General features: G+C 50.8%; 3 protein-coding genes across 3 annotated transcripts; 1 reads left to right on the top strand and 2 right to left on the bottom strand.

Annotated features, from left to right (window-relative positions):
- The first annotated feature begins 4614 nt into the window (after positions 1–4614).
- NID2 (nidogen 2) lies at positions 4615–24832 on the top strand. Its single transcript, XM_033063155.1, has 22 exons — positions 4615–4803; positions 5423–5731; positions 9663–9895; positions 10100–10473; positions 11070–11219; positions 11300–11545; positions 11697–11897; positions 11980–12198; positions 13000–13143; positions 13884–14012; positions 14095–14238; positions 14328–14447; positions 14527–14760; positions 15340–15576; positions 15654–15875; positions 15968–16137; positions 17094–17223; positions 19678–19849; positions 22393–22550; positions 23142–23265; positions 23891–24003; positions 24090–24832. Exons 1-22 carry the CDS (start codon positions 4615–4617, stop codon positions 24098–24100), a joined length of 4029 nt encoding a protein of 1342 aa, XP_032919046.1. The 3' UTR covers positions 24101–24832.
- A 180-nt stretch (positions 24833–25012) lies between these two features.
- On the bottom strand, positions 25013–38523 carry RTRAF (RNA transcription, translation and transport factor). Its single transcript, XM_033063151.1, has 8 exons — positions 38385–38523; positions 37587–37711; positions 36251–36350; positions 33764–33850; positions 32862–32950; positions 29911–29979; positions 26146–26194; positions 25013–25387 (listed from the first exon to the last, which is right to left on the bottom strand). The coding sequence occupies exons 1-8, from the start codon at positions 38443–38445 to the stop codon at positions 25233–25235; spliced, it is 735 nt and encodes a 244-aa protein (XP_032919042.1). The 5' UTR covers positions 38446–38523; the 3' UTR covers positions 25013–25232.
- A 7345-nt stretch (positions 38524–45868) lies between these two features.
- On the bottom strand, positions 45869–69475 carry GNG2 (G protein subunit gamma 2). The gene is made up of 4 exons (XM_033062710.2): positions 69382–69475; positions 51042–51108; positions 48830–48943; positions 45869–46309 (listed from the first exon to the last, which is right to left on the bottom strand). Exons 3-4 carry the CDS (start codon positions 48914–48916, stop codon positions 46181–46183), a joined length of 216 nt encoding a protein of 71 aa, XP_032918601.1. The 5' UTR covers positions 48917–48943; positions 51042–51108; positions 69382–69475; the 3' UTR covers positions 45869–46180.
- Positions 69476–69770: the final 295 nt, after the last annotated feature.

Below are 69770 nucleotides of genomic sequence, written 5' to 3'. Positions count from 1 at the left end.
CTGGAATCCCAGAATGGTTTGGATTGGAAGGGACCTTAAATCTCATCCCATTCCAATTCCCTGCCAGGGGCAGGGACACCTTCCACTATCCCAGGCTGCTCATCCCACTTGGTTTTCCTCCTCTCCATGCACTGAAACCTTTTCCCACATTTCTGCTCCAGCCAGGTAGCCCAGGACCAAGAAACCCTCTTTCTATGAAAATCTTGTTTTTCCATGCTGTTCTGGACCCCATAATTCCTACTCTCCATAAGGAAAACTTCTCTCCCACAATATTTATGATGCCTTGAGCAGAAAGGGTCACAGCTGGAGGGTGGGAAATCACAGGGTGGCTGTCCTGGAGGATGCACCTCAGCAAATCCTGGATCCCTGGGGAAGTAAATCCATCCTTGGGGAAGTGTGTCCCTGCAGTGGGCCAGGGTGAGGAGATGCTGAGTCACGAGGCAAAGCTGAGTCAAGGAATTGAGAGCAAAATTAATGAGAAGTGTTCCCAAAAATGGAGATGTGGAGAGCTGGGTGCTGTGCTGGGGGGGACCTGCCCAGCTGTCAGCTCCCTGGGGATGCTCCCAGGAAAGGAAACAGCCCCAGGGAGGGCAGGGAGATGGAGCCAGCAGGAAAAATCCCTCAGGGTGGCTTGAAGGGATGCAGAGCCACCCCACAGGGGTCACCCAGAGAGTCCCAGAGCTCAGCTCAGAGCTTGTTCCCCAAGCACCCCTTGGGGGTTCTCAGATGGTTCCTGAGGGTTGAGCTAAACCCATGGCTGTGCCCACCTTCCTGGGCAGGGCTCTGGTTTAATTCTGTCTGTTTAATTCTGTCTGGTTTTGTAGAGCCTCAGAAATGCTGCTGTCACATTTGGCTGGTATTATCCAGCAGATTCCAGTTATTAAGGATGGAGGGATTTTCTTTCTATCATTCCATGAAAGGAGCGAGCAACCAGGTGGGAACAAGGGACAGAAAAGAGGAAACAGCTTCAAGTTGTGCCAGGAGAGGTTTGGATTGGATATGGAGAAAAATTATTCACAAAAATGCTTGTCCAGCCCTGGCACTCAGAGCAGTGATGGATTCACCACCCTGGAGGGATTTAAAAGCCACGTGGATGTGGCACTTGGGGACAGTGGTGGCCTGGGCAGTGCTGGGGAATGGTTGGACTCCATGAACTTGGAGGGCTTTTCCAACCTAAACAATTCCATGATTCTATCAGGGGGGTCCCCAGAGACATCTCCTTTTTCTTAGGACATGAGGCCAGAGCAGTTTTTGGTGCTGGTCCAGGGAGCCCCGGGGTGCAGAGCCCTGTCCCTGCCACAGGGATGTTCAAGGCACGGCTCTGTGCCCTTGCTGCCAAATCGCCCGACCCTGAGCAGGGCTGGTTTCCGATATCCAGGGGGAGAAACGCTCCGAGGGCTTTATTGCAGTGACCCACTAACCCAGCTGGCAACGGGACACCGCTGACCGAGCCGTGCCAGCACTGCCTGAATCCCTGCAAACATCCCCGCTCCTATCGCAGCCCTGCAAACATCCCGGAGCATCCTGAGAGCCTTCCCCGTGTGCTGCTCCCCTCCCTGCAGCCTCGCTTCCTCTGCTGCCTGCCCCAGGAGAGGTGCGCGTTTCCTGCTGCTCCCCTTATCTCTGCCGGCAATTCCAGCGCTGCCAGGCTGGGGGAGAGGCTGCCGGCATTTCCTGCCTCTGCAGCCAGGGATTCTCTGCTTTTCCTGCCCAGGGGAAGGTGAGGTTTCAGCAGGACAGAGGTGCCGGCCCCTCCCGGCAGCCACATCAGGCAGGAGTGGGACCAGCGGTTTGTCCTGCTGTTCCCAGTTTAGCACAGGGAGTGTCTGCTGGGTCGGGACAGATCCATCCTCAGCCCCATCCCAGATCTTCCCCCACTCCCATAATGCCAGCACATCTGTTTCTGCCCAAAATGCCTCCCAGGAAACGGCTCTGGATTGTTTTCATGCCCAAGCTAAGAGAAGGGATGAACCCTGCAGCCAGAGGCACATGGAAGTGATTACAGGGATCACCACCACCCTTCCCAGCACAGGGTGTGGGCGAGCACAGCCTGTCCCTGTCCCCATCTTCATTCTCATCCTCATCCCCAGCCCCATCCTCATCCCATTCCATCCCATCCAATCCCATCTGCATCCCAAAACCTATCCCTGTGCCCATCCTCATCCCCATCCTTGCCCCTTTCCTCACCTTCTTCATTCCCTTTCTCATCCTCATCCTTGTCCCCATCCTTGTTTCCACCTTCCTATACCCATCCCCATCCCAATGTCCCTCCTCATTCCCATCTCCCCATCCTCATTTCCAGCCCCATCCACATCATGGTCCCCACCCTTATCATCCCATTTCTTGTCTCCATCCTCCTCCTCATCCCTACCCCAATCCCTGTTCCCATCCCCACTAAGGCTCCCAGCTTCTCCCAAGGGATGCCCATGGCAGCAGGACTCTGCTCCCAAGGCCAGGACAGGACTCCAGCTCTTCCCAGTTTTCATTTTTTTAACTGACTGATGCCAGTTTGGCTCAGAGAGAAAGGAAAATGCGATTTTTAGCACTGCAAGAAACCTGGCAGCTCCTCTTTCCCAGTCCAGGGGATTCTCAGGGCCCATGGTTTGGATTTTCAACAGCCCCCAAAGATCTGATGGAGCAGCAAGGCTTTCCTCCCTTTCCCTCCCCCCTTCCTGCCCCCTCTGCCCACTGCCACCTCCTAGGTGCCACCAAATGCCACCACGGGAGTGACATCCCAGCTGGGATCTCACCAGGCAGAGGAGCTGCTGGCCCCCTGCAGCTCCCAATTTCCCTGGAGAGCCATGGAGGTGCTGGAGCTTCAAAGAAAAGGCACGGGAAGCTCCTCAAAGGCAGCAGATCAGGCCCAGCTGGCCTGGACCCCGCTCAAAGTCCTGATGGTTTTCCATGGCCAGGCAAATGACTCCTTCCAGGGGCTGGAGCCAGCTCCCTGCAGCCAGGGGCCAGTGCCTGCTCCAGATGTGGCCCTGGCAGTGACATTCCCTGGAACAGCCAGACTGCCAAAGCAGCTCAATCCCAGCACAGTGGGAGCTGCTTTCCAGGGTGAGCAGGGTGCAGGGGATACAGGATGGAGAGGACACGACCCACAGTGACAAATCCCTGTCACTGCAATAGATAGTGTAGAGAGTGTCCAGCTGCTTCCCGTGTGAGGATTCCCGTCGGGAATGCCATGAATGTGTCCCTGATTCATTTCTCTCGACAGCCTGCCGTGGTTTGACACTTCCCTCCTGTTATCTGGCATTCCTGGGGCACGGCTGAGCCTCGGGACAGATGCAGTCTCCAGGCCAGGGAAGAGGGAAACGCTCAGGAAGCTGGAGAAGAGTTCTGGCAGCTCCCAGCCCGGATTTCCAGGAGCACTCACAGAGTGCAGCTGCCAGGATTTGAGCTCTTCCTCCCCTCCACCAGTGTGGGTGCTCCCACCCCGACCCCCCTGACCCAAAACCAAACCCTCCTCGGTCCATGGAGCCCAGCAGAGCTGGAGATGATGGATGAGGGGATGGAGAAAGGATAAACAGCGCTGACCCCGCGCCCGGCCGGCCGTGCGTGTGGGGCCGCTCGCTGACCGCCTGCCAGCCGAGCTGCACGACAAATTCTGGCCGGGGGCTGCCCCTGCCCTCCCTCCGCGGGTCCCCTGGGCTGAGCAGTCACGTTTCTTCCCGGCTCGAGGGAGCGGCATCCGAGGGAGCGAGCGGGGAGCGGCCAGAGCCTCCCGCCCACGCCGCGACCCCGGCCCCGACCCCGGCTGGACACGGGCCCGGCCCCGGGGGCGGTGCGGGGAGGCGGGGGGGATCCGGGGGGAGGCGGGGGGGATGCGGGGCTCTGGGGGGGATGTGGGGGCTCTGGGGGGGATGTGGGGGCTCTGGGGGGGATGCGGGGTCCGGGGGGGATGCGGGGTTCCAGGGCTCCGGGGGGAAAGAGGGGTTCCGGGAGGGATGTGGGTTTCCTGGAGGGATGCGGGGCTCCTGGGGGAGGATGCGAGGCTCCAGGGGCTCCGGGAGGGATGCGGGACTCCAGGGGGGAATGTGGGGCTCCGGAGGTGGATGCGGAGCTCCGGGGGGGTGGGATGCGAGGTTCCAGGAGGGTGCGGGGCTCCAGGAGAATGCGGGGCTCCTGGAGGGGATGCGGGACTCTGGGGGGGATGTGGGGCTCCGGAGGGGGATGCGGGGTTCCAGGAGGGTGGGGAACTCCGGAGGGATGCGGGGCTCCAGGGCTCCGGGGGGGATGCAGGGTTCCAGGAGGGTGCGGAGCTCCAGGGGGGGATGTGGGGTTCCGGAGAGATCCCACTCTTTTTCCCACTCTTTTTCCCGGCACCCCTCCGCTGTGGTACCCGCTCCCCCGGGATGCCGATGCCGGTACCGGCCCGGGGGATGCGCGGGGATGCGGAATAGAGGGGAGGCCTCAACCCTGGACGGATTTTGGGTAAAACCTGATTGGCCCAGGACTGGGACGGCCGCTGCATGGCCACGCCTCTCGGGCTACTCCCTGTCCCGCCCCGCGGGCCGGGGTCGCCCCGTCCGGTCCGTGCGGCTCTGCTCGGCTCCGCTGCTCCGCTCGGTTCTCCCGGTACCGCCGGGGCTTCCCGTGGCCGGTGTCGGGATGCGGGCGGTGCTGGCGGTGCTGGCGGCGGTGCTGGCGGTGGGGACAGCCCTGTCCCGCCCGGGGCTGCTCCCGCACGGCCCGGCCCGCGGCGATGCCCGGCTCCGGCCCGGGGATGACGAGAGCTCTCCGGGGCTGCTGCTCCGCCGCGCCCTGCGCCTCTACGGCCGCGCCGGCCGCCGCCTCTACGTGAGTCCCGGCTGGCCCCGGCCCCTCTCCCCGCTGCCCTCTCCTTCCCCGCTCTCACTCCCTGCCCCGCTTCCTCCTCTCCATCATCTCCCTCTCTCCCTCCATCTTCGCTCCGTCCATCTCTCCACCCTCTCTCCCTCCCTCTCTTCCAGCCTTCTCTCCATCTTCCCACTCTGCTTCCCTCCATCCCTCCTTCCTTCTGACTTTTCACCCTCCCGCCTTCCATCCTTCCTCCCCTTCCTTTACACCCCCTCCTCCTCCTCCTGCCCGCCCTGCCCCTCCATGCGCACCTTCGCTGTCCCACCGCACGTGTTTCTGCCCATCCATCCATTCCCCCCTTCCCGCGGTGTCCTGCCCGGTGTCTCCGGCTGCGGAGGAACAAGAGGGCTTTCTCCTCGGCAGCTGTTCCCCCGCCAGCAGCGGCTGCAGCTGGGATGGCCCCTGAGCTGCAGCTCCCTGGGGGATGGAGAAACCCGAGGTCTTTGTTTTCTGCCCGGCCGGATGGGGCCACGCGGCCCCCAGGGCTCTCTCAGCCCCGAGGAGGGGGGGACAGGGCAAGGGGAGCAGCAGTGGTGGCACCCCTGCAGCTCCTGAGCGCCCTGCACCGCTCTCCCTGCAGGTGGGGACCAACGGGGTCATCTCCACCCAGGATTTCCCCAGGGAGACCCAGTACGTGGATGACGATTTCCCCACAGACTTCCCCGTCATCGCCCCCTTCCTGGCCGACCTCGACACGTCCGGGGACAGAGGGAACATCTACTACCGGCAGGATGACTCCAGGGATGTGCTGGAGCAGGCTGTGGGATACATCCAGGCCGGGTTTCCCCGCTCTGCTGGCACCTTCGTGCCCACCAACGCCTTCATTGCCACCTGGGAGGATGTGGGAGCCTACCAGGAGCTCTCCCAGGACACTGAACCCTCCACCAAGGTGAGGCCAAGGGGTTGAGCTTGGATCCCCATCCTGTGTGTCATGGAGGATGAGTTTTTGTGGTGTGGTACCCTAAAAGTGCTGAGTCTTTTCTTCCTGATCCATCCATCCTTGGTGAGCACCAGGAGGGACATGGAGCTGTCCCTGTCTGCTCAGAGCTGGGGTGTTGGCCAGAGGAGTTTTAGAGGTTGCCTTCATGGCTGGAGGTGCTTGAGCAAAGACATGGAGTGTCAGGACAAGGGAGAATGGCTCCACATTGCTTGGGTCAGATGTTAGGAAGAAATTCTTGGCTGTGAGGGTGGCAGGCTCTGGCACAGGGTGCCCAGAGAAGCTGTGGCTGCCCCTGAATTCCTGGAATTGTCCAAGGTTGGAGCAACCTGGGATAGTGGAATGTGTCCCATGGGAGTGGAATGAGATGAGTTTTAAGATTCCCTCAACCCAAACCATCCCACAACTCTGATTCTTTTCAGACAAAGCTTTCCAGTGCTGGGAGCTCTGACTTTGCAGGCAGAGGGTGGCTGGGGGTGGCCCTGGTTTAGGTCACCCATTGTCCTGGTTTAGGTCACCCATTGTCCTGGTTTAGGTCACTCATTGTCCTGGTTTGGGTCACCCATTGTCCTGGTTTAGGTCACCCACTGTCCTGGTTTAGGTCACCCATTGTCCTGGTTTAGGGCACCCATTGTCCTGGTTTAGGTCACTCATTGTCCTGGTTTGGGTCACCCATTGTCCCGGTTTAGGTCACTCATTGTCCTGGTTTGGGTCACCCATTGTCCTGGTTTAGGGCACCCATTGTCCTGGTTTAGGTCACCCACTGCCCTCCTGACCTTTCCTGGTGGCTCAGGGCTGCTCCTTCCTTTCTGCCCCGTGCTGATCGCGCTGGTGAGGAACCAGCTTTGGAATTTGCACCGTGGGCTGATGCTGTGCCTGGAAAACAAGCTCAGAGGTGGTCTGCCAGTCGTGGGGGTGAGCTGTGCTCTCCACCCACGGGGCTGATAAGGCTCCTGTCCCCAAACCGCCGGGCCATGAGCTGTCACATCAGGCTGATGACGTGCTGAGGAGGTGACAGTGACACTCCGCCAGCTGCACTGAATAGGATGAGCTGCACCAGCAAAACTCTGGAAATGGATACCCAGAGCTGGGTGATGGGTGAGGGGCTCTCACCCACAGCCCAGCAGCAGCCACCAGGTCCCCAAGGAGCACCAGGAGCCACCCCCTGCTCCAGGGCCCTTCGGTAGTGCCTTGCTGAGAGGGAAGCCAAGCAAGGCAAGAACTGAGGTTTGGAAGGACACAAGGCACATTTTTTCCTCTCATTTAAAAGTTGGGAAAACAGCTGAAGAGATGCCATCAGGGGCCTCACAGCGACCTCGAAAATGCAGCCTCCTCTTCTTTTCTCTTTCCCTGTTGTGGTTTTTTTTTTTTTCCCTCTGAGAAGTTTGGATCAGGCTTTAAAATGAAACTGGTCTCGTTTGGAAACGAGGAGCTCCAGGAAAAGCTCCTGAAATGCAGCTTGTGCCTGAGCTTTGCTGAGCTCCCCCTTCGCCAAAACTGCTAAAAAAACTCCCCAAACATCACTTTTTTTTTTTCCCTGACCAAATGTGGTGTTTATGGAAACGCTGCCCTCCTGCTGCTCAGAACCAGGATTGACTCCAAAGCCTTTCCCCCTGCCCTGGAAAGTCACAGCTAATCCCTTTTGAGCCCCAAAAGTAGAAAATTGGGTTAAGATGGGGAGCAGAGAATCCCCAGACCCCCTCTTTGGGGTGGGAGCTCTGGCACTGTCCCCTCCAGCTCCTTGGGACATGCTCCTGGTCCCTGCAGTGACATTTTCCCGTGCTGCAGAATGGGACAAGGCTGAGCCTGCTTATGCAGGAGCAAAACTTGCCCTTTTGGGCTGGAATTTGCCCTTTGCAGCTCTTTGCTGGGGGCTTCCCCCCTCCTTCCCTTCACCCCACCGTGCCAGCACAGGGATGTCACCCGGCGTGTCCCCCCTCACCCCGAGGCTGAATGAGTCCTGCAGCTGCTGCTGCGATTTGGCTGCGTGGGGGAGGAATCCAGCCCCGGGGGCAGGGGGTTATTCCACCCCCCTCCAGCTTTTTGGCCGCCTTGTCGGGGTCTCTGAATGCCCGAGTGTGCGGCAGGCACAACAAGGCTCTTTATATCCCGCGGGGCTGCCAGGAAATCCAGTGATGCTCCGGGGGCCCTGCACCCCAAAATCGGGGCTGGGGGTGAAGTGGGGGGAGCCCTCCCACTGCTCTGGGGGTGAAACTGGGAGTTTAATCATTTTTCCTTCGCTCGGTGCTGCTTCCAGCAGCTCGGTGGGAAGGGCTGCTGCTCCCTGCCCCGAAATGTTTCCCGGGGGAGCAGGAGCTGTGTGGGGTTGGTTTCTCCCTGTCCATGGGTTGTGGCCGTGGTGTTGCTGCCTGGCACGGCCCCAAGGCTCTCAGGGCTGGCAGGGCAGGCAGCCAGCCTGCCTATAGTGGGATGTATGGGAAGCTGGGAGCACGGGAATGTTTTTTCCGGAGGAAACGGAGCTAAAATTGTTCTCAGGGACAAGCGGGGGGTGCGGGTTTTCCTCTGGAGCAGGGGGAGGACAGGAGTGAGGGGCTCCCAGTGCAGGGGTTGCATGGCCAGGGATGCTCCTGGGACACCCCTGCACCGAGGGAGTGTCCTGGCTGTGCCCTGGGGCCCCAGGAGGATGCTGAGCGTCCCCCCGGGATGTGGCACTTGGGGATTGACCCCAGCTCCTGCTCTTCCCCAGGCTGGTCATGGGATGGTTTGGGTTGGAAGGGACCCTAAAGAACATCCAGTCCCACCCCCTGCCATGTGCAGGGACACCTTCCACCATCTCAGACTACTCCAAGCCATGTCCAGCCTGGCTTTGAACACTTCCAGGGGTCCAGGGGCAACCACAGCTTCTCTGGGAATTCCACTAATTCCCAATTCCCAATCTCCCACCTATCCCTGCCCTCTGGCAGTGAAGCCATTCCCTGTGTCCTGTCCCTCCATCCCTTGTCCCCAGTCCCTCTCCAGCTCTCCTGGAGCCCCTTCAGGCCCTGCAAGGGGCTCTGAGCTCTCCCTGGAACTTTCTCCTCTCCAGGTGAATATTCCCAGCTCTCCCAACCTGGCTCCATGGAGGAGCTCTCTGTTGCAGGGCCCTTTAGGGGTGTTTGCATGCTGTGTGGTGTGTGTGGGGCTGCCTCTCACATCCCTGCTCCCTTTCCTTCACTCTACTGTGCTCCTGCCCCTCCATACCATCCATCCTTCCATCCATCCATCCATCCATCCATCCATCCATCCATCCATCTATCCATCCATCATCCATCCATCCATCCATCCATCCATCCATCCATCCATCATCCATCCATCCATCCATCATCCATCCATCATCCATCCATCCATCATCCATCCATCCATCCATCATCCATCCATCATCCATCCATCCATCCATCATCCATCCATCCATCCATCATCCATCCATCCATCCATCCATCCATCCATCATCCATCCATCCATCCATCATCCATCCATCCATCCATCCATCCATCCATCATCCATCCATCCATCCATCCATCATCCATCCATCCATCATCCATCCATCCATCCATCATCCATCCATCATCCATCCATCCATCCATCCATCATCCATCCATCCATCCATCCATCCATCATCCATCCATCCATCATCCATCCATCCATCCATCATCCATCCATCCATCCATCCATCCATCCATCATCCATCCATCATCCATCATCCATCCATCATCCATCCATCCATCCATCCATCCATCCATCCATCCATCCATCCATCTATCCATCCATCATCCATCCATCCATCCATCCATCCATCATCCATCCATCCATCATCCATCCATCATCCATCCATCCATCCATCCATCCATCCATCCATCCATCCACGCCTCTCTCCCTTTGGCAGCTCAACACCTTCCAGGCAGTCATAGCCTACAACGATGAGGACACCTACACCATCTTCCTCTACCCCAGTGGTGGCCTCCAGTTCCTGGGGACACGACCCAAGGAGTCCTACAACGTCCAGCTGGAGCTGCCAGCCAGGGTGGGCTTCAGCTGGGGGGATGGCGATGACCCCAAGAGGGACGGGCTGTTCCACAGCCTGGCCAGCAGCGAGCAGGCTCTGAGGGTCCTGGAGAGGTGAGTGGAACCTGCGGGCTGTGGGTGTGGGCAGGGGGAGCAGGGTCAACTTCTCCCAGCCCTGGAGCCTTTTGGAGCGTGGAAAAATTTGGGGAGTGAGCTGGAGGTGCTGGGCTGCACCAGGAGCTGTTTTGGGGTCCTGGAGGGGTGGTGCCACCTTTTCCAGCATGGCTGTGATGATGTTTATGTGTGCTGTGTCCACAGGGAGAGCAACACAGGAATTCCTGGCGTGTGGGTTTTCCACGTGGGCGGCGCCGAGCACGTGGAGCCGGGGGGCGGCGAGGGAGCTGCTCCTGCTGTGCCTCAGAGCCCCCCTGAGCACCCCAACCCCGGCACTGCCAGCTACCCCCACCCACTCTCCAGCCACACATCCATGGCCCAGCGTCCCAGCCACGCATCCCAGAGCCCAGTGCTCCTGGGCTTTGTCCCAGGAGGGAGGAGGGCGGCCCAGGAGCGGAGCTGGCTGCAGCCCAGCGGGGACGGTGGCACCCGGCAGAGCCACTCTGCCAACCCCTCCTCCTACAGCTCCGGCCACCACGGCGTGGGCGTGGAGGAGGACGTGCATTTCAACCCCGATGGTGAGCGGCCACAGCCCCTGTGATGACCCAGAGGGGACAATGACCCCGGTGGGGACAGTGACCGAGTGGGGGTGGCTCACTGAAAAAAGCCCCTGGCTGGAAGTTCAGCCCGTCCCAAGTGGCTCCTGCAAAGCTGCTGCTCTTGCAGCTGCTCCTCTCAGCCCAGCCCTGCTGCCAAGGGACTGCTGAAACCATTCAGCCCTGCCTGCTGGGTCTGCCAAGGGAAAAGGCAGCAGCATGGGATGGGGTGGGATGCTCAGGGGACAGGTCCCAGCACGAGGTCACAATCGGCCTTGTCACCCTCCCCAGCTGTGCAGCCGCCGTGGCACGTGCCCGGGGGAGCAGAGCCTGTCCCCAGCCAACTGCCTCCCAAAAATACCCTCAGGAATTTGATCTCAGTGCCCTCTGTCAGATCTGCTGAAATCAGGCAACAGGTTCCAAACCCTCCGCCACCCCTCTGCATCGCGGGTGACTCTCCTGGGAGCCGCCGCTGCCAGCTGGCTCCTTTCCAGGCGATGTTTTCAGGGCCAAGAAGGCAAAGCACCCACCCCCTGTGATTTGTCACTGTGTCTCCAACCTTTCCCCTTTGTCCCCAGTGTTCACCTACAGCGCAGCCAGCAAGGAGACGTGCGCCCAGCACCACGGGCGCTGCTCCCCTCACGCCTTCTGCACCGACTACGCCACCGGCTTCTGCTGCCACTGCCGGGCCACCTTCTACGGGAACGGGCGGCAGTGCCTGCCCGAAGGTACGGGGGGCGGGCGGCGGGGACGGGCAGCCCCTGTGCCCGGGGTGGCCGCTGCCAGGAGTGCCCATCTCCCCACCCAGGGGCCGTGCATCGCCTCAACGGCAAGGTGAGCGGGAGCCTGAGGGTGGGCCGAGCGTCCGTGCGCTTCCAGGACGTGGATCTGCACGCCTACATCGTGGGCAGCGACGGCAGAGCCTACACGGCCATCAGCGGGGTGCCCCAGCCCGCTGCCCGCGCCCTGCTGCCCCTGCTGCCCGTCGGGGGGCTCTTTGCGTGGCTCTTCGCCTTGGAGGAGCCCGGCTCTGAGAACGGCTTCAGCATCACTGGTGAGAGGGGATTTGGGATGTGGCAGCTCTGGGGTTTTGTCAATCCCTCTCTCACCTCTCTCTGGGACCCCTCGTGGGTGTGCTGGAGTGGTAGGGAAGGATGATTTGGGGCTGTCCCTACAAATGGTGTGCGTTCCCTTTTCCTGCCCAGGCGCTGAATTCACCCAGAGCCTGGAGGTGACGTTTTACCCCGGTGGGGAGACGGTCCAGGTCACTCAGACAGCCGAGGGGCTGGGGCCGGACAATTATTTAAGCCTCAGGACACACATCCAGGGTGAGGTGCCATTCCTGCCAGAGAACGTCACCGTCCACATCACTCCCTACAAGGAACTCTACTCCTACTCCAGCTCAGGTAAGACCCATACTCAGTTCCTCACACACCCCCTGAATCCCCAAAACCACATTTCTAACACCGTTTCCCCCACATCCCACAGCCGTGACATCCTCAGGCCAGCGGGAATACGTGGTGGTGGCGGGCACAGCCAACCAGACCTTGTCCTACCGCCTGCGCCAGAACGTCACCTTCTCGGGGTGCCCGCACGTGCGGCCGCCGGCGCGGCAGCAGCTCTCGGTGGCGCGCGCCTTCGCCCTCTTCGACGGCCACGAGCACGTCCTGCGCTACGCCCTGGCCGCCCGCATCGGCCCCGCACGAGGTGAGCGCCAGCACCCGCCCGCTTCCGTCCTCTTTCTCTTCCACGGTTGGGATTGAATGCGCAAGATGGAATTTGTTGTTCGGGTTTAGGGGTTTGTTCATTCTTGTCTGCGTTGCAGTGGGTTTTACAGCGCTTCTAGCTAAGATAAAAATGGAATGTATCTTTCTCTCTACAAGGCTTAATGGTCCAATTAAGAATGAGCACCTAAATTATTTTTGCTTTTAACCCAATAACTAATCACCGTGAGCCGCAATGCGGGTTTTTCTATCCAATCAAAAAAGTACTGCCTAAAAGAAGAAGGAGAAAAAGAAAGACACCTCTGCCCTAAAACCTCCATCTTGCTTTCCATATATTGCTATATTCTAAAACCTTAAATCCTGAGTTTTCCACCATGGGATATTACACACTTCTATTCAAACTACACCTCTATTACTCAATTTTGGAAGCCTTCTCCATGGCCTCAGGCCAAAAGCTGTGGTTTTTTTGGGATCAGTGCCTGTCAACACAGAAAATTCCCAGTTTCCAGGGTTCCAACAAGCACCCACCCTTGGATGCCAATCCATGTGCCAGTCCAGGATGCCAGCCCCTAATGGGGATGCTGCCATCTCTCAAAGCTGTGGTGTGCTGGTTTTGCCCAAAACCAGCCAAAAATGAGGGGTTTTCCAAGCAACATGAGCCGCTGGCGGGGTGGGGGTGGCACTGGATGGCACGGCCGTGGTTCCCCGTGTGGGTATATGGAAATCATCACTCCCTATGTCTCCCAGATCATTTATTCCCCCCACCATCCCTCTGTGCCCGCAGATGATGCTGAGAACCCCGTGGTGAGCCCGTGCCACGATGGCAGCCACGCGTGCGAGGCGCCGGCGCGCTGCCAGCCCGGCGTGGGCACCGAGTACACGTGCGAGTGCCCAGCTGGCTACCGCCCAGAGGGACGGGGCTGCCGAGGTCAGCGGGGCTGGGGGAGCTGAGGGGGAGCTGGGGGATCTCTGCCCCATCAACCACCACCTTGGTCACTGGTGTTTGGGGTGCTGGGGGGTCACAGAGCTTCACCAAGCATAGGGGTGAATCAAGGGGGGGAAACTGAGGCAGGGTGTTGGAGGTCCCTGGGGGAGAAGAGGTAAAAAAAAGGAGAGGAAGGAAAAAAGCAAAACCAGTAGAAAAATAATCCCTGTGTTTCATAAATCCAGACATCTTCGTTGTTGCTTTCTTATCACACCAAACTTCACATTGCAAATTTATCTTCCAAATTTGGAGTCCCTTTCCACAAGAAGCTGCCCAGTGCCAGTGAGTTGCACTGCACAGTGATGCTGGTGAGGAATTCAAGGATCCTGCCTTTCAATAAGGAGCAGGTTTCCTTCTCCTAAAATCCCAGGTTAAGTGACGAATCTGATCACTCAATTTCAGGAGATGGAAACCAAATTTTAAACCATTAATAGTGAAGAATATTGGTGTGCCTTGAACAAATGCTTCTTTGTCAAAACTGCACACCAAAAGCGATCTTGTTCCCTTTTATCTTCTATTTTGAGCTGATTAGAAAGTTAATTCTTTAGTTGATTAAATTCAGTGACAGACATGGGATGGGCAGGTGGGGCAGGATATTCCCTGTCAGACCACGAGCAGCCAGACCATGAAACAGGGGATGTCCCACCACCATTGGGGTGCCCAGTGTCTCCTCCTTTCCCCAGATGTGGACGAGTGTGCCGAGGGCCTGAGCCAGTGCGGCCCCTTCTCCGTGTGCCTGAACGTGCCGGGCAGTTTCCGCTGCGAGTGCCGCAGCGGGTACCAGCCGGCGGGGGACGGGCAGGCGTGTGTGCGTAAGTGCTGACCCCAGCTGGGGTGTCCTCCCCTCCTGTGCCCCGTGGACAAGTCCTGATCACCCCTCTCCTGTCCCCACAGCGCTGGCACCGCCGAGTGACCCCTGCGAGGCCGGGCGGCACCCCTGCGCTCCGGGGGACCGGGCGCGCTGCCTGTCCCGCGGCGACGGCCGCGCCACCTGCGAGTGCCTCCCCGGCTACACCGGCGATGGCATCCACTGCTCGGGTAAGGTGGGCACGGGAGGGACCCCACAGCACAGCTGATCCCATCAGGGGTGTCCCTGTCCCCGCTGATCCCATCTTCACCCTGCACAGACGTGGATGAGTGTGCAGAAAGCCCGTGTCACCCTGCTGCCATCTGCTACAACACCCCGGGCTCCTTCTCCTGCCGCTGCCGGCCTGGCTACGCGGGCGACGGCTTCCAGTGCACATACGGTGAGGTGCCCGCTCCCCCCCGTGCCCTCCCTGCCTGGCACAGCTTCCCATGGCCTCAATCTCCTGTTTTATTTCCCAGCGGTGGAGGGGAACCCGCAGCGCCTCACGCCCTGCCAGCACGAGCAGATGTACCCGCGGGAGGTGCCACCCCTGGGTGACGGGCACGTGCCCCAGTGTGACGAGCAGGGTCGGTACCGGCCCCTGCAGTGCCACGGCAACTCTGGGCACTGCTGGTGCGTGGATGCTGCGGGGCAGGAGATCGCGGGGACACGGACAGCGCCGGGCACCACCCCCCCGCGCTGCGGGAGCCCAGGTCAGTGACACCCTCCAGGGCTGAGGGCAGCGGGGTTGGCTCCTTGGTGTCCCAATGGCATCCCAGTGTGGCCCAGCTAGCTGCCAGCCCAGCCACAGCGAGTGGAGGAGATACATAAACTAAACAGCCATAAATTAAAACTTGAGGAGTTTCAACTCATGCTGATGAGGGAGGATTTTGTAAATTCTGGAGCCCTGGAGAAGCTGCCCAGGGAGGGTTTGGAGTCTCCCTCTCTGGAGATATTTCCACCTCCTCCAGGTGACTCTGCCTAGGCAGGGAGGTTGGACTGGAGGATCTCCAGAGGTCCCTTCTAACCCTAAAAATTCTGTGACTCTGTGACCCACTGGCCAACCACCCTTCTGGGGCTTCACTGGGGGCTCTCAAGTGGCTGCATCGAGGGGCTCCTGGGTGTTTAGGGTGCTCTGACCCATTGGGTTCCAGTGGCTGTGACCATTGGGCCACCTCCTGTGTCAACTTGGGGTGCTGAGGGGGTTGCCCCAGACCAAGGGGTGCCAAGCAGCTCCAGGTGAGCAGCGTGGCACCCCCTGAGCCCGGGCTGGGGATGTTTGCTGCCAGCAGAGTCCATCCAGCAGCTGACACCCTGCGAGCACGCGCGGATGTACCCGCGGGAGGTGCCACCGGGGCCATCCCCGGTGGGTGACGGGCACGTGCCCCAGTGTGACGAGCAGGGTCGGTACCGGCCCCTGCAGTGCCACAGCAGCTCCGGGCACTGCTGGTGCGTGGACACCGCGGGGCAGGAGATCGCGGGCACACGGACAGCGCCGGGCACCACCCCCCCACGCTGCGGGAGCCCAGGTGAGTGCCCAGGGCAGTGGGAGAGGGGACACATGGCTGTACCAAGCAGGTTGGTGACTGTCACCTTCCCGTGCCAGAGCCCACGGAGCGGCCCCCCAGCATGTGCGAGCGCTGGCGGCAGAGTCTGCTGGAGCACTACGGGGGCAGCCCCCGCGGGGACCAGTACGTGCCACAGTGTGACCCCAGCGGGGACTTCACCCCGCTGCAGTGCCACGGCGACAGCGGCTACTGCTGGTGCGTGGAGCAGAGCGGCAGGGAGATCCCGGGGACGCGCTCCGAACCCGGCACCACGCCGCCCTGTAAGAGCCCCAAGCGACCCTGCCCCAAGTGACCCTGCCACAGCACTGGGGACAACACCCCTGAGCCATCTCTGTCCCCTCCAACATGCCAGGTCTGCCCAGTGTCGCCCCACCCAGCGTCCGGCCCGAGCCCCGACCCGACGTGTCCCCTCCGACCACGGGGACGTTTCTGCTCTACGCCCAGGGCCAGCAGATCGGCTACCTGCCGCTGAACGGCACCCGGCTGCACAAGGAGGGCGCCAGGACCCTGCTGTCCCTGCATGTACGGTGACCCTGGGGTGGGGATGGGGTGCACGGGGAGTTTGGAGTCTCTGAACCTTGTAGCTGAGCTGTCACAGTTTGAGGGAGTCACCTCTTGGGGGTTGATGTTGGTGTTTGGGGATGTTGGCGGTGCTGGTTCCTTTGGTGGCGTTTTGGATAAGGGACAGGACAAGGGGGAATGGATTCCCCATGACAGAGGGCAGGGTTAGAGGGGATGTTTGGGTGAAATTATTGGTTGGGGTGATGAGGTGCCCAGAGAAGCTGTTGCTGCCCCATTCCTGGAAGTGTCCAAGGCCAGGTTGGAGCACTGGGACAGTGGGAGGTGGCCCTGCCCATGGCAGGAACTGAGTGATCTTTAAGGTCCCTTCCAAGCCAACCCATTCTGGGATTCTGTGGATTCTATTTTCACCTCCCTCCAGCCATCCCCAGCAGAGACACAGGTCCCAGGCAGGTCCAGACCTGGGACTGCTCACAAAGGGAAGTTCAGGTGCTCCCAGAGCTCTCCAGGGCTGGTCACAGCCCACACTTCCAGCTGCAGGGCTGGCCTTTTTTCCTTCCTTGGACTCCCTTGGAGCGTGGCCATGTGCCTCTCCAGCCAGGCCAGACCAGGGCAGAGCAACACTGGAATCTGGGCCAGTACCCTCCCTGCACCCTGAGGAAATGAAATATTGCCAAAAATTCCCTCTCCCAGTCCTGAGGGTCGTTCCTGGGGCTGGTTCACTCTTGGAGCACCCTCTCCTTGAGGCTAAGGGTTCAAATCCATCTGGCTGTGGTCTAAAATCCTCTGCTGTGGATTCAGCTGGGAGGGCGCAGTGGGAACCCTTGGAGCAGAGTTTTGTGGGGAAATGGGATCTGGGTGTCATTCCCCATCAGCTCCCAGTGCTGGCTGATGGGCTGAGGTTTGTCCCTGAGCCTCCTGCAGGATGTCACCCCGTGTCCCTGTGCTGACCCTGGCAGGGCTCCATCGTGGTGGGGATTGACTACGACTGCCGGGAGAGGATGATTTACTGGACTGACGTGGCCGGCAGGACCATCAGCCGGGCGGGCCTGGAGCCAGGCTCCGAGCCAGAGACCATCATCAGCTCAGGTGTGCTCCTGTCCCCAGTGTCACCTGCCCACAGCCACAGCTGCTGCCCCCATAGCAGCTCCGGGCTCCTCCCGTTGATGCCTTATCAGGTTACCTAGAAACAGAGGCCAGACTAAATTAAGGGAATAAAAAGCAGCTGTTATATTATAATATATTATAAAATTATAATATATTATTTAGTTATAATATATTATTGTATTATAATATTGTATTATAATATATTATAATATTATAATATTATAATATATTATTGTATAGTATCATGTTATTATATAATATATTATTATATAATATAATATATATTATTTATATGAATATAATATAATATATATTATATATAATATATATTAAGGCTGTGGGAAAACCCTTTCAGTCGGGGTGAGTAAAAAACCACCCCCAGAATCCTCCAGTCCCATTATAATATTATATATATATATAATATATTATAATATATTATTATATTATAATATATATTGTATTATATATTATATTAGAATGTAATTTTATATTAGAATATATTATTTTATTATTACTTGAAGGGCTTTCAGGTACATTTAGGGCAGACAAAACCCCCCAGGGGCTACACCCAAAATAGACCATGGGTTTTCACACTTTTATAAGTTTGGTCCATTTGCATATTGGGGGTTAATCATCCAATTACAGCTTCAGGTAACCCTAAATTTCAACTCAGTTTTGCTAACATTTCTTGGAGTCTGAGGCAGTGAGGTGTCCTTGATTCCCAGGAAAATGTCCTTGATTCTCCTTGATTCCCTGGAGAAGAATTGTTTTGTCTGACCAAAATGGGAAAGCAGCAGCCAACACTCTGTATGGAGTTTGGAGTTATCCACTAACGAATTACACTATTACTGTAATTATATGACAAATATAGGAACATATAAATACATAAAATGTATAAATCTATGAAAAACATTGAAGTTAAAACCTTAAGGCATCACCATCCTTCAGACGAGGCACAAGACCACAACTACAATCCATTGGGCGCAACCATCAAAGCCTCACAGGAGAGCAGGCACACACGCATATATATATTTGTATATATGTGCATATATTTATATATACAGAGATATTGGAGTTAGGTCAAATAAAAGCACAGAGGATAAAGGCTTAAGGCTGTGGGAAAACCCTTTCATTAGGGGTGAGTAAAAAAATACCCCCAGAATCCTACAGTTCCATATGTTGATCATTGCCAGAAAGTTCTCTGCTTCCCTTGTTATCATTGGTTCCTTTTTGCTGCAATAATTTCAATATTCCCAATCTCCCTTCCCTATTGGACCCCCTCCCTAAACTCTGCCCTAATTCCTCCCCTCCTCCAAGTTCATCAATGCCCCTGCCCTGCCCTAACACCTGATTTTGGCCATTTGCCCTCGTGCATGGATCAAACCTCCCTGTACCATCTTCCCTGGTTTGTTCAGTACAAACTGTTCAGGTTTGCTGTTTGTTATTTTCTAGTATTAAAGTTTTTTAGTTCCTGAACCATCGGTTCAGATTTTCTTTCTGCACAAAATCGCAGTAATTTCACAATTATAAACCGCACCCGATTATAAGCTGCATGTCCAGGTGTCAGCAACTGTCTTGGGTTACAATATAGAGTGTGATCAAAGGTATCTGTTCTGTCACCATCTGTTGAGGGTGGGGGCAGTGATCCTGATCTCTGTGGGAGATATTCTGCTAATGGGCATCCATTGAAACCAGCTGGGGCAGTGTTCTTTATCTCATGGGATATCTCCTGTTCATGGCCATGGTTTATAAACCAGCTGGGGCAGTGTTCTTTATCTCCATGGGATATCTCCTGTTCATGGCCATGGTTTATAAACCAGCTGGGGCATTGTTCTTTATCTTTTCACAGCCCATCCTTCCTCCAGCCAGTCATTTTCTGCTCATGGCCATTGAGTCCCACTGTGGCACTGATAAAATTACTGCATCCCATTGGGAGTTGCTCCAGCCAGGGGGAAGAGCCCAACATTTCTTACCAAGATAAAAACAGAGGTTTTGGGACACTAAGGGAGCCCCTTTCTCCACTGGACTCCAGAGGAAAACTGGATTTCTCCACATCACCACTGGAGCTCCGGAGGGAAACTGCACCTTGTACAGGAGCACTGCTCCAACTGAACCTAATTATTCCTCATTCCCATATCTTTGCCTGAGAGTCCCTTGATTTCAAAATTACAATAATTTGGAGGGAGGGGGTTTACATTCTCCATTTCAAAGAGAAGCTCCTGCCTTTCTCAGCAGACACCTGTCCTCCAAACTAAAACAGCAACTTTTCATTCTTTGTCCATATATCAGCCACACCTGATTACAAGCCGCACTCTGGGTTCAGACCAAAATTTAGTCAAAATGGTGCAGCTTATAATCGTGAACTTACTGCACACATATCAATTTTGGGCTGGGGATGCCTGAGGCATTTCCCTGAGCGTGGCCATCCCCCTGCAGGACTGATGAGCCCCGAGGGGCTGGCCGTGGACCACCTGCGCCGGGCGCTGTTCTGGACGGACAGCGGGCTGGACCGCATCGAGCGCGCGCGCCTGGACGGCTCCGAGCGCCGCGTGCTCTTCGACAGCGACCTCGTCAACCCCCGCGCCATCGCCGTGGACCCCGTCAGAGGGTGAGCACAAATCCCACAGGGTTTTGGGGGGCTTTGGAGCCGTGCCGGGAACTCTGGGAAATGAGAGAACCCCGCTGTAAGATGTTGCTTTGTGTGCCGGAGTCCCCCGAGGAGACCACAGGCACACCGTGATTCTTCTGACCAAAAGCCTTTTATTGTTCTCCACAATTCTTTTTATCACCTCCTAAATGATTCTCTCTAAGCTCCTGTGATTGGTCTGAAGTCTGGCTGTCCAGCCTCTTTTTGACCAATTTTGGCCTCTTGCAGCCAGGCAGGGACCATCAGACCAACCCCCTGACTTTTCTAGAATTTTCTCCTGGTGGGTTGTGACCCACCAGTGTGCTTTTCCATATTTGGCCCAGTACAAACCAGCTTGTACTGCCATTGCAAACTCTTATCTTGTCTCTGGTGGGTGTTTTACCAGGACCTGGGAGGGCTGATATCGATCAGCAAACTCTCCGCAGCTCTCATCAGCAGACAAAGATTGGAGGCCCTTTGCCCGACATGTTCCACAAGAATTTTTATTGAAGAAATTCCACATAATTCTTATTCCACAAGAATATTTTATTTTTATTTTTATTTTTATTTTTGTTTTTATTTTTTTTTAATTTTTATTTTTATTTTTTTTTAAATTTTTTTTTAAGGATGATCAAGAAAGGATCCCCAGAGACAAAGGGGAGACTGTCATGTTTATAGGTTCAAGGGAGATTCAAAATACAACCAATAGAAAGTTACACAAAGGACAGCATCCAATCTAAGTCAAATGTTCTAAAGGTGAACTGACCAATTACACAAACTAATTTTAGCCAATTATCTTCCAAAGGGATAGGAGAGTGACCAAATTCTTAAGGAATTCAGCTCAGCCTTGGTATCTAGGAGAGGTTATCTTTTAAACTAAATGCTAATTTGGGGGGAATTGTATCATCCACACCCTGTGCTGTTGGGGAATGAAACTTTAATAGAAGGTTTTAGAGATGTGTATTTATAATAGTGGCCTGGTTTAGGGCAAATTTGGGTGAAAATCTCTGAATGGGGTCCCTCTAGGTGACAGATTCAAGCAGTCCCTCCCCCAAACAGTTCAGGGAAATATTTCCTTGGAGAGAAGTGGGGAAAAAATCTGTTTATTTAACAGGCAAAGCACTCTCCAGCACAAAAATGAACAATACCAAACAGCAAAACCTCACTGCTCTGAAGAGATGACAAATTCAGAAGAGTCCCCTCCATGGGGTGCAGCCCAGCTCACCCAGTCTGTTCTCAGCCCTCCAGAGCTGGGAAATGTCACAGCCCAGAGTGAGCTCCCAGTGCTCCTCTGGGATTTCAGTCCAGAGCAGTTCAAACAATTCCAGGAAAAAGGAAAAAATAAAACAAACCACAGTCCAGGGAGCTTCTGTGCCTCAGCTAGCCAGAAAATCTGAGCAAGAGCAGAGGAGAGCTCTGTGCTGTGCCCAGTGCAGCCAGCCCAGGCTGGGTGAGGGATGGCTCTGATAACAAACCCTGCACCTCTTCTCTCCCCTTCATCCTGGAACTGATCTGAGAGCTGCAGAACTCGATGTTCAACACCAACAGAACTGACCATGGGGGATACAACATCAGAAAGTCACCCCAAGACAAATAGAAAGATTTTTGAATGTAGAATTTGGAGAAAGAATAGAAATGATAGTAAGTTTTGATGCAAAAGAATTGTTGAGCTAGTTTTATTAGATAATTAAGAAGTTAAAATGAGTTGAAAGAGTCAGAGTAAAGGATAAATTCATTTTAAACAAAAGATGTTTTTATTAAGCAAAAAGATTATTACAGATAAACAAGACAACATTGCAAATAGAAAAAAACCCCTCAACACTTTCTACTGCAAGAAAACTGAAAAACAACCTTTAGCTTAAACTGTAACATACTAGCATTGTGTAATTAAAAATTAGTAACATGACTATGGTAATGTTAGTAGTTATAATAAGCTATAGGTAATAGTAAAAGCATTGATTAATTGTTAAGTAATATGATATTTTGTAAAGAAAAGTCTATAATGTATTGTAACTGGAGCTGGCTTTAAACAAGCCTGCAGCTGATGCTGCCTGCTGGGGGCTTAGCTCTTGTTGCCCATGACCCATAAATTACTGTGTTATCTGAATTCAATAAACACACCCCTAAATTTTAGAATTTCCAAGCCCTACATCCCTCATTTCAACTCTTACACTGCACATCCCGTAAGGAGGGATTGGCTCTGCTCCCCAGCCCTTCCTTTTATTTAATAATTCAAGATTTGGCTAGAAGTGCTGTTTTAGTGTGAGGATGTAGGTTATTTTGAAAAGCTGTGCCTCCAGGCTGCTCTTGGGATACCAAATCTGCCTCGCCCTGGTGGAGGAGCAGCAGTTTGGGTCACAAACATGTTTGATATTGTTCTGCTTTGCTTGGAGAGGTTTTTTCTTAATCAAATAAAGATGGTTCAGGCACTGATAAGGGGAAAAGCAGGCCTTGCTGCTGGCAAGGAGCAGGATAATCTCCCACCACTCCTCACTGGGTGTCCTGTTTGTGCTTTATTTCCCAAGCAACCTTTACTGGACGGACTGGAACCGGGAAGCTCCCAAAATCGAAACTTCCACAGTCAATGGAGCCAACAGGAGGGTCCTGGTGCACACAGACATTGGTTTGCCCAATGGCCTGACTTTTGACCCCTTCTCCAAGCTGCTGTGCTGGGCAGATGCAGGTAATGTCCCCAGGGATGGATCAGGGAATGTCCCCAAGGATGGATCAGGGAATGTCCCCAAGGATGGATCAGGGAATGTCACACTGAGCCTCGAGGGAAAATCCTGGATGTCTTCACCCTAATGTTACTGTGGGCTCCAGTGTTGTGCCAGCTGAGGTTCAGGTTGGATTTTAGGAAATATTTCTTCATGGAAAACGTTGTTGCTCAGGGCAGTGAGTCCTTGTCCCTGGAGGGATTTAAAATCCTCGTGGATGTGGCACTTGGGGACATGGAGCAGTGGTGGCCTTGGCAGTGCTGGGAGATGCTTGGACTCGGTTTTAGGGAGTTTTTCCAACCTGAATTTTATGATCCTACATCTTCAGGCTGAAAAGCTGTTTAAAAATGTAATAAATGAGGAAAAGGTTCCTCCCCCAGAGGTGCTGGCACTGCCCAGGCTCCCCAGGGAATGGTGACATTCCCAAGCTCCAGGAGTGTTTGGCCCAGGGTGGGATTGTTGGGGAATCCTGTGATCCTTGTGAGCCTGTGACCTACGAAGACCACATTTGGTGTGGCATTTTCAGTGGGATGGGGAACATTTTGTGTTTTGAACAGGCACCAAGCACCTGGAGTGCACATTCCCGGATGGCAGCGGCCGGCGCCTCGTCCAGAACAACCTCAACTACCCCTTCAGCATCGTCAGCTACGCCAACCACTTCTACCACACCGACTGGAGGAGGTGAGCAGGACAAAACCCAGCCCTGCAGGACAAAATCCAACCCTGCAGGACAAAACCCAACCCTGCACAGCTCCCTGAGAGCAGCTCCCAAACCCTGGAGCCTGCCCAGAGCTCTCCTGAGCAGCACCTGCTTGTAAATCTCAACACGGAGGAGTTGTTTAGACACAAGCTCAGCTCCCTGGGAGGGACAGAAAAAGTGGTTTGGGGTTTTTTTGTTGTTTTTTATAAACTAAAACTTGGCTCAAGTCTGGATCTAGATTAGGTCCAAGGAAAGATCCTGTCCTCAGCTGTTCCCTTTGCCTTCAGGAACTCGCCTCTCTTCCCGCTCCAGCTGGAAGCTCTCACAATTCCCATCCAGTCTTAAATTACAACAAACACTTAAGGGCTTGCCACGCTTGGAGGGGACTCTCAGGGAGATAATCTCTCCTTGGAAGGCTCTTTTCTGTGACTGAATCACCAGACAGAAATGCACTGACTGAGCTGGGGGAGGATTTTGCAGGGCAAATTTCTTTCCACTTGTCCTGCAGGTGTTCAGACCGAGCTTTTCAGCTTAAACACACATAAATAGGTGAAAAACCCCGAGTTTCATAGCTGAATAAAACATCTCTTCTCCTTTTTTCACCAGGGATGGGGTGATAGCTGTAAATAAAGAAACAGGCTCCTTCACTGATGAGTATCTTCCAGAGCAGCGATCCCACCTCTATGGAATCACAGCAGTTTATCCCTACTGCCCTGGAGGTAAAACCCACCCAAACCCCATCCCTTGGGAATTCTGGTGGGTGCTGGGTGTCTGACACACTAAAAATCTCCATTTCTCCTCACAGCCAGGAAATAAAAACTCCATTTTCAAGGAAACAAGGATCTTTGCACCCAGAGGGATTTCAGACCCAGAGAACTGTCGCTGCATACAAGGGGGGAGAAGTCCCAGTGCCCTGCTTTCCTGCAAAAGATTTTCCAAGTATTTTTTATAGTTATACCTCAAGACTTTACTACTGTATTTTTTTACCAAGTGGAAAATGTTATCACCAAAAAAAAAACCAAAAAAATCCTGGGAAGCTCAAGCCATGACTCGAACTTGCTAATGCAAGATTTAAAATGTAGCTTTTCTTTTTTTATTCCAATGTTTTATTTTATTGGAAGAAGAATGGATTCATTTTTCATTTTCATTCTGACCAAGAGGTCCTTTTATCCAAAAATAATAAAATTAAGTGCCTATGGGAAGCTGTGGATGCAGTAAATTGCTGGGTCTAAACAACAAACAGCCCTGAAGACAGAGACTGTGCGTGCTCCAAAATCCTGCAGAACGGGGATGGGATGTGGCAAAGGCATTGAAGATTTTCCAGAGGATGATTCTGTGTTTTCACCACTGCCTCCATGCATGTCTTTTAGTATTTATATTAGAAGAATATGCTAGAATTGATCTGTTCATGCTTGTTGGGTCTCCAAGTGCCTTCCTAGACCTACCCAGTGTGGATCAATACGTGTTCAGAAATACCAGTTACGTTGTAATGCTTCACTTTTTCTAGGTTACTTCAATAATTGAATAAAAAAGGTTGGTTTAAGTTTCCCTTTGGATTCAGTTTTTCACTGTTTCAGTTGTAGGGGAATATTTCAGCACAGGGAAGCAGCAAACAAGCCAGGAGCAAGCTGTTCCTAGGGCAGGACCTCAGGAAAAGAAGATTTTATGTCACATTCCCCTCAACACAAAACCAAACAGTGAAAAAGAGACACACACACACACACAAAGTCCTATTTACCAACTCAGATCTCACCAGAACAATTTGTCTGTTTCCCTCAATGTCATTTATTTAAAGAAAAAACTGGTAATTCATCAGAAGTCAGGATTCAATTCCCTGTTTTCTTTCCAAACAGGCAAATCAATCTCGTTTCGAAGTGCATGCCGGCGTGGGAGCTGTAGGTGGTTCCTAATTGCATTAAGTACACACAGGGCTGAAACTTTCCTGCCTTCATCTCCCCACTTTTCCCAGTCTGTGGTCAGTCTTGGGGTCAGCAATGATGGCCTGGACAGCCACGATGGCCTCGTTGATTTTGGTTTGCAGCTCGCGCAGCTCCTCGATGTGCAGCAGGCGCAGGATTTGGGCGGCTTCGTTGATAACAGCATCTGGGGAGGGGCACAGAGAGGAGCTGCAGTTAGCCAGCATTTTATCCAGAATTTTAGCCATCATTTTCAGCTCACAGGAGGGATTTAAGGGAGTTTCAATGCTCTGTATGTTGTTGCTGCTGGTGGTTTCCAGGGTGGAAACAGAGAACAACTTTCCCTGCTGAATGGGAAATCAAACCTGGTGGAATCCAAACCTTCCCCACCATCCTGCAGCCCTGGGAATGAGACAATCACAGGCTGGTTTGGGCTGGAAGGACCTTAAGGATCCTCTCATTCCAAGCTCCCACTCCAAGGCTGGTGTGAAACATTCCAAGCAGTGATTTAAGTGATTTCAGCCAGACCCGTGGAGCCCCAGGTCTGTTCCTTATCAATAATCCAGCAGGTTTATCAATAATCCAGCAGGTTTATCAATATCAATGCCAACTTGAGCTGCCTCAATGGGATTTTAGGAAAAAAAAAGGGAGCTGAAATCCATGGAAGCAGCACAGCTGTCCTCTGCTGGTAGCAGCAGGATTTACAAACAGCAGGATGCATTCCTCGGGTTGCCATTAAAAGCTGTTATTTAAACAGATTCCAAACAGCTTGGATTGAGGCTTTGCTGTTCCAAACCCAAAATGCTCATAAATAACCAGCTGGGAGGGAGGAATTCTTTCCACTCCAGGGTTTTTTACTGTCCACATCAGCTCTGGATTTGACAGTAATAACTCTGTCAAAGGCAAACATTCCCATTTAAAAGTCACATTAGGAGCAGCGCTCACCTCCCGTGTCAAATCCAAGAATGTGCTTTTCCAGAGCAACAGGCAGACCCTGGAAAAGGGAAAAAAAAAGAGTTAAAAATGTCATTTTAAATGTTTAATAAATAAGATCTGAGGGAGAAAATATGGGTATTGCTTAGACAAAAAAAAAAAGTGTGAAAAGTTTGAAATTCGCTGAGGTTGATTAAACTCCCTTTGTGTCCCGAAACACCAAACCCAGAGTGTAGTAAAGAAAAATCTTCCTGCTCTAGGATCCCTCACTGGATACACAGAGCCTGCATTCAATCCTTAAAAGGGCAACAGCAGCACTGGGAGCCATCACCCCATCCAGCAGCTTCCCAGGAAAACAAAACTGGGCTTTCTTAGAAACTCCTTCCTTTCAACAGCTGCCAGGCTTTGAGCAGGGGCTGACTGCAAAGAGCTGCAGAAATTCTCTATAATCGAGTTTTGCTGAGCTCACAACATGCCCAGAAGCATCTGCTCAAGTGTTAAGCTTGGGAATAAAGGAAAATATTCTATTTTCTAAACATTTTGTCTATTAAAACGCTCCAGGGTAAAATTTATTAGTGGTCATTTGTAAGCATTGCTCTGTTTCCTTTGCTCTGAGCAGCTGCAGAGGAGTGGTCACACTAAATCATTACTCCAAATGGACTTAAAATTAGATTTAAATTCCCAGAATTCGTTTTTATAACCCTCAGTGAGGTTTTTTTCAACATTTGTCAAAAGCCTTGCATTTTGCACAACAAAAACCTGAGTTCAATACATTAATTTCTGCAGGGATGGGGCTGTAAAGCTTTTAGGTAGTGAAAATTTCCTTTAAAGGCTTTTATACAGATGGAAAAAAAAAAGAATCTGAGTTGATCAAAACACACATTGGTGGCTGCAACTCATTTGTAAAAAATGAGGTTTTTCCTAGGCATTTATAGTAAAATCCAAGTTCAACTGCAATCTTAAAAATCCATCTCCAGTTAAAAATTGGTGATAAAAATGCCACTAAAGCCACTTCAGAAAGATTCCAGAAATATCAGACTTCCTACATGGATTTTTTAATAAGAACTGAGGTTTGTACTCAAGGTTTCCTGCCAGCCTGGGGTGCTCCCAAGGAAAAATTGATATTTTTGGCCTTTTTTTCTCCTCACAGTTCTTTGTGGATAAATTCCCTCCAGTGTCACCTGGCAGCAGGAATTCCCTTTCCCTCCCTTCTTCCCACACTCCCTGAGTTTGATCCTTTTTGGGAAGCTGCCTTTGGAATCCCCACAACAAGCCCATGATCCTTCAGACAGGAATAAACTAAAAAAAAAAAGCATTTCTACATCAAGAACTACACAGACAATTTCATTTCCAGCTTCATTCCCTACAAATTTGATTTATGAACACTGCACAATAATTTGGCCTTTTACAAATCAGTAAAAGCATGAAGAATAAATCTATTTTTAAATTTTTTTTTTAAATTCCCAACCCAGCCATCCTCTCTGCTTTGGTGATATTTCCTTTTTTCCCCCCATGAAGATGTTGATGGTCCCTCCTGGCACAGATTTTCCTGCTTCCAACCATCCCCTTTTCTTTTTCCTAAGGAAAATACACACTCAGATTTTATCACAGAGACATCTCAGCCCTGCTGATGCTCTGCACATCTATCAGATATGAACAATTCCCTGGTAGGAAAAAAAAAAAAATCTCTGTTCCCCCTAAAAATTCCCATTTTGATCCCAGCTGTGCAGCTATGAAAACAACAATAAAAAGTTGATTTTTATTAACATTACAGAACCCAAAATGGAGACAACAGGCTCAGCTGCTTTTCTATTTCCCTGCTCTTTGAACAGTTTGATGGATTTGCAAATCCAGAGCTTTGCTTCACCCTTCCAATGCTTCTGGAAATTGCAGCAACTCAGAGCACCTGTGATTCCCACTTGGAAAACACCATCAGCAGAGTGATGATAACAAATAAAAAATGATAAATAAATAAATAATGGATTGTTGTGAGCAGCTGCCAAAAAAAAATGAAGGAATTTGGGTTCTTTGAGCAGATCCAGCTGCTTTAGCAGGGATACTCATACAGGTGAGGCTGCCTTTCCCATCCTTTCCCAGTCTTTTCCAGTCTTTCCCAACTCTGCTAAATGCTGGAGAAATCTGGAATGATGAGGAAATGACAAATTCAAAACCCACAGTCATCCCCTGGAACATCTTCCCAACAGACAGCTCGTGGTTAGCCAAGAATTCTGCAAAAATCTGACTTTAAGGGCAGAGATTTCCTTCCCCACTCCTTTTTTTGGGGGAGGGAGGAGATGGATTTCCAACATCCCATTCCTTGAATATATGAGGTGTCCACATGAAGCAAAAAAAATTCCACACAAAGAATGTTTCAACCCCTTCATGCTAATTCCAGGTTGTGCATTTCTCCTCACACTACAGCTGCACTGAACAGTCAGGACAATCCTCTGGAAAAGAAGTCAGGGAAGAGCTGTTCCATGATTTCTCACCCAGGTATATTTGTATTGAAATGGAATAAAACCAGCTTTGTGTTCTGCTCTCCATAATCCCCCAGATCTGCTGCTACCAGGATGGGTGAGATAAATGAACTTTCCACCATCCTCCTAAATGAACTGGTTTTGACTGAGAGCTTTATCTGCATTAATTAACATGAATACAGTAATTTAAGGATTATAAGCCACATGTTACAATACAGGGTGTGATCAAAGGTTTCTGTTCTGTCACCATCTGTTGAGGGTGGGGCAGTGATCCTGATCTCTGTGGGAGATATTCTGCTAATGGGCATCCATTGAAACCAGCTGGGGCAGTGTTCTTTATCTCATGGGATATCTCCTGTTCATGGCCATGGTTTATAAACCAGCTGGGGCAGTGTTCTTTATCTCATGGGATATCTCCTGTTCAAGGCCATGGTTTATAAACCAGCTGGGGCGGTGTTCTTTATCTCATGGGATATCTCCTGTTCATGGCCATGGTTTATAAACCAGCTGGGGCAGTGTTCTTTATCTCATGGGATATCTCCTGTTCAAGGCCATGGTTTATAAACCAGCTGGGGCAGTGTTCTTTATCTTTTCACAACCCATCCTTCCTCCAGCCAGTCATTTTCTGCTCATGGCCATTGAGTCCCACTGTGGCACTGATAAAATTACTGCATCCCATTGGGAGTTGCTCCAGCCAGGGGGAAGAGCCCAACATTTCTTACCAAGATAAAAACAGAGGTTTTGGGACACTAAGGGAGCCCCTTTCTCCACTGGACTCCAGAGGAAAACCGGATTTCTCCACATCCCCACTGGAGCTCCGGAGGGAAACTGCACCTTGTACAGGAGCACTGCTCCAGCTGAGCCACATCTGTCACTGCAGGAGGATGCAGCCACCATGGAATGGGACTGCTGCCAACACCCTGCCTGACGGGTGTCAGGCTGTACTCTGACTGTGTCAGGGTTTGGGGTTTGTTCTTTGTAGTGCTGTATTTCTATTTTAATTTCCCTAGTACAGAACTGTTATTCCTAATTCCCATATCTTTGCCTGAGAGCCCCTTGATTTCAAAATTATAATAATTTGGAGGGAGGGAGTTTACATTCTCCATTTCAAAGAGAAGCTCCTGCCTTTCTCAGCACACACCTGTCCTCCAAACTAAAACAGCAACTTTTTGTTCTCTGTCCATATATAAGCCACACCTGATTATAAACCGCACTTTGGGTTTGGACCAAAATTTTAGTCAAAATGGTGCAGCTTATAATCATGAAATTACTGTACTTAGGCCTGGCCATGGGTACAAACCTCCTTGGACTGGCTGGCTTTGGCTATGGCATCCTGTGTCAGGCGCTCCTGAACCAGAATCCGAATTGCCTGGGATAAAACATGGAAAGGGGACAGGAATTAATTAATACCTCGAGGAATTTATCAGTAATTCCACAGGAAAAAGAGCCAAAATTATAACCTCAAACCCAGTTTTGTGACAGCTTTTTAAAAATTATTATTTAGAAAATTCTTCCAGCTCTTAAACCTTTTTATTTAGGAAGAATCTTGGCATGTAGGATCTCACCCAGGTGTGCAAGGCTGCTTAACCAGAAGTGACAAGGACATTGATTTCACAACATTAATTCCTGCCACTCCTGGGAAAGAAGCTGCAAAATACAAGGAATAACCAGGAAAGCTTGGGATTTTTATCCTGGAGAAAAAGGAGCCTCAGGAGGGTGACAGGAGGGAGGAGCCACATGGGGGAGGGATCTCCTTGCAGGGAACAAGAGACAGGACAAGAGGAACTGGCCTCAAACTGGATTTTGGGGAAAATTTCTTCCTGGGAAGGGTGGACAGGCATTGGGAAGGGTTTCAGAGTGGTGGAACCCCCATCCTGGAGGGATTTCAAAGCTGTGTGGATGTGGCACTTGGGGACACATGGCAGTGCTGGGCCTGATGATTTCAAGATTTTATTTTCAACCTAAACAAATCCAAATTCCAAAGCAGCAGCAGCAATCTTATTTTCCTGAATTCTCATACCTTTAACTCTGCAGCAATGCAGATCCTTTGGGAAGGAAATCCTGCCTTGGGAAGGAAATGCTGTTCTGGGAAGGAAATGCTGCCCTGGGAAGGAAATGCTGCTCTGGGAAGGAAATGCTGCCATGGGAAGGAAATGCTGTTCTGGGAAGGAAATGCTGCTTTGGGAAGGAAATGCTGCCATGGGAAGGAAATGCTGCTTTAGAAAGGAAATCCTGCTGGCAGCATCCTTTAGGAGGTGCTGAACCACCTCCCAAATGCAGAGAAACCTGGAGCAAGGCTTCCCAGGCAGGCTGGGAAAAGACTGAGAGCAGAAAGGAATTCATTTTAGCCTTGTGGAACAAGAGCAGCCTTGACTTTGACAATCCTGGTGCTCATCTGTTTTCCCTGGCTCCAGCACATGGGGTGAAATCCTATCAGAGCTATCAGTTCCTGATACCTACAGCTCCAAATGCCTCCAAAAATAACTGCAGGGATACCATGCAGGCAGATTTCCACAGCAAAGAAGAACTGGCTCTGTCAAACACATTGCTCAGACTCTCCCTGATGAGCAGCCAAAAGTGACAGAAGCAGCTCTGTGCTCCTCCCCCAGGATTTCTCCCAGTTTTGGTCAGGATTAAAGCTGAGCTGGTACCAGAAAGTTGTCACTTAAATATTTCTAGAAATGTGTCACTGAAGGAAGTGGCCTGGACAAAGGAATGGTTTGATGGGGAGTTTAATTCCAGCAGTGAAACCAGACCTTGTGGAAGAGAATTCCAAGTGCCTTTGGCATTAGGAAATAAATATATAAATATCTAACTGTGTTCCACAGATGCTTTGTGACCAACTTGGCAGGTTTAAATGAAGAAAATGGGATGTAAATCCCCCCCTGAGTGTCCAAGCCTGAAGAGGGACCAGAAATTCCCTGCCAACCTGCTTATTGTGGGGGAGAATTCAAGAGTTTGACACTTTCTGATATCATCATCTCAACCCCCAAACCAGCTTTGCATTGTTCCTGGAATGTGGATTCTCACTGCAGCAATCCACTCTTACTGGAATTAAAAGCAGGAAAATTCAGGCTGGTTTTGCCCAAATCTGACAAAAAGAGATGTGGAAAATGTGACAGAAATGTCAATACATTTATGCAGAATTCTACACCCAGGAAAGTTTGCCAACCCTGGGAGAAGAGCTGAAGGAATTTTGGAAAGACCTGAGCTCATTCATGCTGCAAATCTTCAACATCACCACAGCCAGGGCTCCTCTCCCTACCTGATATCCCTTCTCACTGATTTTTGATAGAGATCTCCACTTTAAAGACTGAAAAAGGATATTTTGGGAAGGATAAATAGGAAACTATACAGGAGAGAAGGAGAAAAAAAATGGATGGAACAACTGCAGGCTGAGAATTCCTTAAGAAACCAATATTCACCCAAGAATTACAGCCTTACACTAAATAAACTTCAATACCCACAGCTTTTGGTTTCTCCAAAATAAATTTAGCAAATATCACAACTAATGTCATGAACAGAACTTTATGTGGTTTCTTTAATCAGTGAAATGCTTTTATTTTAATGTCAAACAAATTGAAGTTTATTCCCATATTATGACATGATCAATAGGAACTTGGGATTTTACACTCTCATCAATAATGTATTTTTAATTTTAAAAAATACAGCATGGTATTGACCCCAAATCTATAGAGTGCCATTAGAAAGTCATAAATTTTCTTAAAGGCATAAAAAAGCTGATTTAGAAAATTAATCAGCCTATTTAAGGCACTTAAAACCCATAATCAGTTGTCAAAATGAAATTAAACTGATTTCAGTAATGACAAAGAGTTAACAGTTTACAGGACAAAATAAAAAATAAACTTTTAACTGTAGTTCCTCCCTTGGATGTTATTTTAAAACATCCTTGGCATCATTAAATTTTATTATTAAACTTTAAAAAATTATTAAGAATTTATTAAATTAATTAAAAATGTAAACTTTTAAATTTTTAAGTTTCTCTTAATTTCTAGCACTGCAACAAAACCTTCTCCTTTGAGGATGTTCCTTAAGGAACTCAGCTAAAATAATTCTCCCTGGATGAATTTCCATGATTTATGTTCTTACCTGCTTGAAAAGACACTGAGATTTAAATTTTTTTTTCCTATCTTTGCTTAAAAATTCATATTTATCAGTAACTGCACCTCAAACACACCAGGCACTGGGGAAAAGAAGGAAAAAAGGAGGTGGGAAAAGCGTGAAACTCACCTTGAGCATCACCAAGTAATCATCATGTCTCTGGATCTGAAGCAGATTAGCCAAAGCCATCACCCCAGCCTTGAAATCAGGATTATTCACTGGAAAAATAAGGATTAGCATGAAAAAGAAATGATAATTTCTTTTGGTTTAACTCATTCCAGCAGGCAGAATTGGCTTCCTGACTCCATGGTATTGGATTGCTCTTGAGGGACAATTCCTCCCATCCTTGAAGTGTTGAAAAAATAAGAATGTGGCACTTGGGGACATTATTTAGTGATGAATGTGGCAGTGCTGGGTTAATTGTTGGGCTCAATTCCATGACTCCAAGGCCATGGATAAGCAGTGAGGAAACAATTTGGTTACAGAGCAATCAGCACTGGGCCACATAACCAGGTGAAGTGTTTGAAAATAAAGCAAATTACAGGCAGATATTCTCCTCTGTACATTATTTTAATTTTAATTTTAATTTTTATTTTTATCCCAGCAGAAATCTGCTGCTGCTGAGGGCAGGATCAATCCCTGCCTTCTTGGTGATGGAGGAATGGAAAAAGATTTGGAAGATTTAGGGTTGATTTTAACAGTTCTTTCCCACTGCTTTGATTTATTGTGAGTGTGCCTAGCAGGAAAAAAAATATTAAAATTATTATGACAGAACAGCTGGGGAAGACTGAGCCAACATGAAAATCCTGACAGCATGGAAGTAACCACCCTGCCATCATATTTCCTTAGATATTTTTATTTTTTAAGGCATCTTGCCACTTCTCCCTCACCTACAATAATTATGATTTACAGAACCAAAGCTGTTCATGTAAATGCTCAGCTCTGCATTCCTAAAACTTTTCATTTTTTAAAAAAATCTGCATCACAATCAAATTGCAGTGTGAGGAACATGGAGCTGGTGGCACACTCACCATCCAGGTTGATCAGTGGCTCTGCATTTTTTGCTGTGTTGTCAGCATTTTTAGCACCATCAGGGGTGGAATCCTTGTATTTATCAGCTGCAAAACGAGGAGGCAAACACAAAAATCATCAGCACTGATGGCAGGAAGAACTAACTCAAAGTTTAGCACAGAGCTGTGGTGTTAAAATTGGATTTTTGGGGTGTGGTGGTTGCTCAAGAGCTTTGTGGGATAATAAACTGAGATTTTTGGGGCCACTTCTAAAACCCATCAGTTCCACTGCCAGAAATCTCAAACCATCCAGAGGATGATTTGGTCCTGATGAGCAAATCAAACATTTCCAGCTCAGGGTTTGTTTCACAGCCCACACAGGGCTTTTCCTTTCCTCCTGAACTCCTTTTTCACACAATCCCAAGGAACATGCAGCTCATTCTGCCCATCATGGGGGCACTGAGGATCACATCACAGGTATTTATATCCCATTCCTGGCCTGGGCAGAGCTCAGCCCTGCAGGAATTAAAGGTAATGGAAAAACAGCACTTTGGCTGTTGTTATTTTGCCACCAGTAATTACATTTGGGTTCCCACCCTCCCCATGAGATGGAACTGCTGTGACTGGGGACATTGAACTCCACTTTTTCATAACCTTGTCCTAGTTCCCAAGGGTTCCACATCCACTCCTTGTTAAAAAAAAAAAAGGAGGGGTCTAAGAATAACTTCTCTGAATAAATGCAGTACTAAATATAATGCACTTAATACACTTCAGAGGAAGTTCTCATAAGGGCAATCCCACAGGGAGAAGGGGATAAATATCTACAATGGGATTGGTTCTACCCAGAAAATAAAATAATAAATAAAATAAAATAAAATAAAATAAAATAAAATAAAATAAATGAAATAAAATAAAATAAAATAAAATGAAATGAAATGAAAAGAAATAAAATAAAATAAAATTAAGTAAAATAAAATAACCAATGCAGTTATGCTGCTCCAGTCCTGTGGGAGCTGAAAAGAAACAGTTCCTCTGAGTATGGGGTGGAAACAAGCATGTGAAATTGTGTTTTATTTTTTAAAGAAGTGAAATATACTTTTGACACAGTGTGATTTTGATGCAAATTTAAAACCAGTGTGAATTTCTGCAAGGGGAAGGAGTCCCTGCCCACGGCACTGGGTGCTGTGTGCAAGGGCACTGTGACATCACAGCACATTTGGTGACAGAGTGAGGGTGACACCAGGCTGCAGAGCTCCAGGTGCCAGGCAGGGATGGCCTGAGCAGGATCCCAGCAGGATCCCAGCAGGATGCCCAGCCTGGACCAGTTCCTGTTGGTGGCCCTTGGGCTCAGCTGTTTCTACCCTGGCAGCACCAGCCGCTCCTGCCCGCCCTCCTGGGCCACCCTGGTGTGGGATGTGCCCCCCCTGGAGAAGAGGGGCAGTGCCCACAAGGGCCCCTCCATGCCAGAGGTGTTGTTTTGGATCATCTCAGTCCTGTGCCTGCTGCTCCTGGGGGTTTTCCTCAGCAGGAAAGCCAGGAAGCGCTGGAGAAAGGTGAGGGAGGGGTGAGGGCAGCATGGAGGGTGGGGCCAGCTGGGAGGAGCCCATGGGGACAAGGACAAGGAAAACTGCACTGGCCACTGTGGAGAAAAGCAGGGCAGGTTTAGCATTCCTGGGGATTGCAGTAGATGGGGTTTAAGGGACTTGCCAGCCCAAACCATTCCATGATTCCCACACAAGCTGCTCCCTCTGTCCCTGTCACCACCCTGTCACCCTGTGCCCTCCAGACATGGAAACATGGATGCTCCTGCAAGACCTCCAAGCTGCTCTCCAGGCTGAAGGAAAATCCTGACTTGCTGAAGTGCTACCTGAAGCACCTGCAGAAGTGCAGGAGCTCCTTTGTGGAAGTGTTCCAGGTCAGGATGGATGGGGCTGGGGACAGCCTGGCCTGGGGGGTTGCACTGGAAGGTTTGTACAGGTTTTTTCCAATCCAAATCTCTCTGTGATTCTCCAGATAAAAGAGCAAGAAAATACAGGAAGCCTTCAAGGAGGAGACAACACATTTTGTTCTTTGGGCACAAATTCCCAGCTCTAGCAAGGCTCCCAGGAGGGCTGCACAGAGGATGGAGCTGTCCCACAGCACAGCTTTGGCAATAAAGGTTGTAGGTGAAATTGTCTCTGAGGTAAATGGAACATGGAACTGATGCTCCAAGAACAGAGGGAGTGACCCCACACTGGGATGCTGCAAAATTCCTGCAGAGGGAGGAATTCCTGGCTAGAGGGAGGTGAAGCCCTGGCACAGCTCAGAGAAGCTGTGGCTGCCCCTGGATCCTTGGAAGTGTCCAAGACCAGCTTGGAAGGGGCTGGGAGCACCCTGGGATAGTGGAAGTTGTCCCTGTCCATGGATCTTTAAGGTCCCTTCCAACCCAAACCATCCTGGGATTCTGTGGAATTTCTCAGAAACCCCCACTCCCCCTGATTTTGGGATATTAAACAGATTCCCTCATACCATTATCTCCATATTCCAGCCTCACAGCCAAGCCAAGCAGCCAATCCACTGTTTCTTGTCGTTCCTGTATTTTGAAGGGACAGTTCACATCTTTCATGTACTGGGGAGCAGAAAGAAGAGGAAACAAAAGGATTTTAGTGACCTGGATCACAGAACTGTTGTGTGAACAGTCACTCTCCCACAGGCCTCACAGAAAATATTAATTAAAGAGAGGTGTCACTGTGAAATTCCTGCTGTGGCATCTGATCCGTGCTGGAATCTCCCAGTCCACCCCCAGCTCAAGTCTGACACCTGCTAATGGAATTTTCATTTTAATTAATGTTTTTTTATTGTCAGACTGCCCACCCAGAGAAGCCAAAACGCCCTTGCTTTACTCTCTGCTCATGTCACAGAGCAAATGGAACAAGGGAAGGGGGAACAAGCTGGAACAAAACCTTCCCACCTGGAATTAATTTTCCCTTTTTCAGGGATTTTGTACAAGAGAGGACAAAACCAGGCTGAGGTTCTGTCTGTGCTGTTCTGAACCCAGCACATGAGATCCAGCCAAGGATCCCAAAAAGCAGGATGTGGTGACATTCTGTTGTGTCCCTTTGCTGCAGGGCCAGCAGTGCCACACAGCTGAGAAAAGGATGCCAGGGGCTGGAAAGCAGAAATTCCCTGGAAATTATGGAAAGGACACTCTCACCAAGCCAGCAAAGGCACTGCCAGGAATTCCAGGAATTCCCATTTACCTACAGGATGTTGGAATAATTCAGGTTCTCCCTGAGCAACTCCTGGGCAGTGAGCAAAGCAAGAATTTCCAGGAGGGGAAAAAAAAATGGGATGAACTGGGAATTACAGAGCAGGGAAATGGGAACCAAGGGGGAAAACTCAAGAGTCTTGTGGTGGTTGGAAATGTTCAGGAGGACAGAGATCACCCAGAGTCCATCTGGATGCAGAAAATCCACCTGGAATGACAGGAGGTGCAGGGATGAGATTCCCCCAAATGCTGGCAAGGATTGCAGGAGCCTCACCCACCTCCTTTTGGTACAGGAGGGGCATTAATGCAGAAAAAAATTGTTTATTTGCAGTCAACTTTCCTTCTGCTTCAAGAGCTGAATCAAATCAGGCAAAAAAAAAAAAATAGGGTGGATGCTCCACCTATTAAACAAACAAAGCTGAGGGAAAACTATGCAGAAAATTCTCCCATTGTAATAAACTCCCCCAGTTTGGCTTCAATAACACATTGAAATTCCTAGAAATGTAACAGGACAAATCTCCAGAGTGATTTCCAGTGCACAGCTACAGCAGCTGTGAGAGATCATTGACAGCAGCATTTTTTGGAGCCAGGAAATACCTTCTCAAAGGATTTGGGCCAGTCCTCACTGTGGATGTTCCTCAGATTCCCTCGGTCCTCGATCTTGTAGTGTCTGATTTTCTGGTCCTCCAGCCAGACAATGAAATTCCTGAACTCTGTTTCATCTGTGGGGAGGAGGAGACAAGGCAGGAATTTAAAAATATCTTGAGTTTTGATCCCATTCATACAAATCTTGATGCCTCTGAGCACTTTTACCATTAAAACCTCAAACTTATACATAAAAAAAACACTAAAATTGTGTATTCTCTGACCAAAAACCCATCCTGAATGTTTTTCATTTTTCAAACTGGCTATAACTGACTGACCTCATTAAAGGCATCAGCCAACAAATTATTTTTGATTTGGAATACAATTATAATTTATGAACCACAAAAAGAAAAGTGAAAAAATAACAGAGAATATGAGTTTCTAACTCTGTTCTCAGCACAAACACGACACGTGGAGCACTAATCTCCAACTCCTCTCTAAAAACACAACACAAATATTGTGGCTGCACATTTTTTCCATTCACTGCTGACTCCCGTTGCTCGCTGACCCCAAATCCCATTTTTTGGGGGGCTGGAATTCCACAATTCCAGGGGATGCTCACACTGGGTGACACGGGAGGTCACAGCTCCGGGGTGTCCCCGCTCCCTCAAAGCCCAGCTGGGGTGTTTGGGCTCTGGATCAGCTTTAGTTATGGAATTATGGGATGTATGGAATGATGGGATGGTTTGGTGGGAAGGGACGGTAAAGCCGAGCCGAGCCGAGCCCATCCCGGCCCCCCCAGCCCCTCACCCCTGCAGTTGAAGCCGGCGGGGTTGTGGTAGTCGAGCGCCGAGAGCTTGCGGCGGAACATGGTCCCGGTACGGGAACCGGCCCCGATCCGATCCCGATCCCGATATCCCGATCCCGATCCCGATATCCCGATCCCGATCCCGATATCCCGATCCCGGTGCCGGTGCCGCCTCCCCCGCTCAGGCCGCGCCGCACGGGCCGGAAGCAGGAGAATGCCCGCCCCCCCGTGCAGCGTTCTGCTCGTTGATTGGTCAGCTCGCTGAGCGGCATCCGCCTCGACCAATCAGAGAGCAGAACGGGCCGCCGGGAGGGGAAGTGGCCGCTGTGCCTTGGGTAAGGACGCGGCGGGGGCGGGCCAGGAAGGGGCGGGGCCAGGGAAAATGCGTATTCTGATTGGGTGGGGTCAGCCCGAGGGGCGGGGCTTGTGCAGGGATCCGCCCAGCGGGGAACTGGGGCGTGCTGGGGGTACTGGGAGTGCTGGGAGCTGTACTGGGAGCTGTACTGGGGCGGGTATTGGGGTACTGGGAGTACTGGGGATACTGGGAACTGTACTGGGAATACTGGGTAGGGTATTGGAGTACTGGCAGTACTACTGGGAGTACTATGGGGACTATTGGGAGCTGTACTGGGGGTACTGGGAGCTGTACTGGGAGCTGTACTGGGGATACTGGGACGTGTACTGGGAGTACTACGGGGACTACTGAGAGTTGTACTGGGAGTACTGGGGTACTGGGAGGGGTATTAGGAGCTGTACTGGGGTACTGGGGGTATTGGGAGCTGTACTGGGAGCACTGGGAGGGATACTGGGGGTGCTGGGAACTGTACTGGGAGCTGTACTGGGAGTACTGGGGTACTGGGAGGGGCATTAGGAGCTGTACTGGGGTACTGGGAGCTGTACTGGGAGTACTGGGAGGGGTACTGTGGGTGCTGGCAACTGTACTGGGAGCTGTACTGGGAGTACTGAGAGCTGTACTGGGAGTACTGGGGTGCTGGAAGGGGTATTGGGAGCTATACTGGGAGTACTGGGAGCTGTTCTGGGGTACTGGTGGGTACTGGCAGTGCTGAGCTGAACTGGGAATGCTGGGAGCTGTACTGGGAGTACTCAGAATGCTGCCCAGTACTGGGAGTGCTGGGCTGTACTGGGAACTCTGGGGGTTATACTGGGAATGCTGGGCTGTACTGGGAACTCTGGGGGTTATACTGGGAGCGCTGGGAGCTGTCCTGGGAGCTCTGGGAGCTGTACTGGGAGAATTGAGGTGTGCTGGGAGCACTGGAAGCTTTACTGAGAGCTCTGGGAGCTGTACTGAGAGCACTGGGAAGCACAGAACTGAACTGGGAACAGTGGTCTGTACTGGGAGCACTGGGGAGCTGCCAGGTGAAGGTTCCAGAAGGGTTTTTTCCCCTGGGTGGTTTTCCCTGGGGAAAGCAAGGCTGCCCCCGTCCCCCCCAGCCCCAGTGACAGAGCCACTGCAATATTCAGCAATATTCATCAGTATTCATTGATAGTCATCTTTATTCATTGATATTCATCATATTCATTAATATTCATCAATATCCAATATTTATCCTGGCATTTCCTCCGTGGCAGCCCTTCCCTGCACGATGGCACTGGGATGAGTCTCAGGGGGATCCAGGGGGGTTCTGCCTCCCCTCCCCTTTAGGACCTTTCCTCTCCCATCCCCTGGATCTCCTGAGCTCCTTCCAGGGGTGGTGGCAGCAGGGCAGGGACTCCCTGCCAGCTCACACTCCTTCAGGGTTTCTGGAATTGCAGAATTCCAGAATGGTTTGGGTCGAGAGGGACATTAAAACCCATCCAGGTCCACTATCCCAAGCCTGTCCAACCTGGCCTGGGACACTTCCAGGGATCCAGGGACAGCCACAGCTTCTCTGGGCACCCTGAGCCACCACCTTCCCAGCCCAGAATTCCGTATTTCCAACATAAACTTCCACTCCTTCAGTCTGAGCCCATTATTTCCTGTCCTGTTGCTGCAGTTCCTGAGGAAGGGTCCCTCTGCCATGTCCCTCTGCCACCCCTCACAGGGCCCAGCAGTGACATTCAGTGAGCAGGACAGGCACAACAACTCCAGCATGGAGAAAAGGATGGAGGCTCTCCATCACCTTCCCAGCCTATCCTTGGATTTCACCCAGATTTACAACCCCCATCATTCCTGCAACAACACACGGGACAAATCCACCCATGGGAGACGAGCTGTGCCTCTGCTGTCCCTGCTGCAGAGTCCTGGGCTTGCAGCTAATGAATGCAATTACAGTAATTTCACAATTACAAACCACGTTACAATACAGGTGTGCTAAAAGGTTTCTGTTCTATCACCATCTGTTGAGGGTGGGGCAGTGATCCTGATCTCTGTGGGAGATATTCTGCTAATGGGCATCCATTGAAACCAGCTGGGGCAGTGTTCTTTATCTCATGGGATATCTCCTGTTCATGGCCATGGTTTATAAACCAGCTGGGGCAGTGTTCTTTATCTTTTCACAACCCATCCTTCCTCCAGCCAGTCATTTTCTGCTCATGGCCATTGAGTCCCACTGTGGCACTGATAAAATTACTGCATCCCATTGGGAGTTGCTCCAGCCAGGGGGAAGAGCCCAACATTTCTTACCAAGATAAAAACAGAGGTTTTGGGACACTAAGGGAGCCCCTTTCTCCACTGGACTCCAGAGGAAAACCGGATTTCTCCACATCACCACTGGAGCTCCGGAGGGAAACTGCACCTTGTACAGGAGCACTGCTCCAGCTGAGCCACATCTGTCACTGCAGGAGGATGCAGCCACCATGGAATGGGACTGCTGCCAACACCCTGCCTGACGGGTGTCAGGCTGTACTCTGACTGTGTCAGGGTTTGGGGTTTGTTCTTTGTAGTGCTGTATTTCTATTTTAATTTCCCTAGTAAAGAACTGTTATTCCTAATTCCCATATCTTTGCCTGAGAGCCCCTTGATTTCAAAATTATAATAATTTGGAGGGAGGGGGTTTACATTCTCCATTTCAAAGAGAAGCTCCTGCCTTTCTCAGCAGACACCTGTCCTCCAAACTAAAACAGCAACTTTTCGTTCTTTGTCCATATATCAGCCACACCTGATTATAAGCTGCACTTTGGGTTCGGACCAAAATTTTAGTCAAAGTGGTGCTGCTTATAATGGTGAAATTACAGGTTAATTGTCATTAGGGAGCCGGGCAGGGCCCTGCTCCAGCAGCACAGGGAGCAGCATCTCACCCACACTCTCCCTGGAAGCTCCACAGCTCCTCCTGCTCGGCAGCTGCTGCTGCTCCGAGGTGCTGCTGAAGCCTGGGGAGGTGAGGATGGAAGGCAGCGAGCGTTGGAGCTGGAGGGGAGCCAGGGAGCCACGGAACAGCTGAGCTGCCTGGCAGGCAGGGAGAGACTTGGCTCCATCCTCCCCAGCGACAGCATTTTGCTTTTAAGCTGCTCTGATGGACAGGGGAAAGGATGGAAGGGCTGGGAGTTGAAAACTGGCAAAGTGGAGTATCAGCACAGCTGGGATTGGTGCTGGTGGTTTTGTTTCAGAACCTACAGGGCCAGCTTGTTCCTCACCCCAGGGAGGAGCTGAGGCCAAGGAGCCTGGAAATGTGTCCAGCAGCTTTGCTGGGAAAACACTCACCCCTGAGGGTGCTGTGAAACTGGAGGGAAATTCAGGACGTGGGGGATTTGGTCGGAGCAGAGTAGGTTTGGTTCTGTGATTAGGGAGTGTTTTGGTAGTAGAATGAGTGAGAATGGTGGAATGACAAAATCCTGGAGTGGTTTGGGTTGGAAAGGACCTCAAAAATCTCCCTGCCATGGCAGGGACACCTTCCACTATCCCAGGCTGCTCCAAGCCCCATCCAGCCTGGCTTTGGACACTTCCAGGGATCCAGGGGCAGCCACAGCTTCTCTGGGCACCCTGTCCCAGGGCCTCCCATTAAAAAATTCTTCCTTATATCTAAGTCTGAATCAACCCTCTTTTGGATTAAAACCCTTTTTGCTGTCACTCCAGGCCCTATAAAAATCTGTCCTTCCTTTTAAGGTTCCTTTAGGTCCTGGCAGGGGCTCTGAGCTCTCTCTGGAGCCTTCCCTTCTCCAGGTGAGCACCCCCAGCTCTCCCAGCCTGGCTGCAGCCTTGGAGCAGCTCCTCTGGATTTGCTCCTGTGCTGAGTGCCAGGATTGGGAGAAGAAGGAAGGAGGGAGGTGAAGGGATGGACAATGAAACTGGAAATTTTAGGTGTCTCTCAGTTTCTGAGCAAGGAGCAATGTCCCACCCTGAACAAACTTGAAACCCCAAGAGGCACCAGAATTCCTGCTGAAAGGAAAAACCCCCTTGGGAACAGCATCCAACCACAACCAGGACGGGATCCCACCTCCCCAGGGCTTGACAAGCACAGAGCAGCATCTCCAAAGGCTTGAAACAAATCCAAAAGTTTATTTCCAACGAGTACACAGACCATGTGGGATGGGGATGCGCTACACCACGACTGGCTTTCGCCTGCAACCACCCCCTCCCCAAAATCCTGCTGCTGGCAGGGTGGCAATCCACAGACAGACTCCCACCAGCAACCTTTGCAGGCAATAAAAGTCCTTTTTCCAGTACTCCAGATATGTTTTTTTTTTCTTTAAAAGCCTAGGGGTAGTGAAATGTTGTTTGAAACCAGGCTGGAAATCCAGCGTGGGGATGGAGGGATGGGTGGGATTTTTGTTGTGAGGAGGGGAAACAACCTTGGCAGGCGATTTCTGCTTGGCTAACAAAGGCAGATCTGTGTAAATAGAAATACTGGGGTGAAATACCTGGCAGCACACCAATGGCAACACCACAAACCTACAGAAAAATCAAGCCCAGCAACATAAAAACACCTTCAAGGAGTAGTTTGGGTTAATTCAAAATCTCCCCCTCCCCTCTCCCCCATATTCATGCAGGTTTATTTTTCATCCTTTAAGTTATTAACAATTCGAGTTGTAAAATAGGCAAGTCGTTAAAAAAATTATTACAAACCACTTTTTATGACAGTGCTTGAGAAGGGGTGGGGTGGGAGCCCCGGGTCAGACCGGCTGCACTTCACTCTCTGTGACAATAAATCAGATTTAAAAGAAAAGACAAAACTCAGGATGGGGTTTTTACATCTCTGCCTGCTAACACCAAGAGTGGAACCAGCTGCAGAGCAAACCACTTCATCCACCCCTCATCCTAAAGCCAGGGGAGCTGTAGTAAAAAGATCAGAACTGGGGGAATTAGGGAGGGCTGGGACCATCCAGGCTACTCGTGGCTTATAAACATTCCCAGGTGCCAAAAGTTTGGATTCCAGTGTGAGAAGAACTGGCCTTCTCTGTAGAAGAACTAGAAAAAGAGTATGAAAAGGTAGAAAAACCAAAAAACACTTTTTTATTTTTAATGGGCTAGAAAGAGTTACCAAAAGGTACCTAAAGATTTTTGCCCTCCTGGATCCACAGAGATTTTGAAGCTCACACCTGATTCAGAACCCAAACTCCTTTGTGACACCCAGCTCATTTTGTACACAAATCCCCACGTTATGATTCCCAAAGTGATGATTCCCAAAGTTTCCCAGGAGGACAGGTGAGCAGGGAAAAGCCAGGAGGTGTTTAGCAGCAGGAAGGAGAGACAAGCCACGTCCACAAAAGTTTGGACCCAAGGAGGAGCCCAGAAAGGTGGCATGTGTCCCCCAGGAGCTGGGAGCAGATGGAGCAGAGCTGGGAATAGCTCCCCAGCCTGGCAGGGAGCCCAGGCTGTGTGTAAACAGGGAATCAGGCACCTCTGGGAAGGGGCAGCCCCACGGCTCCCAGGGCTGCTCCCCTGGCCCTTCCCAACGTGGGGAGGGGGCAGCAGGAATGGGAGAGGAACAGGGGGTAGGAAAGGGGCAGAAACATCCCAACAGAAAGCAGCATCCCATGGTGGGACAGCATTCCCAGGGTGGGACAGCATCCCAGGGTGGGACAGCATTCCCAGGGTGGGATAGCATTCCTAGGATAGGACAGAATCCTATTTTGGAGTAGAATCCCACCATGGGGCTGTAACCCACCATGGAGCAGCATTCCATGGAGGAGCAGCATCCCCACCATGGAGCAGAATTCCATTTTTTGGAGTAGCATCTCACCATGGAGCAGAATTCCATGGAGGAGCAGCATCCAACCAAGAAGCTGTATCCTACCATGGAGCAGCATCCCATGGTGGGACAACATTCCCAGGGTGGGACAGCATCCTATTTTGGAGTAGAATCCCACCAAGGAGCTGTATCCTACCATGGAGCAGCATTCCATGAAGGAGCAGCATTCAATGGAGGAGCAGCATCCCCACCATGGAGCAGAATTCCACCATGGAGGAGCATCCCATTTTGGAGTAGCATCCCACCATGGAGCAGAATTCCATGGAGGAGCTCACCTCACCATGGAGCAGAATCCCACCATGGAGTAGCATCCCACCATGGAGCAGCATTCCATGGGGGAGCAGCATTCCATGGAGGAGCTCACCTCACCATGGAGCAGCATTCCATGGAGGAGCAGCACCCCCACCATGGAGCAGAATTCCACCATCCCATTTTGGAGTAGCATCCCACCATGGAGCTGTATCCTACCATGGAGCAGCATCCCATGGGGGAGCAGCATCCCATGGAGGAGCAGCATTCCATGGAGGAACAGCATCCCCACCATGGAGCAGCATTCCATGGGGGAGCAGCATTCCATGGGGGAGCAGCATTCCATAGGGGAGCTCACCCCACCATGGGGCTGTATCCCACCCTGAAGCAGCATCCCACCACAAAACACCATCCCAGCAACATTCCACACCAGCCCCAAGGGAAGGAAGTGCTACCAGGACCCAGGAAAAGAGCAGGGCCAAGCGAGGAGGGCAGAGGCACAGAGGTGTAGGAGAGAAAGGAAAGACCCGGAAAGAAGTGGTCGACTTTGATTTTGGGATTTCTGGCTGGCCCTGCACCCGGGCTGGCCCCTGCCCTATGGCAGGAGGTATTTCAGGCACATCTAAGGCATCTCAGGAGCTGTCTTTGCTTTCAGAATCGCCTCTGGTTCCTCCCTACGGCTTCTTCCACCAGCACGTGGTGCCCAACGCTGGAAAAGAAAAGTCTGGAGCGGATGAACGGAATTAAACTCTCATGCACTACCACTGAATGTCATCACAGGGCTATGGAGCACCAAGCACGACACAGAAATCACTTTTACTTGCAGAACCAAAGCTAACCATAGAGAGAATGGGAAAAAGTGGGGTTTGCTGGGGACACAGAGCTCCCCTCGACCCCCCCTGCTATGCTACAGCCAGAAATGAAAAAAGCACAAGACCAAACATTGAGTAACAGCACAGCCACCTAACCTGTCGCTATATATTGGACAAATCAAAAATATTAGCTTGGAGAGAAACCAACAACATCATTCCAAGAGGGTTATACACATCCTTAGCAGTTAACTTTGCTCAGCACAGCTCTGGTGCTTTAAATATGGAACAATCAAACAATTTTGTGAGCAGAAAAGTGACACGGGTTTATTCTTTACATGGGTTATTTTTTTTTGTTTTGTTTTGTTTTTCTCTTTCTAGGCAACTCTACAGACTTCAGATCTTTTGCCTCGCAATGCAGATCATCAGATTCCCCCAAAGGTGGCCAGGTTCTTTAAACATGCACATCTCTGTAGCTTCCAGGCCGTGTTTTGTTTTTTTTTTTAAACTTATTTTTGTTTAAATTCTGCGGACCAGCAGGTCGTCCCCATTCCTAAAAACTCTACATCAGTGTTCAGGGTGGCCTGAGTGCCCGTCAGGCTCCTCCAGGGTTTACAGGATCACACAGAAGAACTTCTTCTCTCTAAAGGGGTTTTCTGAGGCCGGGACGGGGGTCAATAGGGGATCCTCCTTGGCGTGGGCTTCACAGTACGCCATCAGGTCTGCTGCTGCTTTGGACACCTGCAAAAGGAGCCAGGAAAGCAGGGGTTAACTGCACCACCTCATCAGTGCCCTGCCTGCATCCTCTTCTGGCTTCACTCAGAGGCAGGATTAAAACACCAAGGAGATGAATTTTCTCGTGTTTGGGCTTGGTTGTTTATTAAATCTTATCTAAAGCACAGAGAGTTCTGCAGCACTTCTAACCACCTGCTAGAAGTGAGCAGAATGCAGCTGAACCAAACTAGTTAGCTTTTAAAGCTAAACAGTCCAATAAAGAGTTAACACCTCTGTTATTGATACTTTTGACCCAATAACCAAACTCCTGTCACCCTCAGTGTGACACTGACTGTCCAACCAGAAACTGCTGCCTGAAACCATGAAAAAGAAGGAAGAAGATAGAAAAAGACAACAGCAAAAACCTTCCATCTTATCCCATATCTATATTCTAAAACCTTCAAATCCAAACCCTTCCCCATGTGAAATCACACACTTCTATTTAACTGCACACCCCTGATTTTAACTCCATCACCCAAATTTGGAGCCTTCTCCAAGGCTCAGGTCACAGCTGTGTTCTCCTGGGGGTCAGTGCCAGAAAGCACAGAAAGCTCAAAACCCCCAGGTTTGTGGGATCCAACAAGGAGGAGCTCTGTGTGGGGGACACCTGGAGAGGTGCCACCAGCAGGGAAGGGCTGGCAGCATCCCTGGGCAGGGAGCAGCAGATCTGAGATGAGAACCTGACCAATGCCACAGCAGCACATCCCTGCTTGGGCTGGTTCTGGGCTGGCTCTTCACCTCTGGGGTCTGAGCTGGTCTGTCAGCCTGTATCCCCATTCCCAGCCTGTATTCCCATTCCCAGCCTGTATTCCCATTCCCATTCCCAGCCTGTATTCCCATTCCCATTCCCAGCCTGTATCCCCATTCCCATTCCCATTCCCAGCCTGTATTTCCCATTCCCAGCCTGTATCCCCATTCCCATTCCCATTCCCAGCCTGTATTCCCATTCCCAGCCTATATCCCCATCCCCATTCCCAGCCTGTATTTCCCATTCCCAGCCTGTATTTCCCATTCCCATTCCCAGCCTGTATCCCCATTCCCAGCCTGTATTCCCATTCCCATTCCCAGCCTGTATTTCCCATTGCCAGCCTGTATTCCCATTCCCAGCCTGTATCCCCATTCCCATTCCCAGCCTGTATCCCCATTCCCATTCTCAGCCTGTATTCCCATTCCCAGCCTGTATTTCACATTCCCTGCCTGTATCCCCATTCCCAGCCTGTATTTCCCATTCCCAGCCTGTATCCCCATCCCCATTCCCAGCCTGTATCCCCATTCCCAGCCTGTATCCCCATTCCCATTCCCAGCCTGTATTCCCATTCCCAGCCTGTATTTCACATTCCCAGCCTGTATCCCCATTCCCAGCCTGTATTTCCCATTCCCAGCCTGTATTTCCCATTCCCAGCCTGTATCCCCATTCCCATTCCCAGCCTGTATCCCCATTCCCATTCCCAGCCTGTATCCCCATTCCCAGCCTGTATCCCCATTCCCATTCCCAGCCTGTATCCCCATTCCCATTCCCAGCCTGTATCCCCCATTCCCATTCCCAGCCTGTATTTCCCATTCCCAGCCTGTATCCCCATTCCCAGCCTGTATTCCCATTCCCAGCTTGTATTTCACATTCCCAGCCTGTATCCCCATTCCCATTCCCATTCCCAGCCTGTATCCCCATTCCCATTCCCATTCCCATTTCCATTCCCAGCCTGTATCCCCCATTCCCAGCCTGTATTTCCCATTCCCAGCCTGTATCCCCCATTCCCAGCCTGTATCCCCCATTCCCAGCCTGTATCCCCATTCCCAGCCTGTATTTCCCATTCCCATTCCCAGCCTGTATCCCCATTCCCATTCCCATTCCCAGCCTGTATTCCCATTCCCATTCCCATTCCCAGCCTGTATCCCCATTCCCATTCCCAGCCTGTATTTCCCATTCCCATTCCCATTCCCAGCCTTCCCCCATCCCCATCCTTCACCTGACAAGCCTGACTTCAGCATCCCTGCTGGCTCTCCCACGCATCCCTTGGCAGGAACATCCACAGCAGCAATTCCTGCCCTCACCCACCAACCTCACTGTTTTTTCCAGCAGCTCCCCAGCCAGCAGAGCTCATCCCATCCCTGGAGCACTTCTCTCCCTGGATTTAAGCTCTCAGCAAGGAGCTGGGATGCCTTGGGGACAGTCACTCCTCCCACCACCCCACAGGGCTCCAGGTGATGCCTCTCACCCCTGGGAATGCCCAAGGCCAGCTGGGATAGTGGAAGGTGTCCCTGGCAGAGGATGGAACAAAAAGGGCTTTAAGGTCTCCTCCAACCCAACCCAAACCACTCCAGGATTCTCTGCTCCCATCTCCCACTGCCTTCAACCATCAGGATCAATTAAAATAAAAACATCCCCCACAAACACCACCTGGCTCCACATCCCAGCTCCCACCACGCTCTTTGGGCAGCACCAACCACCTCCCAGCATTCCCAGAAGCAGCTGCCAAGGATCCCCACCTTTATCCTGTCGATGTTGGCCTCCATCTTCAGCTGCTCCACCAGCTTGCGGGCTTGTGCTATGCTAGCAGTGTTGTTGCTAGCCATGGGCAGGCCAGGAGCTGCCGGGATGGGCTGTGGGCAGGAACACACCAGGATCAGCCCCTGGGCTGCTCCTAGCTCTGCAAACCCCCAGAGGGCTGGGGCTGCACGTGGGGAGTGTTGGAATATATTGGGTTATAATACAGAGTGTGATCAAAGGTGTCTGTTCTATCACCATCTGCTGAGGGTGGGGCAGTGATCCTGATCTCTGTGGGAGATATTCTGCTAATGGGCATCCATTGAAACCAGCTGGGGCAGTGTTCTTTATCTCATGGGATATCTCCTGTTTATGGCCATGGTTTATAAACCAGCTGGGGCAGTGTTCTTTATCTTTTCACACCCCATCCTTCCTCCAGCCAGTCATTTTCTGCTCATGGCCATTGAGTCCCACTGTGGCACTGATAAAATTACTGCATCCCATTGGGAGTTGCTCCAGCCAGGGGGAAGAGCCCAACATTTCTTACCAAGATAAAAACAGAGGTTTTGGGACGCTAAGGGAGCCCCTTTCTCCACTGGACTCCAGAGGAAAACCGGATTTCTCCACATCCCCACTGGAGCTCCGGAGGGAAACTGCACCTTGTACAGGAGCACTGCTCCAACTGAGCCACATCTGTCACTGCAGGAGGATGCAGCCACCATGGAATGGGACTGCTGCCAACACCCTGCCTGACGGGTGTCAGGCTGTACTCTGACTGTGTCAGGGTTTGGGGTTTGTTCTTTGTAGTGCTGTATTTCTATTTTAATTTCCCTAGTAAAGAACTGTTATTCCTAATTCCCATATCTTTGCCTGAAAGCCCCTTGATTTCAAAATTATAATAATTTGGAGGGAGGGGGTTTCCATTCTCCATTTCAAAGAGAAGCTCCTGCCTTTCTCAGCAGACACCTGTCCTCCAAACCAGGACATAGAGCCAACAGAATGAGGGGTGAGGATGTCAGATGCCAGCCCAGGGACACGCTGCCAGTGGTGTCCGCCCTGCTGTCCCCAGAGCAGGGTGAGAGCAATGTTGGATTTGTCTGCACAAACAAGATGTGGGTCTGCTGGTAGATAAAACCAGCACTGAGAGGTAAAAGAAACAGTGAGATGGATTCCACTGATTGATGAATGGAAAAAAATATTTGCCTTTACAAACAAACTGCAGGTTTGCTGAGAAATTAAATTGGATATTGAAAGATGAAAGAAGCAATGGGGGAAAAACATGAATTCCACAAGATTTAAAAATTAAAAGGGAAGGTTATGCATTAGAGGGGAATCTTAGGGATCAGGTGTTCTGGGAAGTCTGTACCCCTCAAGTACCTCAGCAATGGGGAAAGAGAGAGGGAAATGTGGCCAGGAAATTGGGATAAAAAGGGAGGCTGAGTCCTCCCAAATTCAAGAGACCAGGGGATGCCCCATGGCCTCTCCCTTTATTCAAATAAAGTGACTCCTCTGTCTCCTTTTTGGACATAAACCTCTGGTGTTTGTGGATTAATTTTCCTGACAAGGGACAAGATCACTTAGGTGACCCTGGGACTGTGCAGAGCCCAGCTGAGCCCCTGCGAGCCTGTGACAGCAACAAAAACCAGGGAACAGGATTTCTGTGCCAGACTCATTCCCTGTGCCCATGCCCAGTGTGTGGCCAGCGTCCCTTGGCCTCCCTGGCTTTGTCCCTGCTGCCAGTTTGCACATTGAGATGCTAAACAGGATGCTGGAGTTTCCTGTTTCTGGAGGTTTCTACCCCAGGCAGGCAGGGGATGCTCATTAAGGCCACTCCTGGCTGGGTCCTGGATGTTTTTCCAGCACCTTCTACCAACAGTGAGCTCTGGCAGAGGCAGCAGAATCCCAGCATCCAGCTCCTCCAGCAGCAAGGGCTTTCCAGCAGCACTCCTGCCTGCCAGCTCCAAAATGGGCTTTTTTTTGGGATGTCCTGCAATTTCAGGGCACAGAGAGACCCCTGGGTGATGGGACAAGCCCTAAAATAAGGAAATTGTGGTGCTTTAAGGAAAAGATGAAGGCATGCCCAGCTCAAGCTCATCTTAGAGAGTTTGGAGAGTGGGATTTATAGAAGGTAAAGCCTGTGCTTGGAGGAGTCATGCCAGGGCCAGCTGGGGTGTGAGGATGAGGAGGGGAGCACAAGGAAGGTTTTTTCTTTACCAGAAGCCGATCTCTCCGGTGATTTGTGCCTCTAAGGGAAGCTCTGCTCCTCTTGGCCCTTCACTGCCTTCAAATAAAGAGAACAGAAAACAAAACTCAGCTCCGTGGGAACTTCACTGCCAGCCCCAGTGACCCCAGGGGTGTCACATCCCCAGGTTCCTTCTGAGCAAGCCCAGCCCCCAGTGACATTTTCTATTTGCATTCAGTGAGGTTTTCAGCACAGGAAGAGGTTTCAGTCAGCGGGAAAGTAGCCCAGGGCTGCTGGCAAACGTGCAGCTGAGAGGGCTGGAGGATGCACAGGGACAGGGCAGGGGTTTGAGGGCATGGATTTAAGGGCATGGATTTAAGGGCATGGGTTTAAGGGCATGAATTTAAGGGCAAGAGTTTAAGGGCATGGGTGTCACTGTGTGCTGCACAGAGCTCAGGATAGGGTGGAAGGAACATCTCCTGGGGAATGCTGCCAAAATGCTCCAGCTCAGCTCCTGGCTGGATCTGCTCCCCTCAGGCATATGTTGGACATATATAAAAAAAGTATTACCCAGAATTAGCAGAGAAAGGTCAGAAAAAAACCCAGATTTGTGGGATCCAACACAGACCCAGCTCTGTGCCATGGCTGGGGGTTCAGCTCAGTCCCTGCATTGTTCCCATGTGGGTTTATCTCCTCTCTCCCCAATTTTTTTTGTGGCTAGAGAAGGGTTTGAGCAGCAGAGTTGCATCCCCCCTGCTTTTCCTTTCCCTGAAAATGGAATTTGGAGAGCTGCTGCTGCCTGGTTTGGGTGGCACAGAGACTTTCCTGAGGCAGCAAATGTCACCCCTGCAAGTGTCCCAAAAGGGTGAGGAGGTGGCACTTGGGGACATGGGTTAGTGGTGGGATTGGCAGTGCTGGGGACTCGACCTTAGAGGGCTTTTCCAACCTAAACAATTCCCTTTCACACCAAGGACCTGCTCCAGTGGCAGGGAATCACTTCAGGGATTTCAGCCATCCCATGTTTGGGATCCCTGGGAGCAGGGAGGATTGCTGAGAGCTTCTCTATGCCTGTTTGAGCCCTTCACTGCCTTTAAATAATAAATAATTTATAATAACTTACAATAATTTATAATAATTTATAATACTTTATAATAATTTATAATAATCTATAATAATTTATAATAATAAATAATTTATAATTTACGCCTTTAAAGAATTCTGTATATCCAACCCTTGCTCTCACCACAGGGACACTAAAATGGGGAAAACAGCCCCAAAAATCAGGTGAGGGAAGGGTGGGACCCTGCTGGGAGGAGTCACAGGCCTGCTGGGGCAATGTTGGGGCAACTCAGAGGAGCCTCCCAGGAGCCACCCCACCCTTGGCCATGCTCAGCTGCTCTGCAGGTGCTTCAAGAAGAAATGAGAACCAGTTTGGGGCTAGTGATGGTTTTAGAGCATTTCCACCCCTGGGCAAACCTGGGTGGTTTATAACATAAATAACAAAATAAAATAATAACAAATAAATAACAAGTTGATAACAAAAATAAAGCAGCAGATAACAAAATGACACAAAATAATAACAAATAAAACAAAATAACAAAAAAAAAGCAGCAGGTGACACTTCAAAGTGAGCTGGTGAATGTCTCAGCCTGGAAAACAGCCACAAAAGCAGCTTGTAAATCCCAGAGAGAGGAGATCCCACTGTGCCCCCTGTGGGACCACCAGGAGTAACCCCAAAATTCCATATTTTATTTGTTTGCATTGGATTTATCACAGAGAGATGGAACGGTTGGGGTTGGAAGGGACCTTAAATTAAATTAAATTAATTTAAATTAAATTTGTTTAATTTAAATCCTTAAATCCAATCTCATCCCAACCCCTGCCATGGGCAGGGACACCTTCCACCATCACAGGCTGCTCCAAGCCCTGTCCAACCTGGCTTTGGACACTTCCAGGGATCCAGGGGCAGCCACAGCTTCTCTGTGCCAGTCCCTCTTCACCCTCCCAGCCAGGAATTCTTTCCCAATCTCCCATCCTTCTCTGCCCTCTGGCAGTGGGAGCCATTCCCTGTGTCCTGTCTTTGTCCAAAGTCCCTCAGCAGCTTTTTGCATCCCTTTCCACACACAGTAAATAACCCCCAGCCCCTCTGCACAACACACAAATATCAAAACACCCTGGCAAGAACCCGAGTTGTAATTACAGTGCAGAGCCCAAAAGAGACAATATCCATGTCCTGGCCATGTGAAACATCATTAGCATGAAAATAATGAGGAAGGACTCATTAACCTGTGGGCTCCAAGGCAGGAATCCCATTATCCAGGCACACATTGCCATTAAGTGAGGGAAATAAGGCAGGGCCTGAATTCCCCTGGGAGTGCCACAAAACTCCTCTCGCTGCAGGCACAGCTCAGCACAACAGCACAGGGTGTGAGAGCAGCCCTGGGACCATGGGAACACCAGGAAATTTGGGTGGTTTGCACCTTCATGTGTGGGGTTTTGCTGCCTAGGAGCAGGAGCTGAGCTCTGATGGAGGGGACCTGGAGATTACAGTAATTTCACGATTATAAGCAAATGTTACAATACAGGGTGTGATAAAAGGTTTCTGTTCTGTCACCATCTGTTGAGGGTGGGGCAGTGATCCTGATCTCTGTGGGAGATATTCTGCTAATGGGCATCCATTGAAACCAGCTGGGGCAGTGTTCTTTATCTCATGGGATATCTCCTGTTCATGGCCATGGTTTATAAACCAGCTGGGGCAGTGTTCTTTATCTCATGGGATATCTCCTGTTCATGGCCATGGTTTATAAACCAGCTGGGGCAGTGTTCTTTATCTCATGGGATATCTCCTGTTCATGGCCATGGTTTATAAACCAGCTGGGGCAGTGTTCTTTATCTCATGGGATATCTCCTGTTCATGGCCACGGTTTATAAACCAGCTGGGGCAGTGTTCTTTATCTCATGGGATATCTCCTGTTCATGGCCATGGTTTATAAACCAGCTGGGGCAGTGTTCTTTATCTTTTCACAACCCATCCTTCCTCCAGCCAGTCATTTTCTGCTCATGGCCATTGAGTCCCACTGTGGCACTGATAAAATTACTGCATCCCATTGGGAGTTGCTCCAGCCAGGGGGAAGAGCCCAACATTTCTTACCAAGATAAAAACAGAGGGTTTGGGACACTAAGGGAGCCCCTTTCTCCACTGGACTCCAGAGGAAAACCGGATTTCTCCACATCACCACTGGAGCTCCGGAGGGAAACTGCACCTTGTACAGGAGCACTGCTCCAGCTGAGCCACATCTGTCACTGCAGGAGGATGCAGCCACCATGGAATGGGACTGCTGCCAACACCCTGCCTGACGGGTGTCAGGCTGTACTCTGACTGTGTCAGGGTTTGGGGTTTGTTCTTTGTAGTGCTGTATTTCTATTTTAATTTCCCTAGCAAAGAACTGTTATTCCTAATTCCCATATCTTTGCCTGAGAGCCCCTTGATTTCAAAATTATAATAATTTGGAGGGAGGGGGTTTGCATTCTCCATTTCAAAGAGAAGCTCCTGCCTTTCTCAGCACACACCTGTCCTCCAAACCAGCAGACACAGCCACTGCCAAAGGAGCATTTCTGGCTGCTGAGCCCTCCTGCTAAGCTGCCATCCCATCCCTCCCTGCCAGCCTGGGCTCCTGTGGGGCTCTGGCACCCCAGAGCTGCCAGCTCTGCTTGCAGAGCTCGTTTGCCAGCTCCTCGTCAGCAGCAGCTGCTGCCGGCTTTGCTCAGAGCTCAGCTCAGAGGAGCAGATCCTGGAATTCAGCTCCAGTCCTGGATCCATCACCAGCTCCAGCTCCAAACCCATGGAATTGGGGCTTAAACACCTCCAAAATGTTTTTATTCCTCTTTCCTTGAGTTTTAGCTCAAGGTCTGCATGGGTGGTGTGAAAAACTCGTTTTATTGGTATAATTTAAAAGGTCTGATAAGAAGATAATAGGAGATAGACATAAAGTAAAGGGTTAAAACTGTGAAAAACACATTTTACTGTTTTGGTAAAATTTAAAAGGTTTAATAAAAAGATAATAGGAGACACACATAAAGTAAAGGGTTGAAACAGCTGGGTGCTTGGCAAGTTGTTAAAAGTATATGGTTGCTTTGGGAACTTTTTTAAAATATATTTTACAATACATTAACTTGTTGCATATTTATAGTTTTTTTGTATAGTAAAAATTTTTAGGGATTATTTAGTATGGCTACTTTTTGGGTTAGTTTTTTTAGAGTATCTGTGGTTTTTTGTTTGTGGTTTTAATTTTTTTTAATTATTTTTTAAATTTGGGTGGTGGTTTTGGCTTTTTGCAGTTGGTGAGTGTTGATAATTGTTGTGTCAGTTGTAGGGTTTTCATTACACATTTACAGGTTGTTATTTTAATTAGGTGGGTAGTTTAAGTACACTATTTTAAAAAAACTTACGTTTAACTTTTGCTATTAGAAGAAAAGAAAAAAATTATATTGATACAGAAAAGCTATTTTAACATTATACATACAGCATTTATTTTAATAGTTGTGAAAAGCCAATAATATGTTATAATAAATTGTTAATATGTTATGTACTTATAACAGGTGGAGATTGGAATTCTCCTGAATGTTTAAAAAATGGCATTTTCTCATCCCTGAAAATGTCCAAGGCCAGGTTGGATGGAACCTGGAACAACCTGGGATAGTGGGGACTTGGGGACACCAGCAGAGCTGGTGGAATGACCTCAGAGGGTTTTTCCAACCTGAATGATTTCAAGATTCCATTTCCCAAACTTTTTTTAAAATTTTTTTTTCCACCTCCTAGCGTGGTTTTCCCACAAAATTCACCTCTCCCCTCTGAACCAAAGGAAAAGCAGGAAAGGGTATTTGTTTTAAGTACATAACATATTTTTTGCTTTTTGCAACTATTAAGATAAATGCTTTCTGTACCAATATAATTTTTTTTTCTAATAGCAAAAGTTATACATTTTTAAAAAAGATTATGCTCAAACTACCCACTCAGTTAAAATAACAGCCCCTAAACACATAATAAAAACCCTGCAACTGACACAACAATTATCAACACTCACCAACTGCAAAAAACCAAAACCACCACCCAAATTAAAAAATAATTAAAAAAAAAAATTAAAACCACAAAAAACATGCATAGTCTAAAAAAGCAAACCCAAAAAATAGCCATACTAAATAATTCTCAAAATATAAAACCTAATTAAACTATACATTATAAAAACTATAAATATGCAACAAATTGATGTATTATAAAATGTATTTTAAAAAAGGTTCCCAAAACAACCAAACACCCAACAGTTATAACTCTTTATTATATTTATATTTATATTTATATTTATATTTATATTTATATTTATATTTATATTCTCCTATTATCTTTTTATTAAACCTTTTAACCCTTACCATAATAGCAAAATGTGTTTTTCACAGTATTCTAATGAAGAAATCTCTCCCAAATCTCATTTCTCCCTGTCCCTGTGCTTCCCTAGAGCTGAGCCCAGCCCAGCTCACTGCATCCCCACTCTCCCAAATTTTTTTTTCCCTCCCCAAAAACCATCCAGAAGGGATGAGTGGGACCAGGGCTGGAGCGTGGGAATCCCTCCTGAGGGGCTGCATGGCTTTGCCAAGTATCTTGTGGCTAAAAATAGGTGGCTCAGCTAAAAAAAAATATTGCTAAATATATCCAGAAAAGTATAAAAATACAAGAGGCAAAACAGAAAATAGCAGAGCCACGTTTTCCAGGGGGTGGGAGATGGGATAGTGCCACTGATCCCAGCAGGAGTTACAGATCTGGCTGGGAAAGGAGCCTTAATGCACCCAAATTCCACGTGGTTCACTCTTTCCTTAAGGAAGGAAAATGCTCTGAGCTCGATTTGTGCCTGAGGCAAAGAAAATCCCAATCCTGAGTGGGGGTTCCAGCCCCTCTCCACAGGGATTTTATTCCCTTTCCCACCCATTTTTTTATCCTGCATGTTTCAGTGTTTAAATCCCTGGGAAGCAGCTTGCAGGTCAGAGATGTGTTGGTAGATAAAGAAATAAATAAATTAAAAGATAACAGAGTGAGGGGGAAAAAAACCAATCCTGTTTCCATGGAAACAGCTTCCTTACCCCAGCAGCATCCAATCCCTCCAGCCAAACAGGAGAGCTGGGATGGCCATTTCAGCCCCAGCTATCCATCCCACAATATTCTGGTTTGGAAGGGATTTTAACCCCCTCCAAGCCCACCCCCTGCCATGTCCAGGGCCACCTCCCACTATCCCAGGCTGCTCCAAGCCCTGTCCAACCTGGGCATTTCCAAGGATTGGAATTATCCAGGCAAAGCAATGGGTGGTTTTTCCCTCCCCTAATTTTGCTCCAAAGGAAGAGCTCAGTGCTGGGATTGGGATGGATGTGCCCTTCACCCACCTGCTGTGCCAGGATGGAGCCCAGGTGGGGTCAGGCTCTCACATTCCTGCTCCTTTTTCCCTGGAGCAGCCCCTGCCTCTGTGCAACCTCTGCTGTTTTCTCTCAGGCCCCTAACAGCTCAAACTGAAGCAAACAGGAACTAACCTCCACTTCCTTTTTTTGTTTTTTAGTGTTTTTGTGGTTTCTTTGGTTGTTGTTGTTTTTTGTTTTTTTTTAAAGATTGTTCAGGTGAAGGACCAGCAGCCTGGGATACCTGCTCTGGTTTTTCCTGCCACCATCCCTACAAGATTTTTTGGTTCTCTCTCCATCTCAATGCCACAGGGAGGGAGCACAGACCTGCTCCAGGGTTGGAAAAAGGAGCCAGAACCATGGGAATTCCAGCAGGGTAGTTGAGCAAACCCTCAGCCTGCTCTAGGGTTGTTATTTGGGGGAAAAAACTGGGAAAAAGTGTTGGAGCACAAGGGAAAATCCCAGTGGTGGGAGCAGATCAGGCTCTGGGTGTTCCCTCACCTTGGCCAAAGACTGAGGAATAAGAATGCCCATAGAGAGGGAAAAAAGAATTCCCACAGTCTTGGGGCATAAGAATGCCCAGATTCTGAGCAATTAGGATGTCCAAACACTGAGGAATTCAGGGTTGCTAAAATCCTAAGGACAAGAATGTCCAGATACTGAGGAATTAGGGTGTTCAAATACTGGGAAACAAGGACACCCAAATACTGGGGAATTCAGGGATACCCAAACACTGAGGAATAAGGATGCCTCATATAGAGGAAAAAAGGATTCCCACATTCTTGGGGAATAAGAATGCCCAAATTCTGAGGAATTAGGATGCCCAAATACTGGAAAGCAAGGTTGCTCAAATACTGGAAAGCAAGGTTGCTCAAATACCAGGCAATAAGGATGGCCAAATATTGGAGAATTCAGGGCTGCCCAAAAATCTGTGAAAAAAGGATGCCCAGATACAGAGGGAAATACAGATCCCCAAATATTTGGGAACAAAGATATCCAAATTTTGAGGAATAAGAATACTGAAGGATAAGGATGCCCAAAACCAGGGAATCAGGATGTCCAAATATTATGGAATGAGGATGCCCAGATACTGGAAAATAAAGATGCCCAATACTCAAGAATAAGGATGTCCAGATTTTGAGGAATGAGGATGCCCAAATACCAGGGAATAAGGATGCCTAAATACCAGGGAATAAGGATTCCCAGATACTGGAAAATAAAGATGCCCAAATCCTGAGGAATAAGGATGTCCAGATTTTGAGGAATGGGGATGCCCAAAACCAGGATATCAGGATGTCCAAATATTATGGAATAAGGATGCCTAAATACTGAGGAATAAGGATTCCCAGATACTGGAAAATAAAGATGCCCAAATACTGAGGAATAAGGATGTCCAGATTTTGAGGAATGGAGATGCCCAAATACCAGGGAATAAGGATGTCCAAATCCTGAGGAATAAGGATTCCCAGATACTGGAAAATAAAGATGTCCAGATTTTGGGGAATGAGGATGTCCAAATGCTGGGGAGCAAGGCTGGCATCTCCTCCTGCTGTGACACAGGAGGGAAGGGGCCTGGGCTGTGACATGCTGTGACACCCCAGATAAGGGCACACATCCTGTCACACCACCTCCAGCTCCAGCCCCCTGCTCTGCACCAGGGCTCAGCCCTGCCACGGCCTCATTGCACTGAAAATGAAACTGCTTTAAGGTCTGATGGGGTTTTTTCATGTTGGGTTGGGTTTTTAGGGTTTAATAAAATGTTAAAAAACATCCAGAGGTGGCTGGAAGACTGGGGGTTGCTCGCAGGAATAACACAAATTCCATGGATGGATCAGAGCACACAGATCACAGAATTCCAGACTGATCTGGGTTGGAAGAAACCTTAAAGCTCATCCCATCCACCCTCCCACTATCCCAGGTTGCCCATCCAGCCTGGAATTGAGAATTTCCAGGGATTGGGCACCCACATCTTCTCTGTGCCAGGGCCCCACCACCCTCACAGCCAGGAATTTCTTCCTTATCTGCTCATCCAGCTCTGAACTCCTGACCTTTAATTAAGGCAGGGAGCCAAGAGCTATTATTTCATGTTAATTAACATATCCAGTCATGGCTTTCAGTTTTTAACATCCTGCTCTTAAGTATTGGCCAGGGTCAAGGTAAAGATCTTGATGGGGAATGAGGATTGGAAGGGGAGATGGAGGGAGAGCTGCAAATCACACTTCCAAGGGGATTTGGGTACTTGGCTGTGTCAACACCACATTTCCAAGAGGATTTGGAAAGGGATAAACCCACCCTGAGCCTCATGAAAATCACCCCAAATCCAAGGCTGAGGAATGGTTTGGCTCCATCATCTCAGGGATCTTCTCCAACCCAAATAATTCCACGATTTATCAATCCCTGCTCACTGGTGTGGGGTCACAGCCACCCCAGAGGAATGGGGACAAGACATTGCCCTGACTTGGATAAAAAAATCCTATTTTAGGGGTACCCTGCATGTGAGAACAGCAAATGGGAAGGAAAATGTGGATTTAGCCAGTTTGCTGAGCCCACCCCTCTGCAAATCAGCTTTCAGCTCAAATAAACCCCAAATCCCTTTTTTTCATTTTTCCCAAAAACCCTCCTGCAGCAGGCAAAGCCATTTCTGGGCTGCAGAAATCCTCATGATGAGAAATCATCCTCCAATGATTTCACCCCGATCAAACCTTTATTAGAATTTTATTTTAAGTAACACTCACAGGGAGCCCAATGACCCTTTCCAGCCTCTGGGAATCACCCAACAAGTTGCATCAGCAGAGAAACAACCCCGTTAAGCAGCCCCATTAATTTGAGCCCCCCTCCTCCTAGGAATTACCTGAGACTGCTTTAATTAGGTATCCACCGTGCAAAAGAATTAATTAATTGGTGATAAGCACCTGAACCACATTACTCATAAGGCTCTATTTCAAGCTTCAAATACAGCAAACAGGTCACAGCCCAGCTGGGACTGTAGGCAGAATTCCCAGGGCTGCTGCCTGGTATTTCTCTTCCCATCCTTGTCATGGAAGGAACAAGGCTGGGAATTTTTTTTACCTTTTTTTTTCAATTTTTTTTGTATTAATTTTCCTTCCATCCTTGGAAGTGTTCAAGGCCAGGCTGGACAGGGTTTGGAGCAACCTGGGATAGTGGGAATTGTCCCTGTCCATGGCATGGTGGGACTGGATGATTTCAAGGTCTCCTCCAACCCAAACCATTCAAGAATTTCATTTCTTTTTCCAGGTTTTTCAGAGCATCCAGAGCTGGTGCCTTCAGAGCTACTCCAATAGTGGCTGCAGCACATGGAGATGGGAGTTCTGTGATAATTTTGGGGGATTTGGTGTGGTTTAGGTGTGGGTTGTGGGGTAAAACCTCGTTATCCTGGGGCTGTGAGGGTTTTACATCCTGTGAAGGGAGGGAAGCATCTGCTGAGGGCAACACCCCAATGTGCAGGTGGAGGAGCCACATGGAATGGGGGAGGGTTTAGCAGGTTCCTGAGGGGGGAAAAATGAGGAAAAGGAGAGGAAAAAAGATAAATAAAAAGAGGAAAAAGAAAGGGGGGAAAAGGCAAAAAGGGGGGAAAAAAGAGGGGAGAAAAATTCCCTGTGCATTCTGTATTTCCCCAATCTATAACTCTAAAAAGGAATTTAGTGTGGCTGGTGCTGGCTCTGACATTTCACAGCCTGGCAAAGCTGAGGCTGAGAGAGGGGGGTGATGAGGATGGGGGCAGGGATGCAGGCAGAAATACAATCAGGATGCAGGAAGGGATGAGAGCAGGGATGGGGAAAGAGGAGCAGACAGGGATGCAGGGATGTGGGCAGGGATGGAGAAAGAGGAGCAGACAGGGATGCAGGGATGTGGGCAGGGATGCAGGCAGGGATGTGGACATGATCTGGGCATGGATGTGGGCAGGGATACACAAAGGGATGAGTGTGGGGATGCAGGAACTGAGGCATCCAGGGATGCAGGTGTGGATTAGAGCAGGGATGTGTGTGGGGATCTGGGCAGGGATGCAGGCAGAAATGCAGGCAGGGATCCAGAAACTGATGCAGGCCGGGATGCAGGTGTGAATCAGGGCAGGGATTCAGGCAGGGATGTGTGTGGGGATCTGAGCAGGGATGCAGGCAGGGATATGGACAAGATCTGGGCATGGATGTAAGCAGGATGTGGGCAGGGATACACAAAGGGATGTGTGTGGGGATGCAGGCAGGGATGCAGGTGTGGATCAGGGCAGGGATGCAGGAACTGAGGCATCCAGGGATGCAGGTGTGGATTAGGGCAGGGATGTGTGTGGGGATCTGAGCAGAGATGCAGGCAGAAATACAAGCAGGAATGCAGGGCAGAAATGCAGGCAGGGATCCAGGAACTGATGCAGGCAGGGATGCAGGTGTGGATCAGGACAGGATTCAGGCAGGGATGTGTGAGGACCTGGTCAGGGATGCAGGCAGGGATGTGTGGGGGGATCTGGACAGGGATGTAGGCAGGGATGTGGACAAGATCTGGGCAGGGATGCAGGCAGGGATGTGTGTGGGGATGCAGGCAGGGATGTGTGTGGACCTGGCAGGGATGCAGGTGTGGATCAGGGCAGGGATGCACACAGGGATGTCTGAGGACCTGGGCAGAGCTGTATGAAGACCTGGGCAGGAATGCAGGCAGGCCTGGAGCCTGTCCCAGCTCAAACCAGGTTATTTGGGCGGGCTGGCAGAAGTAGGTTGTTGGTGCTGCCGCTCCCCGCTCGGTCGCCGAGCTGACCCATATTATCCCAATTAAATCTCACTGCCGTGCCCCTGTGCTGCCTCTCTCCCCTGTGCCCTGCAGCACTCAGGGCTAAAGTAGGCTCTGGTTTGGAGGCTGAGGAATGAGGAATGAGGAGAGGAGGGCACGGCCAGCGTGGCAGAACTGGGGCAGGCACTGAGAGGCAGCAGTGTGTGCTCAGCAGCTTCCCTGTGCTCCAGCCTGACCCACCTACATTTCCCCTGACCACACAGCTCCTGCAAAACAGCAGAACTGGCTTTTCCCTCCCCAGCTGCTCCTTCAGAGCCTTTCCCACACCATTCCCTGCCCTGTCTCCATCCTCACCCACCCTGATCACCCCCTGAGCTCCACACCCAGCACCTCACAAAGCCCTAAATCCCTGACCAGCCCCTTTTCCTCCCAGAGCATCCCTGCCACCCTTGCTGCTGAGTCAAGGCCCTGCCTTTCCCACCATGCTGGGTTTGGATGACACATGCTCAGCACACCCCGGGATTACGCAGGCGGCAGGAGAGGAGAAGCCGCCAGCCTGGGCTCGGATTCTGCACTCACACGGCAGAAAGAGAATAAAGGATGAACAATCTGAAGGCTCAGGAACGCTGCAAAGGTTGGGTGAAACAGCATAAAGCAGCTGGGTTCCCTCCCTTCCCATGCAGGGATCCCCCATGTGCTTCATTTATCCCCCTCTGTGTCCACTCCCTGCCTTCCCCAGGATTTAACACCTTTCCCTGCTACTGGAAATCTCAGTTTCAGTGGGTTTTGATATTTTTCCTCAGCTGAAAAGTCACTGGAAACAGCTGGGGGATGGAGGAGCAGCATGGCTTCAAAACCAGCCTAATTTTTACATCATTTCATAGAAACACTTACACAGGGCTTAGATTTTAGGCTTAAAAAATAATAATCAGCACCTCCCTTGTTTGCTGCTTATACCTCTCCTTAAGCCTGGCTCACTGCATTAAAATAATCTTTTTATTCCCTTTATTCCCCATTTTTATTCACAGTGTGGATGGAGGAAGGAGGAGGGAGAGTTTCCCCCACCACTGGCATTAAGTGGGGAGTGAGGGAAGCACCAGGGGTGGAAACAAATCCCTGAGCAAGGATGTGAGGCTGAGCAATTCTATTAAATCAGCTGATAAATAATGCAAGGGATTTTGATGGGGCTGGCCCTGCCAGCACCACACAAACACCACCACATCTCCAGGATATTAAAAATCCAAGGGATGCAGCACTTCAGGAACTGAACCCAACACCTCAAGCTGTCCCAGGGTCATGCTGGAGCTCTGTCCCCATCAGGTCCTTGTCCCTTCCCAAGGTTCTACACAAAGCCATGGAATCCATGGGCAATGTTCAGCATTTCCCAAGGTGAGGAATCTCTGCTTGGGCACTTCCCAGCTGGGCCAGAGCTGCTCCAGCAGCAGCCTGGAGATGAATTAGAAGAGGTTCAGAGGGGTTGTGAGGGCTGGTCCACAGTTAAGGACCCCAAATTGCTGCAGAGCCAGTCCCTGAGAAGGAATGTGGAGAAGAGCTGGCAGGACATCCTGGGGACACCTGGACTCATGGATCACAGCCATGGGGACAGCTCTGATCTGCCCTGAGTGCTGAGAGCAGAGATTCCTTCCCAATCTCCCATCCCTCTGGCAGTGAAGCCATTCCCTGTGTCCTGTCCCTCCATCCCTTGTCCCCAGTCCCTCTCCAGCTCTCCTGGAGCCCCTTTAGGCTCTGAGCTCTCCCTGGAGCTTCTCCTCTCCAGGTGAGCTCCCCCAGCCCATGGAGCACCTCTGGACTCACTCTGGGCACAGAGAATTTTTCCTGTCCTCTGGAGGCTCAGACCAAGCCCTGCCTGTTTCTCTCAAGGTTTCTCCCTTTGGCTGCAGACATAACCAAGTCACCCCTAAGGATGGCAAAAGTCACATGCAGAGACAGGCTGGCACTGTCCTGCTATCCCCTGGTGACATTGTGAAGACATTTTCCTGGCACTCCTGACTCTCAACACCTTCTTTATCCTCCTTTCCCTGCACCTGCTCCACAGCAAAACCACAGAGGAATCAAATCAACACTGAGGAATCAAATCAGCACCGAGCATCTCCCATCAGCTGACAGCTGGTGCTTTCTTACCCAAAATGATCCCAAACCTCCAAACCCACAGCTCCTGCAGGAATTCAGGGAAGATTTTAAGACAACTGAAGCCATCCAGCATCCTTTCAGGATTCCCCTGATGTGGATCATGCCCCAGGCTGTGGCTGTTGGACACCTGGCAGTGCCATCCCAGCAGGAGCTGCAACAGGTGAAATATTCCTGAACTTCATCCAGCTCCTGGTGTCTCCTCTGGGACACAGCTCAGATGGGAACAAGGGAGCAAACACAGCTCCTCCACATCCCTGCAGGCTCTGGAAGCTGCACAGGGACACTCTGCCTGTCCCCAGGGTGTCACCACCGTGGTGGCTTTTCCCTGGCTGCAGGGGCTCAGCATTGCTCATTGGAAAACAAATTTTTAAAATTATTGGTGCAAACTGCCCAGGAATTTCAGGCACTGGCACACTCTGCCCAGGGTGGAGTCCCCACCCTGGAAGGATTTAAAAGCACTTGGGATGTGGCACTTGGGGACATGGGTGGGAACAGACTTGAAGATTTTAGAGGGCTTTTCCAACCTGAACAATTCCACGATTCTAAGGCTGAAGTTTCCTGTCACAGCAGCACCGACCTGACCATAATGACCACAATTACCATAATTAACACACCCTGGAGGTGCCAGCCATGGGAACACCGGGGCTCCAGCTCTTCCTACCCAGGCAGGTGCAGGAGGAGAGGGATCCCCAGCACGGATTTATCCCAGGAATGTGCCAGAATTGGGTTTGGTGGCCCATGGCACCGATGTCCCTGCAGGGATGGGCACAGGCAGCTCAAAGCACAGGAAAAGCAGGAAGCAGCCAGGTTTGGGCTGGGGTTTATCCCCCTGGAGGAAGGATGCTGAGCACCCTGGTGAAAGCAGGAACCCCGAGTTTGCAGTGGGAACATCCCATGCTCTTCCAGGTTTTCCCCTTGGGAGGGATCTCGTGTGACCCAGCAAGGAGCAGGGATTCCTGATGAGCTCTAAGGCCCTTCCCACCCAGATCCTTCTTACAGCTCCATCCAGGACTTTTCCAGCCAGGAAAGCTGTTCCTAGGGATGCTCAGGGGATGGACAGAGCCAACTTCCCTTCCCAAAGCCCTCGGGAGAGCAAGAGAGGGCAGGAAGATAAACCTGTTAAAATGAGACTTCAGCTGATAAAGGAGCTTATCCTGCACTTTGGGAAGCACAGCAGCACCCCTGGAAGAACCATGAGAGCATCACCCAGAGCACAGAACTCCAACCACAAAAACTCCCCCTGGATAAACTAATTAACCCAGGTTCTAACGAGGATGGTGATGACAGACAACAGGGGAAGGAAACTGCTGAGTGAAAAGCCAGGGAAGGACGAGATAAGGTGAAAACTAATTGTGTTTGGGAGGATCAGCAGGTCCTGGTGCAGCTGCTTCCCAGGAATTATCCAGGGGGTCTCAGCTGCAAGGTGCTGCAATGTTGGTTTAGAAGGGATTTTTATTCCCACTGCTCCTGGTGCTTGGAGTCCATCATTCCCACATGAAATGCAGGAGATGAGTGATTTTAGACTCCAGCCTCGGTGTGGCTGTGTCCTCACCCATCCCACATGGTCTCTGAGCTCCCTTCCCTGTCATTCCCTGATTCCCTGATCCTGCCTCCAGCTGCCTCCCTGCCCACCAAGCACCACGATTCCCTCGCACATCTCCAATCAAAGGCATCACTAATTAATCACTGGCCTGATCCAACATCCACACCCGACCAACACCATCCCAGCCACTCTGGATGGGTTTTGGAGCAAGCCTGGCTTCTCCACAGAGCCGAATCTGTGTTCTGCTGGATGCTCTCCTGGCCAGCCCCTGTCCCTGCAGCCATCCCGAGTTCCCCACGAGCAGCAGCACCGAGAAATCCTCTTTGGGATTTTGGGTGGACAAGGCCACCCCTGTGCTCTGAAGGGACTGGGTTTGGGGGATTTGCACCCAGAAGGAAAAATGCACATGGAAAGCTGGGTTGGAAGTGAGAAAGGGATAAAACTGTGCGAGGACAAGCAGAAAATTCCTTGGTCAGTGGATCAGGATCCACCCACATCCTTTTCCATGGAATGGGGATTTATTTCCCACTGCCTTTGCCCCCATCCCTCCTCTCCACAAAGAACCCAGAGAAAGGAGGAGAACAGCGAGAAAAGAGCCTGGAAAACGAGAAAAGCTGAAAATCCAAGCGAACCCCACGGAAACACGTACGGACACAACACGGGGCGAAACCCTCGGGGGAGTCACGCCCAGAACTGATGCCACTCGTGCCCCAAATGGTGTTTTCCCAGGGTGAGCCCCTAAATCCCGGCCCCAAACGGGGCAATCCCGGCCCCAAACGGGGCAATCCCAGACCCGTGGTGGACCGCCCGTGTCCCGGGATAGAGCGGGATGGAGCGGGATGGAACGGGATGGAGCGGGAATGAGAGGGATGGAGCGGGAATGAGCGGGATGGAATGGGATGGAAAGGGATGGGACGGGATGAAGCGGGATGGAACGCGATGGAACGGGACGGAGCGGGATGGAACGGGAATGAGCGGGATGGAACGGGATGGAGCGGGATGGAGCATCCCGGCTGGGATGGAGCGGGGTGGAGCGGGATGGAGAGGGATAGAGAGGGATGGAACGGAAAGGAACGGGATGAAGCGAGATGGAGTGGGATGGAACGGGACGGAGCGGGATGGAACGGGACGGAGCGCGACGGAGCGGGACGGAGCATCCCGGCTGGGACGGAGCGGCATGGAACGGGATGGAGCGGGATGGAACGGGATGGAGCGGGATGGAGCAGGGATGGAGCAGGGATGGAACGGGATGGAGCATCCCAGCTAGGATGGAACGGGACGGAACGGGACAGCCGCCCCTTTTTGGGGACACGGGGGGTCCGTGGGGCTCCAGCACCGCCTCTCCAGCCCTAATTACTATGGAAACAGGCGGCGCCGGCGCCTCGCTGTCCTCCTTCGGTGACTCACCGGGATTCAGGAGCCCCTGGAATTCCAGCGGGAGCATCCAGGTGGGATGGCACTGCCCACCCCGGGAAAATTGCCTTTTTGTTGTATTTTCCGCTCGGCGCGGGGTGGCAAAGCAGCGGGAGGGATTGGGGATTAATAACAGTAATAATAATAATAATAATAATAATAATAATAATAATAATAATAATAATAATAATAGAGGTTTTTCACCAGCTCGCAGCCATCAATCCATGGGAATTCCTCTAGGATTTCCTGCTCCTAGTCCTGAAAACCTCCACACCATGAAGCAGCCTCGTTCATCATCTCCCCCCAGATCCAAAATCTGCCCCACAAAGCCACCACCAGCTCATGGCTGCGAGGAGAAAACCCCTCGAGATCCCTCCTGCTGGTGCATGATCCATTGGGAGCAGAGCTGGCAGCTCCCAGGGAATCTGGGAGAGGGGATGGGCACGTGCAGGCACCGTGTGAGGACCACAAACCGGGAATATCCCATTTTGGGGCTGAGGCTGCCTCCAGGTGATGCTGAGACCGCCAGACTCGTGTTCCAGGTGAGCAGCCAGCAGCACACTGCATCCCTGCCTCCTCCTTCAAGGCTGGAAATGCCTAAAAAAGCCCCAAAACTGGTGCCAAGGAGCAGCTGGGGCCATGCCAGGCCTTGCTGGGGTGGGATGGGGCTGAGGCACATCCCTGAATCCCACAGCACAGGGTGAGAAAAGCCCCATCAGAACCCCGGGAGCACCTCCAAACCTCCTCCTGGAGAAAGGCTTGGCCCCAGGGCTTTCCTGGCAATAATTAATTGAGTCATATTTCAATCCAGCCAGCGGCCATATGGTAGGAAAGAGGATTAAAATCGCATGCTCCAGTTGCATTCAGGGAAATCCAGTTATAAGGAAAAATCCTCAATGCCTGGCTGCAGCCTGCTCCTGCCACCCAGCCACGGCCCCAGCCCCTTTTCCAGGAGTGAGGAGCACGGGATGGCTGGTGAGGAGATGGAGAGGGAGCAATTCGGGAGGGCAGGGGGGGAAAAAGGGAAAGAAATAACCCAGAGGCAGCAGCAGGAAGAGCAGAGGCAGATCAGTGCTGCTCCCAGCCCCTGCCCTGGGGGTACCGTGCTCTAAGTTCATTAGGAGCTCATTAGTAATTGATTAATGAGGGGGCATCGCTGTGCGTCAGGATTCTCTTTAAATATAAATCATTTTCCATCAAGGAGCTGATAATTGTGGAATCGCTGATGTGGATTGGAAGGGTCCTCAAAGCCCATTCCACTCCCTGCCATCCACACCTTCCCCCAGCCCAGGCTGCTCCAACCTGGCCTGGAACAATTCCAGGGATTTGGGGCTTCTTTGGGAAACCTGTGCCAGGTCCTCCCCACCCTCACAGCCAGGAATTTCCTCCGAATATCTATTCCAAATCTTCCCCGTGTCCGTTTTTTTTTTTGCTGGATTTCCCCCTCCCCACCGGGGCAAGCAAACCCTGGACCAGTTTTCCTTGAGCTCATCTTCCCGATTTTCCTGGGAATCCTTCACCCAAAAGCATTGCTGGGGAAATTCGGGATTTTGATAGAAATGCTGGAAGAGGGACAGTGCAGAGGGATGGCAGGATGGACATCACCCCCAAAATCCCTCCAAACCGGGCTGGGGCCGATCCCAGCAGGGATTTGGGGTTGGGAAAGTCTCCCCGTTCCTTCCTTCCCGTGATTAAAGGAAAAAACCGGGGAAGAAAGAACACTACGTCTCATTCATCCCCGGAGAAAGCCTCGCCTGTGATGGCAAATCAGCTGATTAAGGAGGATCAAACCCTCTAAATCCAACCTTTGTTGGGAGACTGAACTCCCGGTACAAGGCACCTTCCCGCTCCGGGGGAAGCAGGGTGGGACCCCCGAGCCCGTGGGGTCCCCAAGGGTTTGGGACACGCAGGATTTGGGGGGATTTTAGGATTTAGGAGCGGCTCGGGGGGGTCTGTGACAGCGGGTGGCGGGGGTGGGGACCGCCCTGCCCATCCCCACCTGCGCCAGTGTGGCCAGTGCCAGCCCTCCCAGTGCTCCCAGTGCTCCCAGTGCCCCCAGCCCCGCTCCCTCCCCGCCGTGCCCGCCGTACCTGGAGCGGCGATGCCCCGGTCCCCGCGGGGCGGGACGGACACAGGGATGGAGGGATGGACGGACGGCCGCTCGGATGGATGGATGGATGGACGGATAGAGGAAGGGATGGAGGAGGGATGGAGGAGGGATGCGGCCGCAGGAGGAGGAGGAGGAGGAGGAGGAGGGTGGTCAGCAGCAGCAGCAGCAGCCCCGAGCGGCGAGTCCCCACCCAGCTTTGTCTGCGCTCATCCCGCTGCCTACAGGAAGCGGCTCAGCCCCGACTTCCTCCTCCTCCTCCTCTCCTCCTCTCCTCCTCTCCTCCTCCTCCTCCTCCTCCTCCTCCTCCTCCCCCTGCTCTCTCTGCTCTGCGATCCCCCGGGTTTTGGATCCTGCCCGCTCCGCTGCCCC

The sequence above is a fragment of the Catharus ustulatus genome, chromosome 6 (genome assembly GCF_009819885.2).
Source record: "Catharus ustulatus isolate bCatUst1 chromosome 6, bCatUst1.pri.v2, whole genome shotgun sequence".
In the NCBI taxonomy this organism is placed as follows: domain Eukaryota; kingdom Metazoa; phylum Chordata; class Aves; order Passeriformes; family Turdidae; genus Catharus; species Catharus ustulatus.
This window is presented reverse-complemented; position numbering and strand designations above follow the sequence as displayed.

Bases quoted from the DNA above. Each gene is read 5' to 3' on its own strand.
- GNG2 (XM_033062710.2), bottom strand. From the start codon at position 48,916: ATGGCTAGCAACAACACTGCTAGCATAGCACAAGCCCGCAAGCTGGTG. The intron at 46,310-48,829 runs GTGGGGATCCTT...CTCCTTTTGCAG, and splicing joins CCAACATCGACAGGATAAAG to GTGTCCAAAGCAGCAGCAGA.
- RTRAF (XM_033063151.1), bottom strand. From the start codon at position 38,445: ATGTTCCGCCGCAAGCTCTCGGCGCTCGACTACCACAACCCCGCCGGC. The intron at 37,712-38,384 runs GTGAGGGGCTGG...TCCTCCCCACAG, and splicing joins CGCCGGCTTCAACTGCAGGG to ATGAAACAGAGTTCAGGAAT. The intron at 29,980-32,861 runs GTGAGTTTCACG...GTTTTATCCCAG, and splicing joins ATTACTTGGTGATGCTCAAG to GCAATTCGGATTCTGGTTCA.
- NID2 (XM_033063155.1), top strand. From the start codon at position 4,615: ATGCGGGCGGTGCTGGCGGTGCTGGCGGCGGTGCTGGCGGTGGGGACA. The intron at 9,896-10,099 runs GTGAGTGGAACC...CTGTGTCCACAG, and splicing joins GCTCTGAGGGTCCTGGAGAG to GGAGAGCAACACAGGAATTC. The intron at 19,850-22,392 runs GTGAGCACAAAT...TTATTTCCCAAG, and splicing joins GCCGTGGACCCCGTCAGAGG to CAACCTTTACTGGACGGACT.